At 31.6% G+C, this 72089-nt stretch overlaps 4 protein-coding genes across 5 annotated transcripts; 1 reads left to right on the forward strand and 3 right to left on the reverse strand.

Annotated features, from left to right (window-relative positions):
* Positions 1-1404: 1404 nt before the first annotated feature.
* Positions 1405-21546, reverse strand: LOC134687162 (glutathione S-transferase alpha-4-like). 2 transcript variants are annotated; one of them, XM_063547209.1, is made up of 6 exons: positions 21459-21546; positions 5529-5580; positions 4692-4824; positions 4143-4275; positions 2799-2933; positions 1405-1591 (listed from the first exon to the last, which is right to left on the reverse strand). In XM_063547209.1, the coding sequence occupies exons 1-6, from the start codon at positions 21537-21539 to the stop codon at positions 1475-1477; spliced, it is 651 nt and encodes a 216-aa protein (XP_063403279.1). In that variant the 5' UTR covers positions 21540-21546; the 3' UTR covers positions 1405-1474. The 2 variants fall into 2 exon arrangements, with proteins under 2 accessions (XP_063403279.1, XP_063403278.1); XM_063547208.1 differs by lacking the exon at positions 21459-21546 and adding an exon at positions 16981-17136.
* Positions 21547-52269: 30723 nt separating this feature from the next.
* LOC134687164 (uncharacterized) lies at positions 52270-54624 on the reverse strand. Its single transcript, XM_063547211.1, has 2 exons — positions 54063-54624; positions 52270-53571 (listed from the first exon to the last, which is right to left on the reverse strand). Exons 1-2 carry the CDS (start codon positions 54352-54354, stop codon positions 53432-53434), a joined length of 432 nt encoding a protein of 143 aa, XP_063403281.1. The 5' UTR covers positions 54355-54624; the 3' UTR covers positions 52270-53431.
* A 3157-nt stretch (positions 54625-57781) lies between these two features.
* LOC134687166 (uncharacterized) lies at positions 57782-59526 on the reverse strand. Its single transcript, XM_063547213.1, has 2 exons — positions 59274-59526; positions 57782-58627 (listed from the first exon to the last, which is right to left on the reverse strand). Exons 1-2 carry the CDS (start codon positions 59476-59478, stop codon positions 57783-57785), a joined length of 1050 nt encoding a protein of 349 aa, XP_063403283.1. The 5' UTR covers positions 59479-59526; the 3' UTR covers position 57782.
* A 327-nt stretch (positions 59527-59853) lies between these two features.
* LOC134687165 (uncharacterized) lies at positions 59854-64471 on the forward strand. Its single transcript, XM_063547212.1, has 3 exons — positions 59854-59993; positions 60983-61210; positions 61722-64471. Exons 1-3 carry the CDS (start codon positions 59940-59942, stop codon positions 64305-64307), a joined length of 2868 nt encoding a protein of 955 aa, XP_063403282.1. The 5' UTR covers positions 59854-59939; the 3' UTR covers positions 64308-64471.
* The last annotated feature ends 7618 nt before the right edge of the window (positions 64472-72089 follow it).

The following is a 72089-nucleotide window of genomic DNA, read 5'->3' on the forward strand; positions in this document are numbered from 1 at the left end:
ACCGGGAGTGAAATCAGGTGCTCCAGAAGGGTAAGCATTTCCTGCACCGTATACGGCACCTGTCGTGTTATTTCTTTGTAAACTGTAATAAGTACATGGCATGATTGTACAGTGGACATGTCTGTCTGGCAGGTATCATTTGACCTTGACCTAATATTTATGATGCATTGGTCAACGTTAAGTTTTTGTGTCGATTACTTATAGCAAAAGGTCAGCTATATTTGTGTGTATGTAATAATTAAAAGATACACATGTCTGTCTGACAGGTATCACCTGACCTTTAACATTGATCTGTGTTACGTTTTTGTGTTTTGGTCTGCTTTTTTCTCAAAATATACACAACAGGTCATATATATTTCGGGTTTATATAACAAGTGTAAGGTGTAAATGTATGTTCGACAAGTCTGATTAAAATCAAACCTCTCAGCGCTCCGTTTCTGATATGGGAGCCAGGCGACATATCAGAAACGGGAGCGCTGAGAGGTTTGTTTGTAATCAGACTGCCGTGTGACACGATTTATCTGACCTAGACCTTACTGTCATTGATCTTTAAAATGTTAAGTTTCAGTAAATAGTTATCAAAGGTACCAGGATTATAATTTAGTACGCCAGACGCGCGTTTCGTCTACATAAGACTCATCAGTGACGCTCATATCGAAATAGTTATAAACCAAACAAATACAAAATTGAAGAGCATTGAGGATCATAAATTCCAAAAAGTTGTGCCAAATACGGCTAAGGTAATCTATGCCTGGGATAAGAAAATCCTTAGTTTTTCGAAAAGTTCAAAGTTTTGTAAACAGGAAATTTTCAAAAATGACCACATAATTGATATTCAAATCAACACCGAAGTGCTGACTACTGGGCTGGTGATACCCTCGGGGACTAAACGTCCACCAGCAGAGGCATGCTTTTAATAAATCTTTTATCTTTAAATCTTTCAACATAAAATTAATGGTCAGTAAAGCAGGTGAGACATTTCAGCGTGTGCTACTCATTTTATTTGGTATGTTTGTCAGATACTGTAAGCAATATGCTGATTATATTTGATGCATGGTAGGAAATTCATTCATAATAAGTGAAGCAGCCATGACATTTTAGAGATTGCACTCTTTTTATTTATTCAAATTGTAAAGCGAAGGGTTTCAGGAGAATGTTTTGACTTTAAAAGAAAGCCATAAAGGCAGAGGTGAATTAGAATATTTTTTTGGTTTGAGAAATACAAATTGTGCAAATCACTCTGACGGCTACAAATGTGTTGAAATGTCATTTCAATTTACATGCCATAGCTAATTATTTTTTTAAAAACATAATGGTCGGGAATATTCTACTAGCAGGCGTGGATCCTGTCACTTTGGAAAGGTGCTTCCATCACTTGTTCATGCTTAGGCTATGGCCAATAAGTCGTGATAATGAATTTATTCAAGAGCAAACATGAACATTACACGCAATAACTTGGTATGGATTTAAATCTTCAGAATAAGACTTTTCTGACTTCGGCCACATATTCTTCAGTATTCCTCTTCTTCCTGTGTGGTCCTTTCAAAAATGTGGATATTCTGTCTAAAGCTTTCAGTTTTAGATAGTATTCCTAGAAAGAAAATATTATATGCCTTAAAATGTAATTTGTAAAGAGTGTCTTTATCTAATTGGCTTCATGAAAAAGACAAACTTTCAATGACTCCTATGTATCATTATGATAATTATTTTTTGCAAGTCTATTTTGTATATTTTTATAACAGAACACCATATTTATGAGAATATTGATATTATTAAGACATGTACTGTGATACATGATGCTTCAACATCAATAGCAACTTCAGTCATTCTAAGTCAGAACTTTTGTTAGAAGATTGCTCTATTTTCAAAATAGCATGATGGTCTAGCTATCATTTTAAGTATAAAGACACTTCAATATTGTTAACATATATATAATATACATGTATATCTAATTATACAAAACCAACCACTAGCTCTAATTAAAAATTATGCCATTAATTTCAATTTGATTTTCTTAACTTATTAAAGTTCAATAATTCACATTTAGCATGTTAAAAATCTAAATGTTTAGATGCCCATATAGAGATTCAAATTCATCACTAGAACAATTTATGACAGGAAAAGAAATTATGTGACTGAATTTGATTGTGAAATAAGAAGATGGTAAGACCATTTGATTTTCAAGAGGTGGAAGAACATAATGAAACAGTATCAATTTAATTTTAATTATTTGTAATAAAGATAGATCATTACAAAATAACTTTGTGTTTTATAGCCCTGCAAGATCATGAAATATCTAATGAACTAATCGGCTACACTGTTAAAGTCGTGCTTAAAAATTAAACACTTGTATTGCATGCTTAGGATTGCGTTTAATTTCTAAACACATTTCGTAGAAAGCACATAAAATGTAAACATGTCTTGAATTTTTGAACACTTTTAAATGTGTTTTAGAATGAAATTGTTTCGGAATAAAACACTTATTTCAAAACTAAAAACGATTCTAAACACAATCATAAACACATTGTACTGAGATACGTTTAAACCAAGACATGTATTACATTTTAATGTTGTGTCGTTGTTCACCTCTTATATTTAATGCGTTTCCTTCAGTTTTAGTTTTTACCCCTAATGTTTTTTTGTCCATGGATTTATGAGTTTTGAACAGCGGTATACTAGTGTTGCCTTTATGTAAAAAAGGTACACAAAAGATGTTCTTAGAATTGTGTTAAGGATCTAAACACTATTTTTAAAGTGTATTTGAAAGATATACACTCATGCTTTATCGATATAAATACCTTCAGTTTAGGGTATGCATCTATTAATTCCATTCCAAGGAATTCTTCTACAGCCAACATGCACTCAAGCAGCCCTAAATCCGCAATACTTATACAATCTCCAACGAGGTATTTTGTAGTGCAACTTTTCAAAATCTAAAATCATACAGTAATGTTCAAAAATATGTATTGTTCTCAATAAAACTAAAAATCGCTAGATTGTCGAATTCAGTTATGGACTCTACTACATAGCCACCATCTAATGACCCATGGCTTATTTTGGGACTTTTTTTTGATAAAAACAATGAAGCAAATAGTAAAATAACAAAATTATCGAATACAAAGGAAAATCTAAAACGGAAATTCCTATATCAGATTGCAAAATCAAAAGTTCAAACACATCTAATGAATGGAAAACAACTATGATATTCCTGACTTGGTACATACATTTATAGCTTTATAGCTTGTTGTTCGGTGTGAGCCAAGGCTCTGTGTTGAAGACCAAACTTTGATTTTAATGGTTTACTTTTATAAATTGTGACTTGGATGGAAATTTGTTTCATTGTCACTCATACCACATCTTTTTATATCTATTTACTTTTGTAGAAAAATGATGGATTAAACCTGCCAAAACTCAACCTTACCCGGTACTTAAATTTATCACTCGTTTAAAAAAATGAATCCACAAATATATAACATGTATAATGAAAGCATCTAGTAGTTGACTTTGCTGTACTTTTTTTTTTAGGTATCTGCAAACAGTGCATCACCTATTTTTTTTTTTTATTCATTTAATTAAACTAAAAGGTCGACTCAGTTTTTTAATCAAAATATTCTCAAATAATTTGTTTTACTAAATAGAATCCATAGCCCGATTGTTATAAACCTTGGATCAAAGCTGATTTATACAGAAATAGCATCTCAAGAAATGAGTATTTAGTTGTAATTCCGTTCTTAACTGATATCTTGATTCAACAGTTTTACGGTTAACATTGAACTTATAGCATTTGCCTGTACCAAGTCAGGAATATGACAGTTGTTATCCATTCGTTTGATGTGTTTGGACTTTTGATTTTGCCTTTTGATTTTTGATTTTCCTTTTTGAATTTTCCTCGGAGTTCAGTATTTTTGTGTTTTTACTTTTGATTAGGGACTTCCTTTTGAAATTTCCGAGGAATTCAATATTTTTGGGATTTTACTTTTATTTATATGTATGCTGACTGCAGCAATGGAGACATAGGGTTAAGTTGAACCCAGCACAAGTTTGGCTGTCGTATATTTACTGTTTTTATTTTATTTTCGGAATGGATAAAGTATTGTGTAATGTAGAGAATATACTGCACATGTACTTTGAAACGATTATACCTTTTCATATACAGGAAAATATTTTGGTACCATAACCTCTTTAGCCTTTTTCAAACATTCGTTTTCATCTGTGAAGACCATAGCTACGAAAACTGCATAAAAGTCCCTAGATCCTTCATAGTACATGTCTACTCTATAATAATGGGAAACATACTGAACATAGTGAAGTACAATATGCAATATTTATGATAAAGGTACGTTTTATAAAATTCTGAGAAATAAATTTCAGTCTGAACATTTAAGACCGAGACAATGTAACCACATTTTGTTGGGTTAATTTTTATTTAACTAAATAGTTCTTCTTCAACCAATGCATATGCACCCATGTTTCACTGGGATCCCAAAATAACTTCTCGATAGTTTCCGTTTCTATGCAAGTTGAATTGTCGTTTGATTTTGTTGCACTTCAGTGTTTCTGTTGTTTTGTTGTTTTCCTCTAAAACTTTATGTGTTCCCCTCGGTTGAAGTGTTACCCGAATTTGTTTTCGCTAAATCGATTTATGACTTTTGAATAGCGTTATATACTACAGTTGCTTTTATTTAACTTACTTGACAGCCTCTTGATCGTTTGAACCATACATGTTGTATTTCCTGGCTAGGTATCTAGCAATAGCTCCAGTCTGTACCAACTCTAAACCATCTATCTCCAGTAAGGGTACTTGATTGTATAGCAATTTACCACCTGTAATATGTATATTCGTCAATTATATCATTGCTTACAGAATGTTTGTCGTTTTAGACATAATAACATTTATAAAACGGGAGCATTGTTTACTACACGTTTTGTTCATGAAAAAATAGTTTGAAACATATTTACAATGAAGGAGTTGTTGACCATTTGAAATGAAGTGAATGTAGTCTATTCCATAGATATAATAGCCTTTATACCAATGTCTATATTTATCGCACCGCGGGTAAATTATCACGTCGAGATTGGTTTTACGCCCTATGAGACCATAGGGGGCTAGTAAATTTCATAGGGGGTTCATGACGCGTTAATGGTGACTTCATATATTAATGTTGTTGTGTTTCATTGTTTATTGTATAACTTGTATAAAATAAATTAGATAACATCACATACTCATTAAGATGTGAACATATACTGTTAGCAATAAATAGAATAAACCTATATAAAGCTCCAAAAAAAGTTACGAGTAATGTTCTCGAGACTACAAAAACTCTACCATAATCAAAGTACAAAACAAAACACACAAAGATATAGCTACGGTGCAAACACCACTAGAGAGGTTCCTACAAAATTAATTTGTGAAGTGAGCATCAACAAAACAAATATTAATGATATACGTTGTTCTTTCACAATGCAGCTGACAATTAAAGAATCACTGAACTGTAATAACTGTATGGATAATTAAAAGTAAAACTTACTCTTTTTCAACTCCTCCCATTGTTCTTTGCTGGTAAGATATTCCTCGGCGTACTGAAAATATAAATACATGTAGTAAGACGAATTTCTATGAAGAGTTCCATGTAATAGAAAGGCATAAGTAAACATGTATACCAAATGATTAAGAGAGAATCACATGCCATAACCTAATGATCTTGATAAGTTTGCAGAACATCTTCAACATCTTGTTGTAAGGAGTCTTGAAAACATTTATGCATGGCAAACCACAGTAGGAAATATGACCCTTAACATTGAATCTTTAAGAGTTCACTAGCATTTTGTCCTGAAAAAATAAGGCAACAGAACATTCCTTTTTCACTGGTATGTGAGATATATAATATCAATTGTAGCATATCCCATCATCGAAAACACAGTTTCTCTTACTAGGTACCACATTGCTTGTTAAAAATTAAAATAGCCGTTACTGTTTTTCATCTTATCAAAACTCATTTATCTCGAAGATGAAAATGAAAATCTTCCTGAGCATTCCAATCTGCCTTTATCTCTAACAGGTTGACATGCTGAGGGATAAACTTCTTTGTCGACTGACTTTGGGTACAAACAAAAAATTGAAAACAAGAATGTGTCCCCAGTACACGAATGCCCCACTCGCAATATTATTTTCTATGTTCAGTTGACCGTGACATTAGGGTAAAAACTCTAATTTGGCATTACAATTAGAAAGATCATATCATCGGGAACATGTGTACTAAGTTTGAACTCGGTTGGACTTCAACTTCATTAAAAACTACCTTGACCAAAAACTTTAACCTGAGGCGGGACAGACGGACGAACGGACGGTACAACGGACGGACGAACGGACGCACAGACTAGAAAACATAATGCCCCTACACTATCGTAGGTGGGGCATAAAAATATTTCCATATCCCCATTGAGACACATTTAAAAAACAAGAACCAGAGAATAAGAACAAAATTGAAGGGGAACGTAATGAAATAAATTGAGTCTCTTTTACAACCAATCATTAGTGAAACAGAAGAGATTGAATTACTGGGATTCAAAATATTTCGGTCATCCCGGTTTTTGCGCAAAAATTACAGGAAGTACAACTGAGTTGGGCCCATAAGTAAATGAGGAAGGGTCCATGTTTATACAAATGCCATACAGCCAAGCATTCGGTGGAACACAAAAGGCTTATTCATATATTTATCCACAACCTCTCTTATAGCCTGCTGAATCGCCACAAAAATTAATATATATTCCGAGGGAAAACTAAACATTCTTGTAAGTTGAATACTGCTCCTACATACACATCATATTGGGTGTGACTGAACTCTCAATTGTCTATAGATTGACCACTAGACCCACATCTACATGGAGATTGACTGTTTGAAACAACTGACGTTGCAACAAAACATGTGGCATTTTTTTCTCTCAAGGCCACTCGACCGAACACATGCATATCACAAACGGCTCATTTCAAAAATATCTAACGGCAGCCATTACTAATAAAAGACTTGGGACACCCCAATCCTTATGTCATAGTCTGAAAATCTGTAGTGAAAATATTTTGTTAATGAATCCAAGGATATTAGAGCTTATTTTCACAAAACTTGTGTGTACATTGCTTCCATTTTTGGTATCAGTCTGGTTGAACTATACAATTAGTAGATATTTTCATTAAAAGTTGGAACTTGCAGAGCTCCGGTTAATATTGGCTTCGCTAGGTTTAAATTTGTAACTAGCCTCGGATTTTTTTCTCTCTCAAAATCCATTGACAACTTTTGAACAGCAGTATACTATTCTTGCCTTTAATTACCAGAAGACGCAACTCTAAGTATGTCGGTTGAGGTCAGAAGAGCTGAAAAAATAAGGCAACAGAACATTCCTTTTTCACTGGTATGTGAGATATATAATATCAATTGTAGCATATCCCATCATCGAAAACACAGTTTCTCTTACTAGGTACCACATTGCTTGTTAAAAATTAAAATAGCCGTTACTGTTTTTCATCTTATCAAAACTCATTTATCTCGAAGATGAAAATGAAAATCTTCCTGAGCATTCCAATCTGCCTTTATCTCTAACAGGTTGACATGCTGAGGGATAAACTTCTTTGTCGACTGACTTTGGGTACAAACAAAAAATTGAAAACAAGAATGTGTCCCCAGTACACGAATGCCCCACTCGCAATATTATTTTCTATGTTCAGTTGACCGTGACATTAGGGTAAAAACTCTAATTTGGCATTACAATTAGAAAGATCATATCATCGGGAACATGTGTACTAAGTTTGAACTCGGTTGGACTTCAACTTCATTAAAAACTACCTTGACCAAAAACGTTAACCTGAGGCGGGACAGACGGACGAACGGACGGTACAACGGACGGACGAACGGACGCACAGACTAGAAAACATAATGCCCCTACACTATCGTAGGTGGGGCATAAAAATATTTCCATATCCCCATTGAGACACATTTAAAAAACAAGAACCCGAGAATAAGAACAAAATTGAAGGGGAACGTAATGAAATAAATTGAGTCTCTTTTACAACCAACCATTAGTGAAACAGAAGAGATTGAATTACTGGGATTCAAAATATTTCGGTCATCCCGGTTTTTGCGCAAAAATTACAGGAAGTACAACTGAGTTGGGCCCATAAGTAAATGAGGAAGGGTCCATGTTTATACAAATGCCATACAGCCAAGCATTCGGTGGAACACAAAAGGCTTATTCATATATTTATCCACAACCTCTCTTATAGCCTGCTGAATCGCCACAAAAATTAATATATATTCCGAGGGAAAACTAAACATTCTTGTAAGTTGAATACTGCTCCTACATACACATCATATTGGGTGTGACTGAACTCTGAATTGTCTATAGATTGACCACTAGACCCACATCTACATGGAGATTGACTGTTTGAAACAACTGACGTTGCAACAAAACATGTGGCATTTTTTCTCTCTCAAGGCCACTCGACCGAACACATGCATATCACAAACGGCTCATTTCAAAAATATCTAACGGCAGCCATTACTAATAAAAGACTTGGGACACCCCAATCCTTATGTCATAGTCTGAAAATCTGTAGTGAAAATATTTTGTAAATGAATCCAAGGATATTAGAGCTTATTTTCACAAAACTTGTGTGTACATTGCTTCCATTTTTGGTATCAGTCTGGTTGAACTATACAATTAGTAGATATTTTCATTAAAAGTTGGAACTTGCAGAGCTCCGGTTAATATTGGCTTCGCTAGGTTTAAATTTGTAACTAGCCTCGGATTTTTTTCTCTCTCAAAATCCATTGACAACTTTTGAACAGCAGTATACTACTCTTGCCTTTAATTACCAGAAGACGCAACTCTAAGCATGTCGGTTGAGGTCAGAAGAGCTAACATTTGGGACCGCTCCTGATAAAGGTCAGAGGATTTTTAAAGGATTTTTATTTACATCTCTATTATTGTTTACACTCTCTTGAAATATATTTGGTTCTGACATTGGAAGGGTTATTACTTTATTTTAGTCCTTTTCATTTTAAAAGCAACATCTTGGAGATGTAAATTCCTCCTAGCATTATTAGAATTCACAGGTAGTCAGTCGAGGGCTGTATAGCCAGCCAAGATTGTTAAAAAATTCCATCATCATTGGGCTAAATATTCTATTTCATGTGTTACTAGGTCGGCTTCTTTATATCGCTCGTAATTAAGTTCTATTTTGTATTCCTAATTACTTCTGTATTTTGTAGGGCAGATTTTTTTCATCCCGTCTTACAGTTCTTAACAGGTCACTATATTCATTCCTAGATTGCTGCAATCTTTTCCTCTCCATAATATCAAATAGACGTATATACAGAGATTCCCTAATTGATTGATTAGTGCTTGTTAACTCATTATTTGAACAAAATGTGCTAGTACAAATTACAATTTGTACTAACTTTGACTAAATTCACTTTTAACTTGTATAATAATTTATGGTATGGATTTTGTAATAAAAAAAAGCATTGATATTATGCGTACAAACTATAGAAATTTTATTTTATGACCACATAACAAACCTTATTAACAAAATACAAAAATACCAAGATGGAGACAAGAAATGTAATGATACATACATACATGCATGCCAATTAAATCTGATAGTACAATAGAAATTGGCCCCAGTAACCATTCTGACAGTAGAATGGAAATTTGCTCCAGTCACAATTCTTTTAGTATAATAGAAATTGGACAGATTGACAATCAGGATGAACAATTTTTCAGTATGATCGTGCCCAAACTGATCCTAGTAATACCATAGGTGTAATAATTGAACCTCGATAATTTGGGTACTGCATTTGAACAACTGAATGAATTTCAACAAGATATTTGTTAAGAAATCAAATTGAAGCTTTTAAAGACATATCTTTGTAAGAGCCAACGGTTCACGAGCTTCATCTTTCGCTACACTGTAAATCTTAGTGTTAATTAATAGAACACTTCTTGGACGCTTTTTTGTAACACATTTTGAACGTGTAATGGTGTTCCAAATGTTTACACTAGTGTTCATCAATTGAATGGGTGGTGTTCAGTTTTTTATGCCTTTGTGTTTCATTTTTGAACACTTGATGTTAAAGACCTTAACATTAGTGTTCAACGATTAAACGTGTCCGGATGTTCAATAAATAAAGACAACAATAGTATACCGCTGTTCAAAACTCATAAATCCATGGACAAAAAACAAAATCGGGGTATCAAACTAAAACCGAGGGAAACGCATTAAATATAAGAGGAGAACAACGACATAACACCGAAACGTAACACACACAGAAACGGACCAAGCATCAGACAAAACACCACGAGAATAACAAATATAACATGAAAACCAAATATTCAAAATCTTAATACGTCGACGCGTTCAACAGCCATGAAACACTTTTTGAACACACATAACATGTTTTAAAGCCAAAATGTTAAGATTCAGAACACCAGACGTTAACATTCAGAACAGTTGACATAGGTGTTCAAATTGATGGTGTTCAAATGTGGAACACGTTCTATTGTTAAGCGTACATAATTTTCCATAAGTACTAAACTTAATTAAACTGTTATAAAAACTATATTGAATCAGGCAAAATACAACAATAAAACATATTTTAACAAGTAATTCTTTATATAATCAAATGAGCATATATGTAAGAAAAGTGCACAAGAATACTTTATGATATCACAAGTAACAGTCAGTGAAATCACATACATAATGTTTTTAAACCGACTTAAATATATCACAAATGATTATTTTCTTCTACATGACAAGATATAGTTGCCACATCATGTGTTTCCTAACCAAAAAAAACCATGACAATGTGATAAGTAGATAGTTTATGATATAGATATTTGTCACAATGAAAGTTTAAAAGTTTGCAAATTCCAACAGTTCTTGTACGATCACACACAATGTACGCTCAACTTTTCAGGGCATCTTTACTTAAAACTATCAACTGGGTAGCATTTTATGTGTTATCGTCAACTTCCAATGTCAAAATCCTCCACAACAAGTAATGTCTATGAGCCTATATATCCTGCAAAATAAAATTTAGAATTAATAGAAGAGAGTTTTTTTTATAAAGCATCAAATTATGCAATAGTTTTTATGCTTTAATTTCGATATATACTAGAGTACAAATTGATATGCTATGGCGGTGAAATGCAAGTTTTGACATTATAAATTACATAAGTCGATTTCTTGACCTAAGGTATACAGATATAGAAATGATACACCTACATAAGCTATTAATATACATATATTGTCATACCTTTTTTACATCTTTCTTTTTTCCAACACTTTATAGCATGCAGAAATGACATTCTAGGGCTTATTGGTTTCTAATTCAAACATTCCAATCAAACGATTGCTGCAAATAACAAAATGCATTTTCTAAGTCAAAAATGGTGTTCCATATGTTTACACTAGTGTCCATCAATTGAATAGTGTTCATCAATTGAATGTTTGGTTTTCAGTTTTTAATGCCTTTGTGTTTCATTTTTCAACACTTGATGTTAGAGTTATTTAACACTTAGCGTTCATCAATTGAATATGTGGTGTTCAGTTTTTAATGCCTTTGTGTTTCATTTTTGAACACTTGATGTTAGAGTTATTTAACACTTACGGTTAATCAATTGAATGTGTGGTGTTCAGTTTTTAATGCCTTTGTGTTTCACTTTTGAACACTTGATGTTACAGTTATTTAACACTGAGCGTTAATCAATTGAATGTGTGGTGTCCACTTTTTAATGCCTTTGTGTTTCACTTTTGAACACTTGATGTTACAGTTATTTAACACTGAGCGTTAATCAATTGAATGTGTGGTGTTCAGTTTTTAATGCCTTTGTGTTCATTTGTGAACACTTGATGTTACAGTTATTTAACACTGAGCGTTCATCAATTGAATGTGTGGTGTCCACTTTTTAATGCCTTTGTGTTTCATTTTTGAACACTTGATGTTAGAGTTATTTAACACTTAGCGTTAATCAATTGAATATGTGGTGTTCAGTTTTTAATGCCTTTGTGTTTCACTTTTGAACACTTGATGTTAGAGTTATTTAACACTTAGCGTTAATCAATTGAATATGTGGTGTTCACTTTTTAATGCCTTTGTGTTTCATTTTTGAACACTTGATGTTAGAGTTTTTAACGCTTAGTGTTCAGCTAATATACGTGGATGTAAAAAATCATTATTTATTCTGTATAACAGACAGACGATCACAGACTGGTTATTCAGCAGTTTAGAAAATCATCAGAACAAAGCTGACAGTTATTTACGTTAAATACTGTTCTTTAATTCGTCTTTTATGTTGAATATTGAAAATTTGAATATAACAGTTATAAATATTTGACAAATATATATCTGACATGAGAAAATAACAAGGAAGCCATCGAACTACCTATGGAGATTATCCTAACGTGTTACTCACTTCTTTCGTGTTCATGTGAGAAAGAAGTCCCTTCTCCAGTTCTCCTCCTTATGTGTATTCTTTCTTCGTTTAACCGCCTAAATCACCAGCCGATATCTGTTTTCGGTATTTGGTACTCTGGTATATATTTTTTTAACGCGAGGTGTTCAAAATTTCGAACGATTTGAACACTGATTGAACATGTCATGTTAATAAACTGAACGGATCATGAAATACAATAAACATCGACATATTTTTATTACGATATTATCATAATAGGCCTCATTGATATGCATAATTATGTCACTTAGAAGTAAAACTAGTAATGATAATAAAATAAGATCATAAACTATACATTTATGCCAATTTGGAAGTTTAATATTTCACAATTACTAAATTATTTGTCAAAAAATCACACGTGTACATTCAAATTTTAAAATGAAATTCTTTGTAAATTTGCCAATTGGAAGGATAGAAAATCGGACAAACAACTATCTTCTTTTTAGATCAGAATTTGAACACCGGTGTACACTGTGTCTGAACACACATGTTAATATTTTTAACACAAACGTTAAAACTTTGAACATGCTCTAAGCATGAACATATGACGTTGAAATATAATGAAACATCGCACGATACTGGTGTCACCTAACGTTACACACTCAAAGACGTAAGACAAAATAAAAACGTTGGAATGCATGTTGTTCAGATGGCTTTTTACAATAAATTTTATAAAGGATTGATTTTTCCCCTAATAAAGGATTATTTTATTTCTTAGATAAAAGATGTTAAGCTGTAGTTTTATTAACAAATTAAAAATAAAAAAGTAACTTGAATTGAAACCATTTAATTATATACATTTTAATTATAAAGGCAATCGATTTCTTTTTTTTTGATGGATAAACTATGCACTGCAAATGCATTCATTTTTGCGAAAAGACTACGACATATCTAGCATGGCAGTTCTGCACAAATATATGCAAGGGAATCAGCGGGAACAATTATTAAAGCTGTTTTTTTTCTATCAATTTGTATAATAGCGGATTCGACTATTATAGTCCGGAAAACATTTCAGTTCTGCGAGGAAATCTCTCTCCCCACCCCCTTCTTTATGAATCGGTAGAGCTTCAACATAAAACATTAATTTTAAAGTTTTCTTATTAAGCAACACAATAAAATAGCCGTATTCCAAATCGTCTGTGAAACCCGCAATAATGACAATTAGACGGAACGTTAGAAGCATATTTTATTTTTAAAATAACGTCAAAATCGTACGGGGGGACATTGTATCGGACATTTTAGTTTTATCTGATATCTCGTATATTAGATTTAATTTATGGGAATTTAATATAAAAATAAAGATATTTTTTGTACTTTTATCTATTATAATGTTTTTTTATGTAACGAATGACACTGTATTAAATAAACATCATGAAAAAACAGAAAACGTAACCCTACGTTTAATTTGGTTTGAAGGGGACAAAATGTCGGACATTGGTAATCAACTCGAATAAAAAGAATTTGTTTTTGAAAATTCCTGATAATTGCGTGAGGCGAAAGTGTGATCTTTGTACATAATGCTAGTATAAGAATTATTTACTTTCGACATGGGGATTGCTCTGGAATTCCCTTTTTGGAACAATTAAAAGTAAATTACGGCAACCTTTCTTTCATGGGACACATAATTTGTATCATCTTGATCCCTTTTTTTTTCTATATTTCCGTCTTTTCGGGAGAGAAAAATCGACATCACGTCATCGCCCACTTATACATTGCTTGTTCTAGACAAACTTTTATATCGTTTGGTAAAAAAACCATATGTTTTTTACGGTATTCAGAATTTCACAGAACTAAAAGTGTAACGCGGGACAAGAAAATCATATTGCAAAATAAAGGTTTTATTGAGTTTTAATTAATGTAAATGGTCTGTTACATATACAAAATTGCAATAATCCGAAAGAAGAGTTTTAAAGCTTTAAAATGATATACAACACTTTATAAGATAATTTTTTATGTTTAAAAATTAACAAGATGAATGTGTCTTGTCCGTGATTTAACCAAAGTAACACCAGTAGCGTGCGACGTTTCTGAACATTCGGTGTACACATTTTGAACGCGTCCGGACGCGTCAGGCGTCAGGTAGATTTACAGTGTATGTGAAGCACGTAAAAGGCGTTAACAAATTTGTGGTCAGAAGTTTCTTTCGTATAATGTACAGGAGTTGCCGCACTTCTAAATGTTTATGTTAAAAGCAAACGATGTTGTGAAATTCCCTATGCCAAAAATCAGTCATTTGCTCAAACAAATGATGCAGAATTACTTTTGTATTTTGTAAATAAATTTATTGTGTGGTCATTGATTAAAAACTTGATAGTATGTATAAAAAAAAGTAAATTAACAAAAATACAAAACTGCAACGGACATTAAAAAAACGGAAAGACCTTTATAAAATGCAAAATCAAAAGCTCAAACATGTCTGAATGGAAAACCATTGTTTGTAGATAGTAGATGTGTTTGTGTTCTGTTAAATTGTTCCTTTTAAAATTGTTATACGATGATGACTGATGTACCCATATTTCAAGTTGACCATTTTATTTATTGTGTCTGTTTAGTTAACGCATCAATGTAAATATAATGGCATTTGATAAGACTGTCATCAAAGTGAGAGGGTTAGCGCTATAAAACCAGGTTTAATCCACCATTTTCTACATTTGAAAATGCATGTACCAAGTCAGGAATGTCAACAGTTCTTGTCCATTCGTTTTTGATGCGTTTTGTTATTTGATTTTGTCATGTGATTATGGACTTTCCGAAATGATTTTCCTCTGAGTTCAGTATTTTTGTGATTTTACTTTTTGTCATATACCGGACTTGGTACAGGCATTACCTTATGTAGAAATAGTTGATTAAAAATGGTCTCAAGATCTTTCAACGATTTTTTTTAAATATCAAATTCCATTGCTATAATTTATGTTAAGTTATGTGTGAATTTTAGTCAAATCTTGTACAGGCACATTTTGTACACAACATATATAACAGTGAATTATTGCATCTAATAATACAAATCTTAAAGAAACAACTTCACAAACATGAATATTTTAGAACTACCTGGGAGATTTATAACTGAGAATATTTTATAAGGCAACTTATTTCATATAGCAATCCTATGAAACTATGTTATGTTAAGGTTCATTGTAACAAACGGACAAATCATATGGCTTTTGATGGGCATTTTTTTCTTCTTCATGGGTGTAAAAATTAACTAAGTTGTGGTACAACTGTGAGATGCTCCCTCAGGTAAAAACCGGTTTGTTTTATTTTGATTGTCCTAATTGACATAGACAAGAGGTATTTTAACTAACTCACAATTATAGGTGAGTTAAAGAAGTGAGTGAACAGTATCAAAGTGATTCAGGTGTTTGTTTGTTTTTACACATTCTGCAAAGGAAAAAAATGCCTATCTAAAACCAAGCAAGATTTCATCTTTCTGAAGCTAAAAATGCATTCAACTTAACTTTTACATATCAATAGTGGTCACTGGATGCTAGGCCTTAAAACTTTCCAAACAGCACAAGTAAGTCTGTACACAGAGCAGTTTATGAGGTGAAAATACGGCCATACTGGTCCATTTGTTATGATGAACCTATCTTAAGGTTCATGTGGATCATATGGCTAAAATGGCCGTATTTTCACCTCAAAATTTACTCTGAGTACAGACAAACCTGCGCATCTGTAAAAAAATTGAGGCATAGCATGCCCCAGATAAATGAATTTTAAGTATTTTTTAAGTTTTAGAAAAATAAAAAATTACCAGGATTTTGCCGTGCACTTTTTTTCATTCCTCCAGAAGGTGCTAAAATAAACTAAGTTGGGAAACAGGTTTGAGAAATTCCCCACAGGTAAAAATTAAAGTGAGCATTTTTAATTGACAATAGATACCTGACAATAATTGGTTAATTAAACTGTGTACCTGAGTGGACCGTATCAAGGTAAACTCAACTGTTTGTTAATTTTATCATCTTCTGCAGAGACGAACAAAAGTGTACAGCAAAATCCAGTTAAGTTATGAATTTTCTAAATCATACAATGCATTTGAATTCTATTTATCTAGGGCATGCTATGCCTTAAAACTTTCCCAGATGCACAGGTTTGCCTGTACTCAGAGAAAATTTTGAGGTGAAAAAACGGCCATTTTAGCCATAGGGTCCACATGAACCTTAAACACGGTAGTGATAACATTGTCCTAAATATTAACTTATATATAACCTCCATTTATAAAATGTGAAAAATTGCATGACAATCAATCTCGGAAATTATATGTCTCGATCTGTGCGAAGGCCTAGACAGATTTAAGTTTTAATTATAACACAGAAACACGAAATTTTGCGCTGAAGACACTTTTTCGTCAGACAATTTATTTTCTTTACAAAACTATATACCTGTAATATAAACGTGCTACACAAAACACATCGTACTAACGTGTATTTAAATTTACTTTACAAATGTTGATAATTTTGATAGTCTTTAACATACCTCTAACCCTGCTTCTGCCAAAATGATCCTGATTATTTCCGCTTTACCCCTGCCATTAGCATATGTTAGTTTTGTAGACATGATACCGATTGAAACAGTTACTATATGTTACATTTATATATGTAAATCCCTTTTTCTATTTTTAGCTATTATATTTTTCACCTGAGTTCGTCCTTAAATTTTTCTTCGGATCATTTTTTTTACGATATTCAAACCTCATCTGCATTGACAGTATTTCTTTAGATTGAGAGAAAATTCATGTTTTTACAGTTATTGATATTCTAAACTGTCTTTAGTACAATCATATATACCTATTTTAGGACTTTATATATGGGAGAATTACACAAACAAATAAAGTTAACTTCCGTTTGTTTGTTATTTCAAACTTAAGAAATAAATGATATATATACAGGCTATACTTTATTGTAGTTATAACATGTGTAGGCATTATATTCGTGATTATTTTTGCCCGAGCGACAGTGAGGGCTAAAACCAGTGGCGGAACCAGAACTTTCCCTAAGGGACTCTGACTGACCTAAATGAGGGGGGAGGGCGCTCCATTCATGCTTCAGTGATTCCCTATATAATCAACCAAATTTTTCCCACAAAAGGGGGGGGGCGGCCCGCCAGCCCCCTGGATCCGCCTATGAAAACACACGAATATAATGCCTACCCATGTTACACAGGCACTTGTCTCAAAAATATTTTTCCTATATACCTTAATATAACACTAATTAAGGTATATAGGGGGGAAAAACTGAGACAAGTGCCTGTGCCATGTTAAAACTAAATAAAGATAATAAAGTAAAGCTTGCAAAAATTATTTCAATTCTGATAAGGACAATTAATTTCTATGTCTGATGTGTGTAAATGTAGAGCGTTTGTGTAGGCTCTTCCGTGAACCTGTATTTTTTGTTGGTTTAAAACAAGCAAACTACTGGCAACATGATTATTTTAGTTTGAACAGCCAACAAGAACGGATGTCGTATCTTGATAAATATACTGAGCAAAAACAGTTTAGCAACACTTTTTTTCAATTAATTTTTTTATTGTTTCTGCAAAATATTTTTGTAAACATCGTTTTACCTATAATGGTTTACTTTTTAAATTGTTATTTGGATGGAGAGTTGTCTCATTGGCACTCACACCACATCTTCCTATATCTAATCATTGATATAATACTGGGGTCTACCTGTTATTATAAACATGCAGTCGTATTTTTTACCGTGTGATTGATTTCGCGCCATTCTAGTCTCGATTATCCAGACGCTCCATATGCACAGCTATTGTTGGCTGTAAGAACGATAACTCTGGTGCATCGAGACTAGCGCCATTCAAGCTTTGCACGTGTAATTGATATTTTACCTTCTGTACCTGTACTTTTAAAACAAAATGTGAAATTTGTATTTCACTAACGTTCAGACTTCAGAGACATACCATTGGTAGGAATAACACATGAACATTAGAAAAAAGAAAATGGGGGCGTCCACCAGGCCTCCCCGAAAATGGCCATCAGTAAGCTGTGGGAATTGCTGATGCCGGATTGAGTGATGCCGACGTCGCGGCTCGATTTAATGTGCACAAGTCAACAGTTTAGAGACAAACAAACAGATATCGACAAATTGCAACTACACAGGATAGACCAATAACTGGTAGACCCAAAAAATATAACATCGAGGGAGGAGCACTACCTTCGCTTAACTCGAACACGTGACAGTTTATTCCGGCCACAAGAGGAGTGCATATGCTTAGGGCAGCTAATGGGTTGCTTGCCACTCCTTAATTTATGCACGTGGAGCATGGATGAGAAATTGATTTTGAATAGCACTATATTCATTTCTGCATTTTGACCCTACTGCGCTCAATACAAAGAAATATCTAGTGAATGTGAGTAATAAACATGCATGTTGCTTCTGACATGTAATAATTCAATTTTGTAATTATTAAAATTATATGTTGTTAACATTTTAAAATATATTTGTTGCAAAACCTTTTTGGCTCAGTATTTGTCAATTTCGAATTACAACATATTACAGTCATGAAACAACATGTTCATCATTATTAAGAAAATATCATACACATAATATTTATTCTAAATATTAAGCAATTGAAATATAGTGTGAATATTACACACTTTCATTCACGATCAAAAACACTAACTAATATAATGGTAACCTCCTTAATACTAATTAAACAAAATTTCATGACAATCTATCCATGAAATGTTGTAACGGTATTCAGGCCTAGAGTAAGACAAAATATAATTTTGAGTATCCTCCCTTTAAGGTTCCACTAAAGTCAAAATATAGGACACTTCATAAACATCTAAACTTTGCCGGTATTTTTCAACCTATAATGAATAAAGTCATAAACTATGAAAACATATGTTCATTTAAACATACTTTACATGTACACACAGTGTAAATTGTAAATAAACTTTAAATTGTTATGTTGTGGCCAAACCGGTTCTTGGGGTGAACACTAAATTTTCAAGAAAATCTGCAGGCCTGCAAGACGACTTAATTTGCTTAAAATTGGTATGGATGAATACTGTAACATGTAATGCAGGGCAAGCTAATGCTGATTTGTCACATACATATGTTTTAATGGCATATTTGTCCAATTTCTGTATTGTACCTTCCATATTCGTTCACTTAGATACATATAATTAACTAAAACTCGAAAATCAATACATTTTATAAAAAATCCACTATGGCTTGCCCTGCATTACATGTAATAGTATTCGTCCATACCAATTTTAAGCAAATTAAGTCGTCTTGCAGGCCTGCAGATTTTTTTGAAAATTTAGTGTTCACCCCAAGAACCGGTTTGGCCACAACATAACAATTTCAAGTTGTTACATGTCACGTGTTCGAGTTAAGCGAACACGTGACAGTTTATTCCGGCCACAAGAGGAGTGCATATGCTTAGGGCAGCTAATGGGTTGCTTGCCACTCCTTAATTTATGCACGTGGAGCATGGATGAGAAATTGATTTTGAATAGCACTATATTCATTTCTGCATTTTGACCCTACTGCGCTCAATACAAAGAAATATCTAGTGAATGTGAGTAATAAACATGCATGTTGCTTCTGACATGTAATAATTCAATTTTGTAATTATTAAAATTATATGTTGTTAACATTTTAAAATATATTTGTTGCAAAACCTTTTTGGCTCAGTATTTGTCAATTTCGAATTACAACATATTACAGTCATGAAACAACATGTTCATCATTATTAAGAAAATATCATACACATAATATTTATTCTAAATATTAAGCAATTGAAATATAGTGTGAATATTACACACTTTCATTCACGATCAAAAACACTAACTAATATAATGGTAACCTCCTTAATACTAATTAAACAAAATTTCATGACAATCTATCCATGAAATGTTGTAACGGTATTCAGGCCTAGAGTAAGACAAAATATAATTTTGAGTATCCTCCCTTTAAGGTTCCACTAAAGTCAAAATATAGGACACTTCATAAACATCTAAACTTTGCCGGTATTTTTCAACCTATAATGAATAAAGTCATAAACTATGAAAACATATGTTCATTTAAACATACTTTACATGTACACACAGTGTAAATTGTAAATAAACTTTAAATTGTTATGTTGTGGCAAAACCGGTTCTTGGGGTGAACACTAAATTTTCAAGAAAATCTGCAGGCCTGCAAGACGACTTAATTTGCTTAAAATTGGTATGGATGAATACTGTAACATGTAATGCAGGGCAAGCTAATGCTGATTTGTCACATACATATGTTTTAATGGCATATTTGTCCAATTTCTGTATTGTACCTTCCATATTCGTTCACTTAGATACATATAATTAACTAAAACTCGAAAATCAATACATTTTATAAAAAATCAACTATGGCTTGCCCTGCATTACATGTAATAGTATTCGTCCATACCAATTTTAAGCAAATTAAGTCGTCTTGCAGGCCTGCAGATTTTTTTGAAAATTTAGTGTTCACCCCAAGAACCGGTTTGGCCACAACATAACAATTTCAAGTTTATTTACAATTTACACAGTGTGCATATGTAAAGTATGTTTTAATGAACATATGTTTTCATAGTTTATGACTTTATTCATTATAGGTTGAAAAATACAGGCAAAGTTTAGATGTTTATGAAGTGTCCTATATTTTGACTTTAGTGGAACCTTAACGATACATTACCAAATATATTGTCAATATATAGACAATATTTCACATAGAAAAAATAAATTGTTCTAGCCTATACTGGAATTAAATCATAAACATGCATCAGCAAAATATAATACTAGTAATACTTTACTGAAAGTTTGCCCTTATTTGGGACACTATTTCATGGGACAATAGTTTTGCTTTACAAAATTACACCTGCAGTGTTCATATAAACGTGTTATTCACAAAGCACCTTAATAAAGTGTGTTTACTTTACAAATGTCGATAATTTTAAGATTGTCGGTAACATATCTCTAACCCAACTCCGGCCAATGCGATCCTTATTATGTCCGCTTTACCCCTGCCATCAAAATAGGTCAGTTTTGCTGTCATTACAATAATGTTCTGGTATTTACGGATTCTAACGAGTATGAAGTAACAGGTAGTTTCTTTGGTTAGATTCTGTGTTAGCTCAACCATGAAATCATTATTATTTATATTACGTAAGGTACAACAATCCTTTCGGTTGAGGCAATAGTTAAGCAGAGAACCAATCAGAACTAGTGACAGAATATAAACATTGAAAAACTAGTTTGACATGTCAGTTTAAGAATAAGTTTTCAAATATAAATTTATATAATTAGTGATGATTATAAGTTAATGCACACGCATGTTGTAGGTGTGTTTGATTTGTCAATTTTATTTCAATCACTGTTCATTTATAAATCCAGTAATGTGTATGTACTTCACATAACTTCTTTATATATATGTAAAACAAACAAAAGCTATTAAATTTTGGTCATGGCAAATACATAGACAAAATAGAAATAATGTAAACTCGACAATATTATAGACATAAAATACATATCATGATGTTAATATCAGATTATTACATGGTATTTTTCATATTGCATGTATTATCAGCCCTTGGTTCAATATCAGCCCAAGAGCCGCATGGCTCGAGGACTGATATTGACCGAGGGCTGATAATACATGCGATATGAAAAATGACATGTTATGATCTTTTTATCATATGCTTCAACAGCATGAATGATGAAAAATGATATGAAAAATAACATATTCATATTTTGATCCTTTTACGTGGTTCAAAAATAGAAGTTCAAAGAGTGAAAAGTTCACAGACGTCGGACCTTAAATTAAGTACATTCAATATGAAATCTTTCTATATGACTCAACAGAGAAGAACAATATTTAAATATGGACGAATCGACAAAAAAATACATAATAAACACTGTTTGGAAATTAACATTTTTGAAGTAACTCTCTAAATATTGTTTGAAACTTTGAAAATGCATTTTTTTTAATAATTTGTGTGTTTGTTTTGTTTTGTTTTGTATGCTTTGTTTTGTTTGTTTGTTTGTTTGTTTGTTTTTTGTTTTGGTTTTTTTTTTACACAATATACTTTCCAGTATCCAAATAATTGTTTTGTACACTACTAATTGTAATTTTTTTCCTTGGAAACGTAGCATTGTGGTGTATTTTCCGGAATTTGCCGAGTATCACCGGAATGGCATGCGATAACGTTACGGAAAGGCATGTGATAACAATCGAAGCATGTGATAAACTTTTCATATCAGCCCGCTAAGCATCAATTCGAAAAATATGGAATTTACGTTCATTTAATGCTATTAACATACAGTAAAATTCATAAGTTATTTAGTCTAAGTATATGATAAAGTAATTTTACACATATACATGTACCGCTATCAAGGAAACTTGTTTGAATTTTGTTTTCTTGAGAGGATGTCTGTCCATTTCTTGTATTGTTTCCAAACGTAAGGAAAGATTCATCTTCGTTAGCCAATGGTTATGAGAGGAGGGAGTTGCATCGTCACCCTTGGCTAGCGAAAACGGAAAGATGTGTTATGATTGAATAAAGCAATGTACACTCATGTAGAGACTAAAGGTGTAATTACTTGTATTTTCTGAAGTCATTTATTCTAAAAAAGCTCCCATTTTTGTCATATACCTCCTGCATGATTACACTTTTTGTTTCTCAGAATGAAAAAGAATAAACAATGATAATAAGTATTCAATTATTTTCTAATGCGCCTAGATAATCAAACACGCAGTAAATTATATTATATATATAAAATTGAAAATGGAAATGGGGAATGTGTCAGAGAGACAACAACCCGACCATAGAAAAAACAACAGCAGAAGGTCACCAACAGGTCTTCAATGTAGCGAGAAATTCCTGCACCCGGAGGCGTCCTTCAGCTGGCCCCTAAACAAATATATACTAGTTCAGTGATAATGGACGCCATACTAATTTCCAAATTGTACATGTACATATATATAATCCTTCAAAATTATAGCAAAAGAAAAAAAATGACAAGAAAAGGAATAACTTTTAAAAATGTGTTTGGCCAGTCGTGATCGGTTTTTCTCAAAATCGGTAATACCGAACTTTATTTGTGTAAAATATTACTATGTCTTTTTCGATTCGAATTTTATTTCTAGAAAATAAATAGCAACTCTATTGATTCCACAGTGAACAATAACAAATATAAAAAAAACCTTTGATTGCCAATGAGACCACTCTCAACAAGAGAACAAAATGACACAGAAATCAAAACCGATAGGTCACTGCATTGCCTTCAACAATGAACAATGACCATACCGCATAGTCAGCTGTAAAAGAGTCCGGAATAACAAATGTAAATCAATTCAAACAAGGAAACTAACGGTATAAATTACGACCAAAACAAAAATGAACGAAAAACAAATATGTAACACCAGATCAAACGACAAGCACTGCAATACAGGCTCCTGACTTAAGACAGACACATGCATACAGAGTGTGACGGGGTTAAACATGGTAGAGGGATGCCCTTCCACCTTACCCTGGGACAGTGGTATAATAGTACAACATAAGAACGAACTATAAAAATCAGTATATTTATGTGTTTTTATTGATATTTTTGGATAAATTATAAGAACGAACAATAAAAATCAGAATATTTATGTGTTTTTATTGATATTGTTGGATTAATTATTAAGGGAGTAGCATGAAGAGCATGATAAGCATTATTATAATATTATAATACTATGATTTTTTTCCTAGCTAAAGGCCTAGGTGGTATATGGAGCGCTAAAACTGTCTCCTCTCTCCTTTTTATTATAATGAAATGTTTATTGAATAAATGCACATTTATACCCCAATGGGGTTGAAGGCATATATAAATGAACACAATACATCATACAAAAATAACAACAAAAGAACAAACATTGTATACATATAAGTATCTATCATGCAGTTGTTGAGTCCACTCTCCTCAGTGACCATGACTTTTTAACAAATGAAGCCGTATACTGCATAATTGACGGACAAGAAAGACATAAAACCAATTTATCCACATTATCCATATTATCTATATCAGAATAGGTATTTCTAACTTTCTGCAAAAATTCAAGTCTCAAATCTTTATTTTTAATACATGTAAATAAAAAATGTTCTTCATCATCTATTTTATTTAGACAACAATGTTGACATAAACGTTCTTCCCTTTTTATATTTTTGTATCTACCCCTTTCAATTTCCAAAATATGGTCACTTACCCTTAATTTAGTAAATTTTTTCCTTATTTCAAAGTTATTCTCTTTAAGTAAATAAGGCTCTGCATTTATTATTGTATAATGTGATTGTGTCGTACATAAATTTATGATAAAGTGTGCATATGGTCTTTTGTGGATAGTTGTCTCATTGGCAATCATACCACATCTTCTTTTTAATATATGTGATATGCACTATCCTAGTACCAGCCAGAAATTTTTCACTTATGTCTTCTAACAAAATAGTCACTTATAGCTCAACATAACTACTAGAACATTGTTTAAAAAGAAAGAAAAAACATGTTAAATCTTACAATTTTGCTTTCAAGTTTGCAAAAATGAGGGAGGCGTTTTTTTCCATATATTATTGAATTAGTTACTTTACATTACATGTCATGTGTGGTACAAGTTACATAGAGGAACCACAACGCGACATTTCTTTACAGATTCCACCCCCTTCCAATCTGCTCTGGCAATCGGGGTTTATTACATTGAAATTTAAAAAGAGAAAAAAAATTGAACATTTTCGAACCAATTATTCTTTAAATTAAAACACAAGTTTAGACGTGTATGATATAAAAAAAAACACAAGTTTAGACGTGTATGATATAAAAAAAAAACACCATCCGATTCGATTCTGTTACATATTTGAAATCTACGACCATCTTTTGAATTTTGAATATACGCAATATTGAATTTAAAGAAACAAAAAGACAATTGAGTGCAATGATACTTTATTTTAGAAATCCTTGGCCAGAGAAAATGGATTTTGAAAAGAATGATACAATCATTAGCGCCTTATTAGTTGGCTTGAATTTGCTTCTGTTCATAATAATTCCTTGTCACAAAGAGTTAACAATGATTAATTAACGACAAAATGGAATATTGACACAGTGACTTTTCCCCTGTTTTAAGAAAAAGATGACACATACCCATTATTTCTTTTTTAATGATGTTATACTGCTAAAACTGATCCATCAAAGAAACCTCGAAGGTTGCCTACTTAATCAACAGTTCAACAGTATAGATAATGATATTATTTGTTCTTTAATTCTCAGTAAAATATTACTCCAAATGTTGATAAATCATTGTAATTTGATAAAAAAAAAACCTTGCGCTTTGAACATCAATCATGTTATGTTACGACAAATCCGCAGCAAAACACATTGACCTTCTTTTGTAGCAAATGTGTAAGACTTCGAAAAAATGATGACATAGTTTGTTATTAAATTATCAATATTTGTATACTACTGGAGTCATATTAATATGGATCATAAATTTGTAACCAAACAAGCGATGCTCTTTGAAGTTTGATTATCTTTATCTTATAAGAAACGTGTTTCTGGTATTAATATAATGTTAAGGAAAATGTTATTGAACCAATATGAACGCATACTTATATACTAAACTAAGTCTTCTGTGCACGTTACTCTTTGACATTTAATACGAATCCATAACTTAAATAATCGATAAAAAGTATATGATTTGGTTGCATGCAGTTGATCCAAACTTCGGCTATTAGTTTAGGTTTCGTTGCCGAAGTCTACCAATCGTAACCTTGATAAATGATGGAAGTTATTATTAGCACGTGTTTATTAGCACGTGTTTATTAACCATGTTTATTTGATGTTTTCCTAATTTACTTCAGTTTCAATTTGTTAATTTCACTTTGCCAAAGCAGTTGTTTAAGGATTTCGTGTGTATAATGTTTTCTTTAAGAATCTGTTAATACTAGTACTAACTAGAACTTCCATACTTTCTTGTCAGTGATGTTCCGACAGGGCGGAGTATTTTGACTGCCATTTGAAAATAAGGGTATATATAAAGGATATAATCAGATATTTCTCCTTGCAACAGGCTACCTACGGACCTCTGATAAAGATGGTGAAAGAGTTCTCAACATACGAAGAACGTGACACTATCTATGCACGAAGCATTGCATTCAAAACCACCATTTTGACTTCTGGTTTAGATTTAAAACATCCCACAAAGCCAAACGAACCTATCACTTTAGCAAGGATTTATTATAAAACACCTAGTCAAAGACATTAAGGCAACACCATGACAAAATAAAAATGACGAACACACAAATAGAAATCCACAAAAAACTCAACAAAAGAATAAAGATTGATCAAAATAATATCTACTTAAACCACCAGTGAACCCCGGTGCTCTAGAAACAAACCCAACAAAATATCATGGTAAACTCTGATGCTCTGGAAGGTCAACAGTGCTTGCTCCCCTAGTGATATCTGTTTTGTTACCCAAGTTGAAATCTATTGATAAAATACCCGCTAATAAGGCATCACACCGTATCTGATTGGCACATGTCTTTAGATTAACCCGGCTAATACGTCACGAATGCTATAAACGATCGGTATGATAATTATCTAACACATAAACTTGACCTAATGTGAAAGTTCCAAATGTATATACGGTTTTCGGAAAAAGAAGAAAGAATAGATAGACAAGACAGACTGTAAACAGTGAAAACAACCCAAATATTGAAACAAAAATACAACACTTTTAAGAAAGAAAAAAGTCACATGTAACCCTTATTATAAACCTGGGGATAACTCACTTAAACCTTCGGTTATTAAAGAAGTTCCTTGTGAGAAGCAATCTCCTATGTGACAACAAGGATATGATACGCAAGCTCTAAGATATCGTTTCAACTGTACGTTATGCTATAGATGTACGGGCTGCTGTAAGTTTGTAGAAAAGGTAGGATTTCCTGCTCTATTACTGAAACCCTTCGTACTATTGTGTTAATGATGGCAAGTTAGATTCTTGGATATCAAATAGGGACTGGAAGAAGAACGGGATTCTAGCTACGAGAAATGGAACGTACCAGTGATCATTTGCAAAAAAGATATTGGACAATGGACAACCAAATGAAATAGTGAACGTTACACTGAACATTTGCGAAAAAGATATTGGACAATGGAAAACCAAATGAAATAGTGAACTTACCACTGATCATTTGCAAAAAAGAAATTGGACAATGGACAACCAAATGAAATAGTGAACTTACCAGGGATCATTTGCAAAAAAGGAAATTGGACAATGGACAACCAAATGAAATAGGGAACTTACCAGTGATCATTTGCAAAAACGATATTGGGCAATGAACAACCAAATGAAAAAGTGAACGTACCACTGATCATTTGCAAAAAAGATATTGGACAATGGAAAACCAAATGAAATAGTGAACTTACCACTGATCATTTGCAAAAAAGATATTGGACAATGGACAACGAAATGAAATAGTGAACGTACCACTGATCATTTGCGATAAAGATGTTGGACAATGGACAACGAAATGAAATAGTGAACGTGCCAGTGATCATTTGCAAAAAAGAAATTGGACAATGGACAACGAAATGAAATAGTGAACGTATCAGTGATTATTTGCCAAAAAAAAGATATTGGACAACGGAAAACCAAATGAAATAGTGAACGTACCAGTGATCATTTGCGATAAAGATATTGGACAATGGAAAACCGAAGGAAATAGTGAATGTACCAGTGATCATTTGCAAAAAAGATATTTGACAATGGAAAACCAAATGAAATAGTGAACGTACCACTGATCATTTGCGAAAAAGATATTGACAATGGAAAAACAAATGAAATAGTGAACGTACCACTGATCATTTGCGATAAAGATATTGGACAATGGAAAACCAAATGAAATAGTGAACGTACCACTATTCATTTGCGAAATTGGACAATGGACAACCAAATGAGGAAGTGAACGTACCACTGATCATTTGTGAAAAAGATATTGGACAATGACAACCAAATGAAATAATGAACGTACCACTGATCATTTGCGAAATTTGACAATGGAAAAACAAATGAAATAGTGAACGTACCACTGATCATTTGAGAAAAAGATATTGGACAATGGACAACCAAATGAAATAGTGAACGTACCACTGATCATTTGCGAAAAAAGATATTGGACAATGGACAACCAAATGAAATAGTTAATGTACCAGTGATCATTTGCAAAAAAGATATTGGACAATGGAAAACCAAATGAAATAGTGAACGTACCACTGATCATTTGCGAAAAAGATATTGGACAATGGAAAAACAAATGAAATAGTGAACATACCACTGATCAGTTGCGAAATTGGACAATGGACAACCAAATGAAATAGTGAACGTACCACTGATCATTTGCGATAAAGATATTGGACAATGGAAAACCAAATGAAATAGTGAACGTACCACTGATCATTTGCGAAAAAGATATTGGATAATGGAAAACCAAATGAAATAGTGAACGTACCACTGATCATTTGCGATAAAGATATTGGACAATGGAAAACCAAATGAAATAGTGAACGTACCACTGATCACTTGCGAAAAAGATATTGGACAATGGACAACCAAATGAAATAGTGAACGTACCACTCAGTCGGATTATTTGCGAAAAAAGATATTGGGTAATGGAAAACCAAATCATGACGGCGTCCATTAAACATTCGGAAGAATGGCTTTACTGTTCGGATCTCTTGTTTCATTACTTTCTTTGCAGAAACACCTTATGATAGGAACATAAGCCTTGTGAATGTATCAGCTGGGAGATATTTGCTCTATATTGAAGATGCTTCTATAAGGTTGCAACACAGAAATAAAAAAAGTTTATGAAAGTCTAATCATCTGTTTTTTCAAGTTTATTGTATCTGGACATACAATCATGTAAATGAGATTATAATCATTTATAATCATTTTGCTTAAAATGTGTTTTTTCCTGATTATATAATATTGCAGGTGGACGTTACAAATAAAGTAATACGAATGAATGAATACGTCGGCTAACAAATATCTACAACTGGTTAGACCCTCTGGTCATCTCGAGGTATTTTTTTTCAATTTTTAAAAGTTTATTGAAAAATCTTCACTGCTAAGATTACTGAATATTAAAGATTATAAAATCTCTAAAAAAAATGGGAAACAGTTTTAGCTAAACTTAAAAGTGCGATTTTTTATTGCAATAATTTAAATATTGCTTATTCAAAATTTTGCGAACAAAGACGTAAATTAAACATGTCACATTGTCAGTTTGAATTTGAAAAGATAAATCTATTTAATGTTATTTATTCATTGATATTTTAAATTTTTATTTGATGTTTGGACAACATGTTTATTCTAATTTAATAAATTACTGATGATATGTTTTGCCAGACATACATAATCAAATATGAGTGCTTTTGTCTTTTTTTTTTTTTTTTTTAATCCTAAATGAGCTTACTGCATTTTGAAATTGTATAAATACATAAAAAGTGATTTAGCTAAACGTAGTTTAGACAGTAACAAAGCAAAAATGATAATTAAATATCAGATGACAACAAGAGGTCAACTAATATTCTGCTTTACAAATAGACAGGTGTTTTAAGATGTCAACTTTTTTAAATGTCCAAGGAATTTAGAATTGTAGTTAATAAATTAAACAGAGACTATCAAAACATATTGACGTAAAAGAAAGCAAAAATGACTACACGAAAACTTGACGCATCTCAGTAAAATGTGAAGATCATATCATGTTGCTACGGTCAGGTATCAATCATTACTATGCAGGCGGTTGAAATGTGTTCTTGAAATGGGGAATACAACAGTACAAAGACATACAATCTTAGACAACACGCAAACTACAGTTGCCCTATTGGAATTTAACATGCATGTAGTGGGGTATTATTATTATTGAGACTCGATCAATAATGTAATGATAAATGCTTATTCGGTTCAATCCTCTTGAGAGGTCCACATTTGAAGTGTGTTTCATATATATTAAGGTTGTACCTAACACTACAGGGAGATAACTCTGTAAAGTCAGCTAGACGTTTTAATTACGTTGTGTTGTAAAAGGAATATTAAGCTTCTCAATGATCAAACTTGGTGTTTGTCAAATTGCTATATAACCAGTGTAATTTTTCTGACAAAACGGTAAGTTCAATTTTTTTTTAATTTCTATATTTGATAAAGTATTTACTTTGACAAAATTATATGAAAACGAGCCAAATTAATTTTAGTGAAAGTGTTGGGTACCACCTTAAGGGTATATATATTTGACTAGAAGACCAGACACAAGTTGGTTCCTTTTTCCTTTTTCCTTTTTCGATATTCAAATTTTGAAAAATATTACAAGTCCAAACTAATTTTTTTTTCCTTCAAATTTTTTTTTCCTCAAATTTTTTTTCCTCAAATTTTTTTTTTCCTCAAATTTTTTTTTTCCTCAAATTTTTTTTCCTCAAAAATTTTTTTTCCTCAAAATTTTTTTTTCTAAAAATTTTTTTTCCTCAAAATTTTTTTTCCTCAAACTTTTTTTTTCCTCAAAAAGTTTTTCAATTTTTTTTTCGTTTCCTTATTCGGTTTCTTTTTCCTTATTCGATTTTAATTTCCTTATACAGTTTCTATTTCCTTATTCGATTTCCATTTCCTTATTCGATTTTCATTTCCTTATTCGGTTTCTTTTTCCTTTTTCAATGTTCATTTCCTTTTTCAGTTTCTATTTCCTTATTCGGTTTCTATTTCCTTATTGGATTTTCATTTCCTTATTCGATTTCCATTTCCTTATTCGATTTCCATTTCCTTATAGGGTTTCTTTTTCCTTATTCGGTTTCTATTTCCTTATTCAGTTTCCATTTCCTTATTGGATTTTCATTTCCTTATTGGATTTTCATTTCCTTATTCGGTTTCCATTTCCTTTTTCGATATTCAAATTTTGAAAAATATTACAAGTCCAAACTGAATTTTTTTTTTCCTTCAAAATTTTTTTCCTCAAATTTTTTTTTTCGTTTACTTATTTGATTTTCATTTCCTTATACAGTTTCTATTTCCTTATTCGATTTCCATTTCCTTATTCAATTTTCATTTCCTTATTCGGTTTCTTTTTCCTTTTTCAATGTTCATTTCCTTTTTTCGGTTTCTATTTCCTTCTTCGGTTTCTATTTCCGTATTGGATTTTCATTTCCTTATTCGATTTCCATTTCCTTATTCGATTTCCATTTCCTTATAGGGTTTCTTTTTCCTTATTCGGTTTCTATTTCCTTATTCGGTTTCTATTTCCTTATTCAGTTTCCATTTCCTTATTGGATTTTCATTTCCTTATTGGATTTTCATTTCCTTATTCGGTTTCCATTTCCTTTTTCGATATTCAAATTTTGAAAAATATTACAAGTCCAAACTGAATTTTTTTTTTCCTTCAAAATTTTTTTCCTCAAATTTTTTTTTCCTCAAATTTTTTTTTTCCTCAAATTTTTTTTTTCGTTTACTTATTTGATTTTCATTTCCTTATACAGTTTCTATTTCCTTATTCGATTTCCATTTCCTTATTCAATTTTCATTTCCTTATTCGGTTTCTTTTTCCTTTTTCAATGTTCATTTCCTTTTTTCGGTTTCTATTTCCTTCTTCGGTTTCTATTTCCGTATTGGATTTTCATTTCCTTATTGGATTTTCATTTCCTTATTCGATTTCCATTTCCTTATTCGATTTCCATTTCCTTATAGGGTTTCTTTTTCCTTATTCGGTTTCTATTTCCTTATTCAGTTTCCATTTCCTTATTGGATTTTCATTTCCTTATTGGATTTTCATTTCCTTATTCGGTTTCCATTTCCTTTTTTGATATTCAAATTTTGAAAAATATTACAAGTCCAAACTGAATTTTTTTTTTCCTTCAAAATTTTTTTCCTCAAATTTTTTTTTCCTCAAATTTTTTTTTTCCTCAAATTTTTTTTTTCGTTTACTTATTTGATTTTCATTTCCTTATACAGTTTCTATTTCCTTATTCGATTTCCATTTCCTTATTCAATTTTCATTTCCTTATTCGGTTTCTTTTTCCTTTTTCAATGTTCATTTCCTTTTTTCGGTTTCTATTTCCTTCTTCGGTTTCTATTTCCGTATTGGATTTTCATTTCCTTATTCGATTTCCATTTCCTTATTCGATTTCCATTTCCTTATACGGTTTCTTTTTCCTTATTCGGTTTCTATTTCCTTATTCGGTTTCTATTTCCTTATTCAGTTTCCATTTCCTTATTGGATTTTCATTTCCTAATTGGATTTTCATTTCCTTATTCGGTTTCCATTTCCTTTTTCGATATTCAAATTTTGAAAAATATTACAAGTCCAAACTGAATTTTTTTTTTCCTTCCAAATTTTTTTCCTCAAATTTTTTTTTCCTCAATTTTTTTTCTTCCTCAAAATTTTTTTTTCTCAAAATTTTTTTTTTCCTCAATTTTTTTTCCTCAAAAAGTTTTTCAATTTTTTTTTCGTTTCCTTATTCGGTTTCTTTTTCCTTATTCGATTTTAATTTCCTTCTACAGTTTCTATTTCCTTATTCGATTTCCATTTCCTTATTCGATTTTCATTTCCTTATTCGGTTTCTTTTTCCTTTTTCAATGTTCATTTCCTTTTTCAGTTTCTATTTCCTTATTCGGTTTCTATTTCCTTATTGGATTTTCATTTCCTTATTCGATTTCCATTTCCTTATTCGATTTCCATTTCCTTATAGGGTTTCTTTTTCCTTATTCGGTTTCTATTTCCTTATTCAGTTTCCATTTCCTTATTGGATTTTCATTTCCTTATTGGATTTTCATTTCCTTATTCGGTTTCCATTTCCTTTTTCGATATTCAAATTTTGAAAAATATTACAAGTCCAAACTGAATTTTTTTTTTCCTTCAAAATTTTTTTCCTCAAATTTTTTTTTCCTCAAATTTTTTTTTTCCTCAAATTTTTTTTTTCGTTTACTTATTTGATTTTCATTTCCTTATACAGTTTCTATTTCCTTATTCGATTTCCATTTCCTTATTCAATTTTCATTTCCTTATTCGGTTTCTTTTTCCTTTTTCAATGTTCATTTCCTTTTTTCGGTTTCTATTTCCTTCTTCGGTTTCTATTTCCGTATTGGATTTTCATTTCCTTATTCGATTTCCATTTCCTTATTCGATTTCCATTTCCTTATACGGTTTCTATTTCCTTATTCAGTTTCCATTTCCTTATTGGATTTTCATTTCCTTATTGGATTTTCATTTCCTTATTGGATTTTCATTTCCTTATTGGATTTTCATTTCCTTATTCGGTTTCCATTTCCTTTTTCGATATTCAAATTTTGAAAAATATTACAAGTCCAAACTGAATTTTTTTTTTCCTTCCAAATTTTTTTCCTCAAATTTTTTTTTCCTCAATTTTTTTTCTTCCTCAAAATTTTTTTTTCTCAAAATTTTTTTTTTCCTCAATTTTTTTTCCTCAAAAAGTTTTTCAATTTTTTTTTCGTTTCCTTATTCGGTTTCTTTTTCCTTATTCGATTTTAATTTCCTTATACAGTTTCCATTTCCTTATTCGATTTTCATTTCCTTATTCGGTTTCTTTTTCCTTTTTCAATGTTCATTTCCTTTTTCAGTTTCTATTTCCTTATTCGGTTTCTATTTCCTTATTGGATTTTCATTTCCTTATTCGATTTCCATTTCCTTATTCGATTTCCATTTCCTTATAGGGTTTCTTTTTCCTTATTCGGTTTCTATTTCCTTATTCAGTTTCCATTTCCTTATTGGATTTTCATTTCCTTATTGGATTTTCATTTCCTTATTCGGTTTCCATTTCCTTTTTCGATATTCAAATTTTGAAAAATATTACAACTCTAAACTGAATTTTTTTTTTCCTTCAAAATTTTTTTCCTCAAATTTGTTTTATCTCAAATTTTTTTCTTCCTCAAAGTTTTTTTTCCTCAAAATTTTTTTTTTCCTCAATTTTTTTTTTCCTCAAAAAGTTTTTCAAATTTTTTTTCGTTTCCTTATTCGGTTTCTTTTTCCTTATTCGATTTTCATTTCCTTATACAGTTTCTATTTCCTTATTCGATTTCCATTTCCTTATACAGTTTCTATTTCCTTATTCGATTTCCATTTCCTTATTCGATTTCGATTTCCTTATTAGGTTTCTTTTTCCTTTTTTAATAATCATTTCCTTTTTCGGTTTCTATTTCCTTACTCGGTTTCTATATCTTTATTGGGTTTCTATTTCCTTACTCGGTTTCTATATCTTTATTGGGTTTCTATTTCCTTATTGGATATTCGTTTCCTTATTCGATTTCCATTTCCTTATTCACTTGCACGTGATTTTATAGGATTAAAATTTATTTTGTGCACAAGAGAATGAATCAAACAGTCCTTACTGGAACTGAGTTGCCTCGACCTTTATATTCTAAATATAGATTTGCGTTTCTGTATGGCTATATTTCTGTTTTTTGTATATTAAGAAAAGGATTAGAATAAAGAATGTTTTCTAGTACTTAAATATAAATTGGAATAATCAAAAATTACTTATAAATAATATTTTACTTGTACCTTACTGGTGTCGTTAATGACTACATAGACGGATCCAGGGGAAAGGGGGGGGGGGGCTTGGGGACTGCCCCCTTTTTCGTGGCAAAAATTTGGTTGATTATATAGAGAATCACTGAAGCATGGATGGAGCGCGCCCCCTTTTTATGAAAAGTTCTGGATGCGTCACTGAACTAGTACACGTGTTAATGGCAAAAATGAGTTCAAAATTGTGTTGATTTCTCATTAAAATATTTTTTTATTAATTAAGCTATCTTTTCGATCATTTGAGCAACATTTTTCATAAAACGCAACACACATTGTAAAACTACCACTGTCTTTTTCCTTATATTTTGTCAATTAACTTTTTATAAAATTGTTGATTATATTAATTACTGAAAGAATGAATATAAATTTTATGACACTAACGAAAATAATTTTTTGAGTAGAAATATTTGTCATCACGATGTTACTTCATCGTGTTAGCTTATTATTATTAGGTCACTAGATATCGTTATTACATTAATATTTGTAAATATAGTCGCGAGTAAAATCGCACATGCCTGCGAGTAGTATAATATAATCTACGAGGGGTAATATTAAACCAATATCCATCCATTAATCCTTTTGTCGTACAGTATTGCCAGAAAAACTTCATACAACACAGCGTATTTTGTTCACTGATAACAGCAATAATTTGACGCTATATTTACACTTAGTCTAATGCAATATGAATATGTCTTTCTAACTCTTCGTAATGTTCTACGGTTCTGTCTGAGTTTTCTCTCTCGGCTTACTGCGAAAAAGATATTAAAAAAGGGCATGTTTCGAAAATGTATAGAGCATATTGATTTTATAAGGGTTTTTTTTATAAAGAAAAAACTTTAAGCCCCACGGTAAAGATAATTGTCCAAAAAGGAAGGATGCCAAGTAAATACGATATCAGCCATATCTCTATGCATAATTGTTCAAATTGAAGATGTAAACGACCTTGTATTTTTTATAACTTCATTCCGGATGTCTGATTTTTTTTTATTATCTTTATTCAATTCTTCAACATATTTATATACAACAGATTACATATTACACAAAATTATCACAAGGCAATGCTATTAAGTGTAATGACATTACATAATCAGTACAGTAATAAAAAATCACGCGTTTTGACACCTTCGGTTTCTTGTAACAGAGTGTTAATTTTTAAAAAGTATGTCTGATGATGTCTCCCTGGACTTTTTTATCTTGATTCTATATCGCTTGACGTGTGTTGAGACTGATATAATTAGAATTATTGTTAAATTTATAAGCGACATGTACATATCTAGAAATGCTCTATTAAGCACTAAATAACTTTGTGGTACCACCTCCGCATATAATGTTTATAAATTTGGTATGATATATATATGTTTGTATGTTTGTGTATAACAGATTTGTATTGTCTTGGTATCAATCCTGTAATGTTGGATATTAAAGCGATAAAAATTACTTTCTTACTTACTTACTTACTTGACAAGCACGCACTGTCTGAACAAGTATTTGGTTTTATATTAATATTGTCATTTTTCTTTTGTTATTAAAAGGTAAATTTATTTTTTTCAAATACATTTTATTTGATCATGTTTTCTAAAAACTTACCAAAATAAATACAAAACTTTAACATTTTATAATGATACATAAAGTTATTACAAACAAAATTTATAAAGTTTTAAATTTGTTTTGTAATTTAGCTTCTTTGTATCTATGTTGTTTCATGGGGAAATAACTCTTAACTATAAACCTTTCGTACCGACGGTTACTTGCAACGGTTGCTTGAAAGCATAATCGAGTGCACACACTTTTGTTTTCTACGAATACAAGAAGAAACCACATGAAATTAGTCCCAAATTACAGCTAAAAATTCTCTAAACAGTTCTGCATATGATTCCTAAAACATTTGTTGATATAAAGTGTATACATCAATAATTTTCAAAAGTTAAATGACGGCTCCCACTTCGTACTACAGTTCGAACGGTAGCAAATCTGGAAACCTCTAGTAGAGATTTTCAATAAAATGACATACGTACCTAACTCGACGTACGCACGTAACGGGACCGGTTATTGCTAACCAATTAATTTGGTTAAATGCGTTACTCAAGTTTTCACTAAGTATTCCTAAACTATGAAACACATTCATAATAAATTTTATCAATATCAAATATTTTTAAGATGCTGAAAAACGAAAGAAATCATGATTTCTATATATCACGTGATTATTGATATTCCCGCCTAAACTTCACTGTCATAAGACCACGTATATATACGTATCTTTACCTATCATACGATTCATTGGAGTTGTCTTTCATAGTTTTGACAATGACTTTGATTTTCAGATAAAATTGCAAAATTTAATGAACCTATTATTTGATATTTTAATTGTATTGATTTTGTTTGTCGTTATCAGATAGATTCTTCTTTTTGATTTTTTATGTTTTATAATATTTAAATTCCGTGGGTATTAATTTATATAGATTATGTCGTAATTTCAGAAAAAAATTATCTCAAAATGTTAATCAGAACGTGTCTCAGTTAAAGTTGAAAACTGGGATTGCATCATACTCATTTCAAACGTTCTCTCCCTCTGCACTTAATCTCCTCAATTTATAATCTTCTAAAAACAAATTCAACAGGGAAAACGTACGTAAACGGGAAGAAAAGTGAATATTTAAAAAAAAAAAACAATTCCAGGTCATGTACTTCTTTAAATTTTAGTAGTTGACATATTATTTTCTTTCAAATGAAAGTCAACGAACATTATAAAGGAAAAATGTAGTTGATAATAATGTGTGTAAATAAATGTGTACACCAATTCGTTAGATTGTAATTTAGAAGGTGTACTTGATTATCAATTGATGACTAATAACCTGCATTGACCACTGTGGATAGTATTTATAGTAATTTGCTAAAAATATCCTGTCCCCAGTATTTCTTATTAAAAGTAGATGAGAATGTCAATTTACATAGCTGTTACATTTTTGAGACAACTACTAAGTATATATAATGTCACTTCAGTCTTTACGGGAATATTCTTTTACTCGTATTTATTCAATTAGAAGTAGATTCTAAAGCTATCGCATATATTGATTGAGTTAGGGAAAATTTTGAGTTTCAACTTTTGTCTCGCTTTGGAGGTATATATATAAAAAAGTGACAACTATGCGACAGATCCAATGACAGGATCACCAGTGAAGGTGTTACACGATTGAAAAAAAACCATTTCATATTCATAATTATATACTTGTATATGGGATTGACTGGTAGCAAGCTAGTGTAACCGGGAGACTGGCTACTGATTTGAAGTTGATAACGAGCTGCAACCCACGACCGGTTGCAGATGCTGGCGATGCCAACATTGACGATGATGACTAGGATCTAGTCACTTGACTGAGAATACTCGCTTTAACTCCACTTGACGAATTAGACACAAGTCCTATGCAGTAGTTAACAATTTAATGATTCAGGATGGAATACATGTAGTTTTACAAAATGATGTTTTTTAACACATTAAACAGATAGATACAAATTGACAAATCGAGCGGATGTTGCCAGTACGAATGCCCGACTCTCACTGAAGTTTAGAACTTCAGAAAACATATTTAAATCAAGAATTTACATGGTGACAATTAAATAATAGAAACGAGATTACAAAATGACAATGAAATAATACGATAAGAATTAACAAAAGATTATAACAAAAATCTGTCGATTGAGCTTTTAGGCTAAATAGCGGCGTAATTGAAATGACTAGAGGATTAATTATTCTTTACGTAAGAAAACTTAAGAACTCTGTAAAGCTGTGACTTTATCTATTATTTACAAAAAGAATTATCTTGAAACAAATTTCTGACTTTGTGAAAATATACTTGACACTTAATTATTACTTATAATACAAAAAGCTTTACAAAGAAAAATCGTTACATCATAATGAAATTACTTTGACGGACAAATATTGCAAATATAATGATTTCGATAAAACAATGAATAGTTTAACAATGAAATGACATTTTATGACCGTACAGTTTGTCAACGAAAGTTCAAAAGTATCATATTTCTGAAGAATACCCTTTTCACACAGTTCCAAATGAAGATGCATAATTTACACAAATTATCCCTATCACACTAGCCCCGAATACAAATTCAATTATTCTGTTGGACCCCCTGGTCGAATACTTTAAGACTGCATTTTTCGGCTTCTCCACCAAGCATGATGCATTCACGAGCAAGAGCAGGTATTGGTTTACTCGTAGAAAGACAAGTGTTTCTTTAAAGTGGTTACGCTCATTTGTTAGCTAGCATATGAAAATGCTACTCTTAATTGTCGGGGATGTTTAAAAAGGTATATGTATTTATCATTATAATTAATTTTCATCATCCTCAATATATATGTAATATTTGTCGCTGGATATAAGACATACATAAGTATCATCATCATCATAAGTGCTATAGCTTGAGGCATAATCTTCGTTGTAAGTACATGTATTATATATAGCTTGAGGCTTCTTCGTCGTAAGTATACCGTGAGGTTTAATTCTTGTTTTATGTTTCAGCCGGTTTATGTTGAGAACTAATTTTACGCATGCATATCTATGATACATAGTTTTTATAAATATCCAAGTAATAGACAATCATAGAAGTATGTTTATCAAATGATCATGATCACAATTAAAACAGATAGATAGGGATTGACTCGTGAGACTTAAACGAAGCATAAAAACAGCTAGCCATTTCTAGTATTTCCAAATACAGTAAGCTCTATGTACCTAAATGATAGTATCCACAGCTGCTGAACACTATCTTTAAAACAACTACAACTAATAAATAAAGAATAATTATCTCGTATATAATATTGATTTCGTACTGTTACACCATTGTCCTAGTGCGGATGTGACTGTTCCAAGTCAGAAAATTTTAATTCAGTGCTTATCGTTTGTTGTTGAGTTTTCGTTGATTTTTTTAAAAATTAATTTGCCTGTTAGTTTTTGTTGTTTTACATTTGTCATTTTGGAGCCTCTTATAGCTGACTATGCTGTATGGGCTTTGCTCATTGTTGAAACCCCTTCGTTGGACTATTGTAGTTAAAATTTCTGTGTCATTTGTTCTCTTGTGAAGAGTTGTCTCATTGAATATCATACTACACCTTGATTTTTGTATATATCCCAAATTAAGAATAAAAAAATCATAGACACTCTAGAAAAGCGAGATCTTTTGTCATGTCAAAATTACAGAGTATCTGTAGGACCATTAGTGGTCATAATTGTATAGCAGATTTTAAGTAGTAGTGCCTATGTGTCCATTATATTACACGTCAGTATCACATTTCTGTATTCAGTGAGCGGTATGAGCTTTGTTCATTGTTGAAGGCCGTACGGTGACCTGTAGTTGTTTATGTTTGTGTCATTTTGGTCTTTTGTGTGTAGTTGTCTTATTGGCAGTCATACCACATCTTCTTTTTTATATAAACTAAATCACGGGAAAAAAGACTAATTCAGTTCGTAGTTTTAAACTTTTAAATCACATACCAGATGCCTAATGGTTAGACATTGTTGTTTTTAGCTCACCTGGCCTGAAGGGCCAAGTGAGCTTTTCTCATCACTTGGCGTCCGTCGTCCGTCGTCGTCGTCGTTAACATTTTACATTTTGAACTTCTTCTAGAGAACCACTGAATGGAATGAAACCAAACATGTCATGAATGTTCCTTATGAGGTGCTGACTAAGTGTTGTTACTTTGTAGCCGATCCATCATCCAAGATGGCCGCCAGCGGGGGACTTAGTTTAACATAGGACCCTATTGGAAATGCATACAAATGACTTCTTTTAGAAAACCACTGAATGGAATGAAACCAAACATGGCATGAATGTTCCTCATGAGATGCTGATCAAGTGTTGTTACTTTTTAGCCGATCCATCATCCAAGATGGCCGCCAGCGGTGGACTTAGTTTAACATAGGACCCTATGGGAAATGCATACAAATGACTTCTTTTAGAGAACCACTGAATGGAATGAAACCAAACATGGCATGAATGTTCCTAATGAGGTGCTGACCAAGTGTTGTTACTTTGTAGCCGATCCATTATCCAAGATGGCCGCCAGCGGGGGACTTAGTTTAACATAGGACCCTATGGGAAATACATACAAATTTCTTCTTTTAGAGAACCACTGAATTGAATGAAACCAAACATAGCATGAATGTTTCTTATCTGGTGCTGACCAAGTGTTGTTACTTTGTAGCCAAATTTTATCTTTTTTTATATGAATTCAAAAATCCAAATAGAGTCAGGTGAGCGATACAGGCTCTTGAGAGCCTCTAGTTTAAAGTATTTATCAAAGTCAAACGAAAATCATTTACCTTTTTGTTTTCGTGCAATAAAGTTCGTGATTATGAGCGGATCCAAGATATTTGAAAGAGGGTGACTGACGAGCGAAGCGATGCAAAAAACAATTTGGACAATTATACGCTAAAATGATATTGTGGAAAACATGAGATTTTAAAACTTATTTATCGATCGAAAAGGGGGAGTACACCCACTACCCCTGTATCCTCGGATGCAAGTTTAGGTATACTTAAACAAAAGCCACGCCCCATTATTTGGTATAGGTAAAGACGAGAAAGTACTTTTGAAAAATATATATAATTTCTGCCCACATCAAATTATCTTCAATTACATTATAGAAAAATATTATTTTGTTTTAAAAGTCGAGTACACCTTTTACATTCGGGTGTGTTGGAATTTACTTTAAACGTTAAATCTTTTTAAAACAATAAAGAGGCAACCTTCTCGCTTCGGAATTCGTTATTTTAATATTAGTATGCTTTAGTCGTCTTGGTAGTTTTTAAAATTCATAATGTGAGAAGAACTAAAATATGGGTCAAGTAAAATGACAAGAAATGATGGGTGTGTTTGATTACAAGTTGTTTACTTGTTCCATTATAGTACTTATGTCAATAAAATCAATCAAAGTTTAATGACAAAATATTTAAAGAGTAAAAAAAAATAGTTGGGGTTGAATTTTACTGAAGGCATATTCCAGCAACAATGCTTGTTCAAAGAGAAAAACATGCATGCAGTGTATGCTCCCCTCAGTCATGCTTCAATGCAGTAGGACGACATACGTTGAGTTAGGTTGGTTATGTCGAGTAAAGTCATTTTATTGGAAATCTCTAGTAAGCGATGTACGCAATGAAACTTTAACAATATAAAATGATGATCATTTGACGAATAAATGAGGAATGAGTTCCAGAACAACATGTAAGACTAACATTAAAGTATATCCGACTAAAACTGACGTTCGGTCTTTACTACATCTTCATCCCAAAAAAGCTCGCTATATTTTTCCTTTTTTGTCTTTTATTCGAGCCTGTATATAAGGAAATAGAAACCGAAAAAGGAAATGAACATTGAAAAAGGAAAAAGAAACCAAATAAGGAAATGAAAATCGAATAAGGAAATGGAAATCGAATAAGGAAATAGAAACTGTATAAGGAAATGAAAATCGAATAAGGAAATGGAAATCGAATAAGGAAACGAATATCCAATAAGGAAATAGAAACCCAATAAGGAAATAGAAACCGAATAAGGAAATAGAAACCGAATAAGGAAATAGAAACCGAAAAAGGAAATGGAAATCGAATAAGGAAATGGAAATCGAATAAGGAAACGAATATCCAATAAGGAAATAGAAACCCAATAAGGAAATAGAAACCCAATAAGGAAATAGAAACCCAATAAGGAAATAGAAACCGAATAAGGAAATAGAAACCGAAAAAGGAAATGAATATTAAAAAAGGAAAAAGAAACCGAATAAGGAAATGGAAATCGAATAAGGAAATGGAAAACGAATAAGGAAATAGAAACTGTATAAGGAAATGGAAATCGAATAAGGAAATAGAAACTGTATAAGGAAATGAAAATCGAATAAGGAAAAAGAAACCGAATAAGGAAATAGAAACCGAAAAAGGAAATGAATATTGAAAAAGGAAAAAGAAACCGAATTAGGAAATGGAAATCGAATAAGGAAATGGAAATTGAATAAGGAAACGAAAATCCAATAAGGAAATAGAAACCCAATAAGGAAATAGAAACCGAAAAAGTTAATGAACATTGAAAAAGGAAAAAGAAACCGAATAAGGAAATGAAAATCGAATAAGGAAATGGAAATCGAATAAGGAAATAGAAACTGTATAAGGAAATGAAAATCGAATAAGGAAACGAAAAAAAAAATTGAAAAACTTTTTGAGGAAAAAAAAAATTTGAGGAGAAAAAATTTTGAGGAAAAAAAATTTTGAGGAAAAAAAATTTTTAAGAAAAAAAAATTTTGAGGAAAAAAAATTTTTGAGGAAAAAAAAATTTGAGGAAAAAAAAAATTTGAGGAAAAAAAAAATTTGAGGAAAAAAAATTTTGAGGAAAAAAAATTTTGAAGGAAAAAAAAGTTTAGTTTGGACCTGTAATATTTTTCAAAATTTGAATATCGAAAAAGGAAATGGAAACCGAATAAGGAAATGAAAATCCAATAAGGAAATGAAAATCCAATAAGGAAATGGAAACTGAATAAGGAAATAGAAACCGAATAAGGAAAAAGAAACCGTATAAGGAAATGGAAATCGAATAAGGAAATGGAAATCGAATAAGGAAATGAAAATCCAATAAGGAAATAGAAACCGAATAAGGAAATAGAAACTGAAAAAGGAAATGAACATTGAAAAAGGAAAAAGAAACCGAATAAGGAAATGAAAATCGAATAAGGAAATGGAAATCGAATAAGGAAATAGAAACTGTATAAGGAAATGAAAATCGAATAAGGAAAAAGAAACCGAATAAGGAAACGAAAAAAAATTTGAAAAACTTTTTGAGGAAAAAAAAAATTGAGGAAAAAAAAAATTTTGAGAAAAAAAATTTTTGAGGAAGAATAAAATTTGAGGAAAAAAAAAATTGAGGAAAAAAATTTTGAAGGAAAAAAAAAATTCAGTTTGGACTTGTAATATTTTTCAAAATTTGAATATCGAAAAAGGAAATGGAAACTGAATAAGGAAATGAAAATCCAATAAGGAAATGAAAATCCAATAAGGAAATGGAAACTGAATAAGGAAATAGAAACCGAATAAGGAAAAAGAAACCGTATAAGGAAATGGAAATCGAATAAGGAAATGGAAATCGAATAAGGAAATGAAAATCCAAAAAGGAAATAGAAACCGAATAAGGAAATAGAAACCGAAAAAGGAAATGAACATTGAAAAAGGAAAAAGAAACCGAATAAGGAAATGAAAATCGAATAAGGAAATGGAAATCGAATAAGGAAATAGAAACTGTATAAGGAAATGAAAAACTTTTTGAGGAAAAAAAAAATTTGAGGAAAAAAAATTTTGAGAAAAAAAATTTTGAGGAAAAAAATTTTTTGAGGAAAAAAAAATTTGAGGAAAAAAAAAAATTTGAGGAAAAAAAATTTTGAGGAAAAAAAATTTTGAAGGGAAAAAAAATTTAGTTTGGACTTGTAATATTTTTCAAAATTTGAATATCGAAAAAGGAAAAAGGAAAAAGGAACCAACTTGTGTCTGGTGACTAGAAGAGAGAGACAGTTGTTGAGACCTTTATAGTTGATTTGTTTAATTTTTTTTAGACTGATTTTATTTTCGACTTTGAGAACTTTTTTTCTTTAATGTTTCCTTTAATGTTTTATAAAAAACTTTATTGGAGGAGTTGATGATGGAGGGTTGTTTTTGTAATGTTAAGGTTCATCATAACAAACGGACAAATATGGCTGTATTTACATGCCAAAAATTACTCTGAGTACAGATTTACCTGTAAAGTTGGAATAGTTTTAATGCCTAGCATCCACTAGATATAAAAAAGTTAAATCCATTTTGTGTTTCAGAAAGATAAAATCTCTTTTGGATTTTGATGGGCATTTTTTTTCCTTCATGCAAAAAGTGTGAAAATTGACTAAGTTGTGGAACAACTATGAGATGCTCCCTCAGGTAATAAACCGGTTTGTATTGTTTTCATTGTCCTTAATTGACATGGACACCAGGTATCTTCACAACTATAGGTGAGTTAAAGAGTTTATCTGGGTCAGTGAGTGGACAGTATCAAAGTAATGCAGGTGTTTGTTTATTTTTGCACCTTCTGAAGAAAGAAAAAAAAAATGCCCAGCAAAAACCAAGACAGATTTTATCTTTCTTAAACACAAAATGCAATTAACTTTTATATATCTAGTGGATGCTAGGCATTAAAACTTTTCAAACAGCACAGGTAAGTCTGTACACAGAGTAGTTTTTGAGGTAAAAATACGGCCATAGTTGTCCATTTGTTATGATGAACCTTAAGTATACACGCATACTTATGAAGCTATTGCTGATTAGTGATTAGAACAAAGAAATCCTAAATCAAACATGTCAATCTAAACCAACAAGTTTCTCTTGATAAATTGCTATTGGATGTTAATTATTTATCAGTTGTTTAAAATTTAGTTGATGTTTAGTTTAATTTGACAAATTACTGATGATTTGTTTTGGTAGACATACAAATTTTAAAAATCGTATACAAGTAATCAAATGGGAGAGCTTATTTCATAATTTGTTTATCCTAACAATGACGTGAATGATTGTTGAGATGTATGAAAAAAGATGGAATTTATACGTTATTAAGACAGCATCAAAACTATAAAAAAGAAATGAAACCAAATGACAGAGATTAATTATCCGTCTTCAAAAAAGGCAAGTGTATATTCTAGGTGTCAACTCTTAAACAACCAAATTAGTCAAGAAAAAGTAGAAAATTTTATCATGAAATTACAAAACAGTGAGAGATCAAATTCACCAGGCACACTCCGACAGAACTAACAAGATCAGTTATCGATGGGCGATTCGATGTTTGGACGTCGGTGGACTGTATTGTTGCTTATGTATATTGTTTCCGGAAATGCTGAAATACAACAGGTCAGTATACAAGCTAAACTGTGTGACAGAATGCACCCAGTTACACAGAACAAAAAATAATATATTGAGATATCATAGTTCAAACTCGGCGTTCGGAGTTTAGTATGAAGTTCATTATCACTGAACTAGTAACAGATTTGTTAAGGGGCCATCTGAAGGACTCCTCCGGGTGCTGGAATTTCTCGCTGCATAGAAGACCCATTGGTGACCTTCGGCTGTTATCTGGTCTATTTTGTTGTCTCTTTGACACTTTCCCCATTTCCATTCTCAGTTTTATTGTAGATTTTGGTGTAAAATGGAGGTTTATCATACTTGTCTTCGTTCATACTTTAAATGTGAAATTATTTGAACTGAGGACAAGTCCAACATTTTGATGTGTACCTCAAGACATTCAAACTAATGCTTGATCTGATTTTAATATTCACAAACTTATTTACTGTAAAATCAAAGACACTTAGTTCATGGCAAAATGAAACGACATTACCAAAAATATAATTAAGACTTATTCATTTGTGAAGTCTGAAATGCATATATCTGAATCGGTATGACACAATACAACTATCATATGTATGAACGTCGCGTCCGAATAATGAAACTTATCGGTCATCCCTCTGTCTATATCACTCTGTTCAGCTCTTAAGAGCTGATCTCAGAGAAAACCATGCAAAATTTGAAAATTTTTTTTCCAGAAGCAACTATTGAGATTTGTTTTTTTGTGTTGTTGGTTGGAATGTCAAATGACTCAGCATCACTTTGAAAGTGTTTCAAATTATACCTGTTTGTGCTATTTTTAGTAACACGTGTTTCTATTTTTAGCAAATGGGAAATCCGAAAATCTTTGAAATTTCATCGAAATCGCACAATTTTTGAACCAAGAAAAAATATTATTTTGACATTATATAATGATAGATTCTATGATAGAATCACAAAATGTATGTTACAGATTAATAAAAACTCATTGTTTTGCCTGTTGTGTGAAAATTGGAACTTTGCCAATATTTGGAAGTTGTGTCAGTTTAGAGAAGTGCATACGAGAGGTGTTTTCTGAGACTCGTTTCTGTCAAAGTAACGCTTTAAATATTAATATTTTTGGCTAGAAGGGGTCATTATGTGATAAATTATTGATGTTTAATAGCTTTTGCTGGTGATTTGATTATAGGCTGTATTTTGTACAGGTTAAGTTTCAAGGGAATTGGTGCGAAATACATGAAATTTAAAGGATGTTTTTAACACAATCTATGATATTAGCTGATTTTTTTTTAGCCATACGTTTCAAAATGTTTCAAAAAATAATCCCATAAACATTTCACTAGGTTTTTTTTTATTTAAAGCAGAAAAACAAAATTTTAAGAAAAAAATTGCCATTAAAATTTTATGGTTTGTGGTAAAAAACACATTTTTCATCCAATTTATAAAATCTTTTCATTAGAAATGTTAATTAATGACAAAGGATTGTTTAAAGGGTTTATTCTTTGTTTAAATACTTTCCTCACGATTGAACCTTAAAGATATCCCAACTACATGGGGATCTTTTAAAGAAAGTTATCTTAGAGTTATCTCCCCTAATATAACTTCTTCAAAAAAGAAGTAACGTAAAGCAGATTAGTTGAGAAAGCCAAAGTTATCACAGATGATGAAAGTATTTACAATTATACATATAGAGAGACTATCTACACAGTAAAACATAGATAATGGTATTATGCTAATATGTCACAACAATGTTCCTTCAAAAATAATTCTCCCTGTGGTAGCTCCCAATATTATGCTTCATCTGAGGAGGTCATACACATTTTGAAATGTGAGAAGCCAGTATCACAGCATCTTCGTGGGTTATCCTGTGACACAGATTTACAGATACCAGAGGGCCTTCTTATTTTGTATAGATATGGGCATTTTTCACTGGATTCCTCTACTCTAGAGAAGTATATTTGTCCCAAGCATAGGGACAATCTGGGGATTTATTGGAGAAGACAACAAAGAAGATGCCAGTCAACATTCCACCCAACAAATAGCCATGCTAAAGTTGAAAGAGGTATCCAGGTACAAGTTGCAAAAGAAATATGGATGGAAAGTGGAGTCTATATTCCTATTGGTGCAGGTAAGGATAAATATTTTCATGTGAATTATATGAACATCACTCAGTGATCAGGTGATGACCTCAGTGTACATATTAGTCCAAATAATTATGACGTCTGGCAAGGCTTTTTTAATTTTTTTCTGGGAAGCCTTTGTCGTAGGAAGGCGTCCTAGAAAACAAAAAAATAGCCTTGCCAGATGTCATAATTATTTGGACTATGTACATGTACATATATGATACATGTACATGTATGTCTCCATTATATATAAATTATTAAATAGCATGCAAAAGTTGTATACATAGACTAAACACAAAAAGTATAGAATGTCAGGTGTAAAGACTTCCTCCCAGAATGATTGTCTTTCTTCTTATGCTGTTTTATTATGCATGTTATATGAGGAGTGTACAATTTTGTTACAAGTGAATTGACAGCTCTGCACTCTTGTCCTGAAGGCTAAAAATGCTAAATTGCTACATGTAAATACAAATGTTTATAATCAAAGGTGCAATCAGAATAAAAGAATAACCATGATAACTAGGCCTTTGAGGCATATAACATGTATAACATAATAGATTTGAAATGTAAAAGTTTTTTTTTTATTTAACCTTTAATGTCATGAATGTGATTAGGGAACAGTATACTGTCAACCTTGCAAATTTTATACATGTAGGCTAGCTCTGTACATGTATCTATCATAATTATTATTTAGAAGTAGGATTTACCCATACATTTTGTAGTTGTGACTTATCATGCTTATATACATTGTACAATGTAGTTGTGTTTTTTTTAAACTGGACAAAACACAACAAACAATAATATTATTATTTCACAAATGACACAGCCCTGGTAAAGCCAAGGGATTAATAAAAATCAGTTACAGACTGACAGCTAATAATTACAACAATAAACATGTTCAATGTACATGTATATTTAGTATACATGTATTATCATTGGTCAGAATCAGAGCCTGGTGCACAACCATATAAATAATGGATTCCCCAAATAATAAAATTACATTACAGATGTTTATACATGTATATGCATCTATTATTACAGCTAGTTTCCTAATGCATGTAAAGCAAAACTTTGGTTGGCTTGCTTGCTATGTTTGTAAAATTCTTTGAACAAGATTTGTAAATAAGATTGACCATGTTGACATCTTTAAACAATACATGTACAATGATATAGGCATAGTTTAACCTGTGTACATACTATATTTGAATTTAATTGGGTGTTATCCTAATGATTGTACATTATAAAACAAAGCAAGCAAGCTATCTAAAGTCCTGCTCTATATACATGTATGCTGTAGGAAATTAGCTGTAAATTATTTACTTTTATTTACTTGTAATTGTGATATAAAACAGTAAAAAAACTGTTATTTTGATATTTGAAGAAGAATACATACTTTGATCTATGTTTATCAGAGGCTCCTGACTTTGGACAGGCACTTAAATGGGGCGTGGTTAAACATGTTTATGAGATCTCGGTCAACACTCCCCTATACATGTACCTCTGGCCAATGTAAACGCATAACAATACACACATTATAATTCATTTCAAGAGAAGTCTGAGTCAGATGTCAGAATTATTAATGGAAGTCATACTTAGAACTCCAAATTGTTCACAAGAAACTAAAATTAAAAAATAATACTTGTATAATCCATTTTTTTATTTTCAATATACATGTAAAGGTTACTATGTATGATAACAATAAGGAATAGACCACTGACTTAAAAGTATCTTGTTCCTCCTCCGTAGATTAGGGTTTGGGATGGATTGGCATTGAGTGAAGGGGTATATATTGAAAATCAATATTCCTTTTCAACAATGTTTAACGTGTTTGAATAGTCCAGCTTATATACATGTATTTCAAGTGGCAATGGCAACAACAAATTATTTCCATTCTTGTTACACACTTGCTTCCCTAATTTTTTTTTACATAATCCCCTCAACCCCTTCCCCTTTCCTTGTTATTTTTACACAAATGTATTATTAGAAAATTTATGAAATGGTGGTGTTTAGATTAATTTTAATTAATGTAGAAATCGACAAATTACAATAACCTGTTTAAACAAATATTGTTCTTTTTTATATTTATCATATTCATACATTGTCATATAAAACAACAAAAATGTTTTGAAATTTATTTCAGGAATTTGTAATGCATGCAGGCGGAAGCATTTGCCAAGATCTGAAGAAGGCAAAAAAATCATACAGAGAGATATAGGTAATATATTTTATTGATTTTTTTAACAAAATGTTAAATTTATATTCCAACCTATATTGAAGGTCGGAATATGTCTACAGCTAATGTTATATTTAAACATGGGATGATGTGGAATGATTGCCAATCAGACCACTCCCCCCAAATACCAAATGATGTTATGGTTACAATTAACATGATTAACAATTTTAGGTCAATGTATGGCCTTCAACAATGGAAAAACCTTTACCACATAGTATCTATTTTAAAGAAGTAAAAGGTCCAGGAAAGAACAAATGTAATGTAATTCAACAGAGATTTAAGTCATGTAGATAAAATAAAACCATAAAAACTGCATGTCTTCTGTTTGTTTCATAAGGCATGTAAGGTTGCTGTCTTATTGTAATTATAATACTTATATCCCTTTTGGTGGTTTGTGAATAAAAAGGCAACATTTTGTAAAGTTCCTAGTTTCATTGATAAACAAAATAATAAAATAAATGTAATTGATAATAGTGAGAAATAATTTAAATGTACATGTATCTTGAAGAATGAATCACCATCTATATCATCTTTTAAATTATTTTTTGTTCAGTATCAATAATCATTAAATTATTTCTTCTAAATATATAAAGTGGCAGAAACAAGAGTTTTTCCCAAATATCTTGGAAGATAAGTTTGCTAATTTTTCTTTCATGATTTGAAAAAAAAATCTTTTACACACTGATCCTTCAACTCTTTTTAAATGTTTAGAAAATTCTCATTTTTAAACTTTCTAATCAGGCTAATCCAGTCATCACTTTGTCCTATACAAATTTTGTTTCCTTACCAACCTTTTTATTATGTCTCAAAATGCCTATCCTGATTTTATTAAACAGACAGATTTGATAGTAAATTTATGACAAAACTCTCAAAATTGCACTTTCTGAATGAAATCAAGATTAAAAAGAACCTTAATACAGAACAGTTTGAAATATAATATATGTATAACGTTCACCAATTATATTATAATTGTTAAAAAGCTTCTGAGATATACATGATATAGACCTAACTGAATAAATACAGTGAATGAAAATCCTTAATATTTTGTTCTTTATCTTTTTTAGATCAGTTCATGAGATTTTCAGCATGCAGCAAGACATATTCATTGCCGGAAGATTCATTTTCGCAGACTTCAAATGGTAATTAACATATAACAATAAATAACACTTAGGACAGTTTATTCATTCAAATTCAAACCAGATGCTCTGCAGGGTGCAGCTTTATACGACTGCAGAGGTCAAACCCTGCAAAGTTTGGCAAGTAAGGACACAACATTCAAGCTTGATACAGCAATACATGTATATGTATTGTGATTAAATAGTTGACAAAGAATATGTTTCTGAACTTTAATGAATGTGGTCTAAGAACCTAAAAAAAATAATTGGATTTTTCCATTATATGGTCCAATACCAAAAATCTAAATTATACGATAACCATGATAAATGGTATATTTCTTTAAAAATGAGTGATTGTCAGTAACCCAAGTCAAAGTGAAAGGCAGTTTCTTGGCAGTTCATTAGCCTTCACAGTTCACAAATTAAGCAGTTTTTAATGCTTGGCAGTTCTTAACCTTCCAAAATTAACCAGTTACTTCATATACAAAAATTAGCAGTTTTCCTTAACCTTCACAGTTCCTTAGCTGCTTTAGGCAGTTCCTTAGCTGCTTTAGGCAGTTCCTTGGCAGTTTTTTTCACGAAATATTTAAATTTAGTACTAAAAACTGCTTTCATTTCATGAATATTCATAATTAACTGCTACCAGATAATTAATATGCATGGAAAACTGGGATGCAACTGCTAAGGAGAATACTTATATGGTCATGAATTATGCATATTCATAAAGGTACTGCTTATACTGCTACATGTAAATGACCAAAGTGACGAGCACTTAGTAACTATTAAAGCAATAAAATATAATAAACATCAGAACAAATTTATTTTTATTAATTAACAATCCTGAAGTACATGTAACTTAAATAATATGTTTAGCTTTTCAATATGATAACAAATATTGATGTCAGAATAAAATGCATGCAATATATATGTAATTTCAAGAAATGGAAATCAATTTTCTAGCTATATATGTATGTAGCTCATAGCTTAACATTGAATATCATGATACGTACTGGTAATCAAATTATTAGAAATGTAATTTAAGCATAATTTTCATGATATATGAACTGATCAGCTAATAATTCAAAATATCAAAACACATCATATAAAGAACATACAGTACATTTACATGAAATTAAGTGATCATTAAAATCATTTAAAAAAATATTATTTACACCAGTAAATTAGCATGAATTAAGGGGCACTGAGGATTTATAAGTACCAAATGTTTTGTTTTAATGAAAAAGATTTAGCTCATTGAATTAATAGTTACATTGAACATGTTAAATATATATGTATAGCAGTTTGACAAAGTACACAAATGTATATACCATTATATATGTAATTAAAAATGGTCTTTCAATATAAAAAAAGTATTTTCATCAGATCTTTATTCTAAGGGGGGATGTGTCCAGTCACCATGCATGTTTAACAACCTACATTTTTATATACATGTATTCAAAATAGGGTTTTATAGTCAGATAGCTAGCTGGCAGGAAACTTGATAAAGTAATATTCATGGCAATACAGCAACTTACCTCAATAAGAATTAAACTTATACTTCTCAATAAACACATTTTCCATATAAACTATATCCCATATATACAAATATACATTGTATTTACTTTCAATATATATTGTGTGCCACTAATGCACATTCATGTACATGTATGCAAATATCTAAATGTTATTGTGTTCTTTGCTAAATAGTACAAGGACCCATCTTTCACTTTTATACACACACTTAATAGAATCCTGCCACTTTTTTAAAAGAGAATGGATAGCTTAGCTAGAATTCATAATTCTATCACACTATTATTAAGACAACACTAAAAAATTTCCATCTTATAAATACATGTGTATATAAAAGCCATGTTCACTCAACACATGTATAAATTTATGTAAAGAAAAATTATGACGCAAATAATCCAGTTGATTGTTGTGTATGTCCATATCCAAATGTACATTAATTGTAATTCAACAAGATTTTTTCTTGAGCACTGGATGAGTTAACAGTTTCCTTCTGCAGTTTGTAACTTTGTTGGTTATTGTTGTATTAAATTCAACTTTAGAAGGCAGCTGCCATCCCTCACGCGTACAATGGTACATGATATACTCTGCAAATAAAAAGTATTTTTTACTTAAGCATTTGGTTTCGCAATGATCATGATCATCATTTTAACATGTACATGCATGCATTAATAAGAAAACATCATTTTATATATACCCAGAACAAAAACATGATGACTTAGGGAAATAAATCATTTTATTAAAGTGTGACTATATGATTTGATGTAAGCTTTCATCATCATATTCCCCGACCCCCATTCCATTCATTATTCTAATTATGTTTTTATTTATATATATAAATTGTTGTTTTGATTTAGACTTGTATATATATCATGTACGTGTATATCAGTTGTATACTGTATGTTTAATACTGAAAATAATGGTTTTTTGTATAATCTAGCTTATAAAACAACATGTATGCATTATTTTCAATTTTATTTATACATATATACATGTAAAAAACATTGCAAAATTACAGTACATTGTACATGATATTACATGTATGTATAAAAGAACAGAATGCTTATATTTAAATTACCTCGTATTGCTTCAATTTTTGTACCATCCAACGGGCAACTAGCTACTTCTCCTTTCATCTTTCTGATGCCTAGTCCAGAAGAAACAGCTAATTCTGCTTTGGTGAAAACACATGTCAATATAGCATTCAATAAGGCTATGGCTGGTCTCTTTGAAGATTTGGCCTGCAAACGTGCATGTCTTTCCTCAGTTTTTACTACTAGAACATCCTTGAACTTGTTAGGGTCCAAGGAGTCTTTTATAAGAACAGTCAGCTGCTGAAAGAATAAAACAAATTGTGAATTCATGTACATGAATGTGTACTATATTAATAATTTTTTAGATACTTTTTACAATTTTAAATACATTTTTTTGCAGCTATATCATGTATGCACAGAAAGACTGTCTATAATAATTATACAACAAAATGTACATATAAATTACATTTATAACAACATAGCTGAATGCATGCAGACAGCAGTGTGTATAATAACATTAGACCTAATGTACAATGGGTAGTTTGTATTACATTATTTATGCAGAAAAGGAACTTCTTAAGTAGGTCTGTTCCAGAAAACAATTTATTATAACTCACACACGTCATGTATAAATACTTTATTTGTTTAAATAAAAACGAGTCCTTAACCAATCCAAATATCTCAATACAACTCCTAAGACACAATTCTTCTTTTCTTGTAACAACATAAATCTGCAAAGATGTTGAAATAAGAACGAGTCCTTAAGCAATCAAAACATCTCAATATTATCGCTAGGACATACTCCTCTATTTTTGTAACAGTATATATCTTCAGAGAATCAGTGACCTATTGTATCATTAAATACATATGTCGGTTTTTTTCTATTTAAATATTTGAAATAGTCGGTAAATATTACTATTAATTATAATCCTGGTACTTTTGGTAACTATTCACTATTAGTTTCGTTTTGAACCAAACTATGTAGGCAAGTATCTATCTATTATTACTTCAATAGTAAAATCATACACGCATAAATACGCATAGATAAGAACTAATTGGTTTGATGATGTAAATTCACCTGGTGTTTCGGTTTAGGTTTTATATTACCTAGGCATTATCCTCATCAGGTACCCTAGCCTTACAGCAACATGATAAAAATAAACGAAAATTCTGGGGCACTCTGTTATAATAAAACACCCATGCAACCACGCATCCCATATTGCTGATAGGACCCGACACAAATATCAATTTCGTGTTTCGGTAGTTAAGCTTGGGATGGTCAATTTAAGATGCATTATTTGAATATAATCAAATATGAAAATTATTCATATTTATATTGATATATTTATATTTTTATTCTTCTTCTTTATATCTAGTTATTATGACAGATCTACCATCATCAGGGGTCCAACTGTCAAATTTAATGTTAAAGTCTTTAACTTTGATCTACTAAGCATATCTCCAATACTTTTATGTTTGCTATACGCAACTATTGGTGCTGCATTGAATATTTGTGCACAGTCTTCATCGAACTGTAATAACTGCCAGTGTTTCATTATACGTTTCTTTATTTTACGTATATATGGATTATATTTAGTTATTAAAACTAACGGAATACTTTGCTTCTCTTTAGATTTGTTTTGTTGTAATAAATCAGTACGGTCAATTGCTAAAGCATCAGTAATACTATCATCTATTTCCACGTTATCATAACCCCTATCTAATAATTTCACTTTGAAATTAGTTAGATTGTTTATTAATTTGTTATGGTCACTTGTATTTCTAATTTGCCGTATTGCTTCACCTTTAATAAATCCTCTGAATACATGCTGTGAGTGACAGCTATTTCTGTGCAGAAACAGATAAGAATTTGTTTCTTTAAAATGTATTTCGAGGTCAAGAATGCCATATGTTGTAAATCTTTGACCTTTAATTACATCAACATCCAAGAACGACATTTTATCGTTTTTGATTTCATAGGTGAACTTTAATAAGGGGTTATAATCATTTGCTAGACGAAAAAAATCTGTAATTTCATCTGATGTTCCATCATATATTATGAATCCATCGTCTCTATATCTGCCATGATAGAATATTTTGTCTTTATATTGAAATGCAGAAATAATTTCATTCATTATTTCAAACATAAGAATGTCACAGATTTCCGGTGACGGAACTGCACCAATTGCCGTACCTATTATTTGTTTGTAAATTTTCCCATCAAATTCAAATACATTGTTTTCTAAAATGATTCTCAACAAATGTATTAATACATTGACTGGCGGAGCATTGACCTTGAAGTTCGATTTGTCAAAACTGTCATATGCTCGTTCAACTGCACGCAATAATGCTTCTTGAGGTAGATTTGTAAACATCTGTGTTATATCATACGAAACTAACAGGCTGTTTGCCATAGGTTTTAATTTCTCAATGATATTAATGAACGATGTAGTATCTTTTATATATGTGGACTGATTTTGAACTATTGGTATAAGAAAATAGTCAACGTAATGACCTATAAGTTCAGTTACAGAACCACACTGTGATATAATTGGTCTGCCAGGTGGAATTATATTTAATTCATTTAATCCATCTTGTTGTATTTGTTTAAACGTCTCTATTTCAAGGCGGTGAATTTTTGGAAGAATATAAATTCTCCCTAATCGTGCATCTCTTAATTTTTGACCATTGGTGCAGTTCCGTCACCGGAAATCTGTGACATTCTTATGTTTGAAATAATGAATGAAATTATTTCTGCATTTCAATATAAAGACAAAATATTCTATCATGGCAGATATAGAGACGATGGATTCATAATATATGATGGAACATCAGATGAAATTACAGATTTTTTTCGTCTAGCAAATGATTATAATCCCTTATTAAAGTTCACCTATGAAATCAAAAACGATAAAATGTCGTTCTTGGATGTTGATGTAATTAAAGGTCAAAGATTTACAACATATGGCATTCTTGACCTCGAAATACATTTTAAAGAAACAAATTCTTATCTGTTTCTGCACAGAAATAGCTGTCACTCACAGCATGTATTCAGAGGATTTATTAAAGGTGAAGCAATACGGCAAATTAGAAACACAAGTGACCATAACAAATTAATAAACAATCTAACTAATTTCAAAGTGAAATTATTAGATAGGGGTTATGATAACTTGGAAATAGATGATAGTATTACTGATGCTTTAGCAATTGACCGTACTGATTTATTACAACAAAACAAATCTAAAGAGAAGCAAAGTATTCCGTTAGTTTTAATAACTAAATATAATCCATATATACGTAAAATAAAGAAACGTATAATGAAACACTGGCAGTTATTACAGTTCGATGAAGACTGTGCACAAATATGCAATGCAGCACCAATAGTTGCGTATAGCAAACATAAAAGTATTGGAGATATGCTTAGTAGATCAAAGTTAAAGACTTTAACATTAAATTGACAGTTGGACCCCTGATGATGGTAGATCTGTCATAATAACTAGATATAAAGAAGAAGAATAAAAATATAAATATATCAATATAAATATGAATAATTTTCATATTTGATTATATTCAAATAATGCATCTTAAATTGACCATCCCAAGCTTAACTACCGAAACACGAAATTGATATTTGTGTCGGGTCCTATCAGCAATATGGGATGCGTGGTTGCATGGGTGTTTTATTATAACAAAACTCACATTGTAAATGATTTTGTGTTAAAATCCTACAACAAATACTTTATCATTCACTTGGTGTTACAATTTTATAAAAACTTACGATTACATATAAGTTCCTTTTTAGTCTGCTCTTGACTACTGTCTGTTGGCATGTCATGATCATTGTTAAGTTTTTCAAACTCATCAGTTTCTTTCCCAAAGTTCGAATGCAATTCATGCACTTCTTTCTTGTCCATGTCATAGATGCTATTAACTGAGTCGACAAAAACACCATCCCATTTGTCAGTTGACTGGCCTATTGTTGATATGTTTTCTTTTGGTACATGTATTTGTACTGCATCATCCAATTTGTGGGTAAACAGAACTGAACTACAGTGTTTTCTTGGTGAGCGCCTTAAACTTGCAATTGATATGGGATCAATTGTAACTGTCTGTTTAACAGGTGATATATCTTCATACATAGAAGTGACTGTCTTTTTTGGGCTGCATATGTCCTGTCTTTTAGGTGTTGAAGTACAAGTAGTACTGCTCATAACTTTAACCAAATTTAGATCTTCTTTTCCTTGAGACTGTTCTATGTTCAACATTGCTGAAATTTCAGCCATCTTATCAGGATGAAGAGCACTCTTAACAGCTGTAGCCTTACATGTATCTGTTGATTTTTTGGCGGGTTTTGCTGAACCATTTGATGTTGCTACATGTACTTTCTTAGACTTAATAGTTGACTTGGTTGAGACTTTGTCCTTTTTCACTTTCTTCTTCTCAGATGGACATGGTTCTTCATCTTGTAGCTCCTTTATGGCCTCTGTTAATTTGGATGAGGCATTTCTTTTGGTGTTGGCTTGAAAATCTTTAAACAATGTCTGAACTGGTAGACCATCTGTTAATTTCTTTTGACATTGGTTTGCCAACTCTTCTGCTTTCTTTTTAACTGCAATTAATATCATGTAATATGTTATGATTTTATTTTCATAAATAAATCAAATGATATTTTCTTAAATTTAATTATATCAAGCAGGGTCGGATCGATCCAACCATTTTAAAAGGGGGTTCCAATCAAGGAGAAATATGTATATACAAATTTATATGTCCCCATTCAAATGCATTGATCATCCAAAAAAAGGGGGGTTCCAACCCTGAACTCCCCTATGGATCTGCCGCTGTCAAGAATAAATGTGCATGGTTCATGAATTAAGAGGATCAAGGGATTCTTATTATTAGACTATATAACATAAATTTTAAGATAATATTTTTCATTTATAAAATACATGTCATTTGCATCCACTAGCTGTCGATCTGCATGTATATATATATAATATACTATATGATGACACCAACTACATACACAAGTTGGTCTTTGGAAATAGTATGTGTATATATATCTTCTACACACTTTATATCACTCTGGTAATATTGTAATGTATTTTTTTGTACCTAACACCATCCCCCCTCCCCTTTTTCTCCAAATTAAGCCAAATGCAAGACTAACAAAATTATTCCATTTTTTTTTAATTTCTTATGTTCATGCCAATGTGTACTATCATTTTTTTTGGAAAATAACTCAACACTTTTCTTACCTTGTCCAGAACAGAGAATAATGCCATCATAAAGTTTTGTCTCCACAGTGTCTTTGCCATCCTCACTGATGCTTTCGGTCTCGAAAGGTACCTGGCATTTAGTTCCCTTCACCATTTCCGCCTCTGTTTTATCACATTCTACCTTTGACATATTGACTGCTTCAAATGCATTGTCAAAGGCAAAATAAATAACTAGAAACTCCATATTTATTGCGTTATTATTTGTGTTGATATTATTTTCTCTGATCTGATGATGGCGGTCAATTGCAATCTGGTACGTTATCGATATCAGGTTTGTGCTCAGCGTACACTTTGACTTAAAACAGGAAACCAGTCGGGTTCAAAATTTGAATTTTGCTATTACTCGGCCTTTTCCGGCGAAGAAGAACAAAGAGGATGTTGATTTCCGATGTTAGACGGAGGTAAACGAGTATGATCCGTGGATTATTTGTGAAGTAATTAAATGTTTTTTTTTGTTTTAACGGCTTTGAAAGAATTAAATGATAAAAAATTACTCAAATTGAAAGTTGATTGCAAAATTAAATCCATAATTATTCATCCTGATTAATTTACGAATTGGAAAATCTGACACCGGAAGTTGTGATTATTTTGAACTCACGTTTGTTCAGATAAAACTTACAAACAGTGATAAATATATATGTAAAAATGCCGAAGAATCAGAAAAAAAGAGGACCTTATAATAAAAGACGTAAAACTGAGGTAAGTACATGTTGCACTACAAATTCAGAAAGTAAAATAAGTAAGAATTCTCAAGACCAATATGACAATCGGCAATGAATGTCAATGAAGACTGAAGATTATTCTTCCGAGGTTCTCGACATCGATTTGATTTGTACAGATTTGCTTTACTTTGACATACACTATTGTATTCGTAAAGAAGACAATAATATTGTGTTGTGGGATGTGTGCATTCCGATAGAAATGGCGTTCATATGTGGTCAGTGGCAGCAGTGGCGGATCCAGAGAGGGGGGGGGGGGGGGTTCGCACCCCCCCTTTATTTTGGCCGATCAATGCATTTGTATCGGGACATATGTTTTACACCCCCCCCCTTTGCCCTGGGTTAGCTCTCCCCCTTTCGAAAATTCCTGCATCCGCCCCTAGGCAGATCAAAACTTACAAAGGCCGAAAGGGGGAGGGGTAGTGAGAAAGTACTGTCATAAGGGGCTGCCCCCTTTTTACATGGGCAAATTTGGATAATTAATACACTGAAGTGAAAGTGAAGCCAGACTGGAGCCCCTCCCCTTTTTGGTCAGTCAATACCCCCCTTTTCTATAAAAAGTTCTGGATCTGCCACTGATTTACAAACTTTTGCACTTACGCCATGACTGTATACATATTGAACATGCACATGTATTTAATTTATACCGTCTGGGTACCCAAATCACCCAGTTTGGAGGTGGTTTTTGACAATTGAAAAAAAACTCTATATATATGTTGCATTATTGTTGATTTTTATTTTTGAACAAGTATATAGACTTCTCAAGTATTTTTCACACATACATTTAATTAGCATGTAAACACTGATTGTCTGACATACAGTACTGGTTTTCAGTCACATTTCTGATCTGCATTCGCCATTGACAGACTATCAAAATAAAATGGGGTGGACGATCTGGGTACCTGACGTTATGCTTTTGTTCCTACATATTTACAAATATGTTTTTATGTATATTTTTGTACATTTTAGACTGGAATTGATGAACATTCAGACAATGATCAAGAAGAAACTGTCACAACATGTAGTAAATATGACAACCATGATATACACACAGCTTCTTATGAGGAAGATACCATAGCTGTAGTAATAGAATCAGATAATATAGGATCTGCTTGTTCCCCAAGTCCTACATGTATACCAGAAGATGAAGTTCCATCATCAACAAGTGCAAAAAACTATGTAGATGAGACATTTATGGTAAGTTATAAAAGAAACAATACCTCTTCTCATGTATGAATATTTTATTTTTCCATTTCTCTTAATTTTTTATACATATTGACTTTATTGTACATGTACTGTACGTACTATATGAATGAGAAATTGTGGTATGAGTGCTAATGAGACAACTCTCCATCCAAGTCACAATGTATTTAAAGCAACAATTATAGGTCAAAGTATGGTCTTCAAAACAGAGTGTTAGCTGGCACCAAACAGCAAGCTATAAACAATGATAAAGGGCTTTAATTATTTTTTTATAGTTTGTCTTTTCATGGTATACTGTTACACTACTGTCTTTGGTTAGGGTGAAGGTTAGTGCCTGTTAATAAAGCTGTTGGTCGATCAGCAGTGTTTTTTTTTTCATTATATATATTTATTAATTTTAAATCAAATTATTCAGTTTGGGATTATATATATATATGTTTACCTTAATCATGTTAATGTACATTATATAATAAAAATGTAAATTATTTTCATTTTTTTTTTCTAGTTGAGAAATTTAAAGACAAGTTCTACAATTGATCGTGTTGATATCAATACAGTTGTAGCTGATCAAGATTGCATTGATGCTGATATGGACAACAGTTCTGTCATAAGTGAAGATCATATAACAAACACTGTTAACATTAATCAGAGAACACAAAACTTTGAATACAATGAACTAGTAAATGAGGAGATAGATGAACTACCAATTGATGGTCAGTTGGCAGATACTGAATTTGCTGATGAGGAAAATGCTTCTGTTATCATTGATCCTATTGCAGAGACTATAATTGATGAAACACCCAATATACCAGAAAGACCAAATCCAACAGAAAATGAAGTTAGAGATACAAACATTCCTCTTTATGTAGGATGTTCTAAATCTGTAGGACTAATTTTGCTAATGATATGTAGTCTAAGCATTAGATTCAAATTGTCTGATGAAGCACTCAGTTACATTATTGCAGTAATGAATATGATAATGCCAGATGAAAATAACATGATTAAAAGTGTCTATACTGTTAAAGAGTATCTTAAGAAATTTGTAAATTTCCCTACAATTCACTATCTTTGTTCACATTGTGGAACACACACTCAAAAGGATGCTAAAACTTGTACAAACAAACACTGTGAAAAAGATTTAACTCAGTTTGGATCGGTTGGTTACTTCATTCAACATTCTGTCATAGCACAGTTGCAGCTTATGGCTAAAAGAAGTTCTTTCTTGCAGAAAATTCGGTCTTACAGATTTGATCATTATTCAAAAAATCCTGACAATAACTACCGTGATATATATGATGGATCAAATTACAAAAATGTTTTTCAAAAGGGCTTTCTTAAAAACCCCAATTCAATATCCTTTTCAATGAATACAGATGGAGTTCAAATATTTAAAAGTTCAAGTATGTCCATGTGGCCAGTTTTTATGATCATAAATGAACTACCACCTTCAGAAAGAAAACTTAAAGAAAACATTGTTTATTATGGTTTATGGATTGGAGCAAAGAAGCCACTTATGTGGAGTTATTTAAAACCATTGCATGAAGAACTCTGCAAGCTAGAAGATGGGGTAGAACTCGTAGACAATTGTGGGAGCAATTTTACTTTGATGGGTACATTACTGAACTGTGTATGTGATTTACCAGCAAGATGTCTAGTCAGCAATAGTATGCAGTTTAACGGAAAATATGGATGCTGGTTTTGTCTTCAACCAGGTGAAACTTATACCACTAACAAAGGAGGACACGTTCACATTTTCCCATATTGTGAAAATGAACCTAAGGGACCATTAAGAACAGTGGAGAATTTACAAGACGACGTTAATCAAGTTGTTGGGAAAATCCAAACAAATGAAAAGAACTTTATTGTTCGAGGGATCAAGGGACCTTTCTGGTTCATGTTTTTGAAACATTTCAATGTTATCCATGGATTTGTCATTGATTATATGCATGGGGTATGTGCTGGAGTTATGAAAATGCTTCTTACTTTGTGGTTTGACAAGCAACATAAAACAGAGAATTTTTCAATGTTTATACATAAAGGATCAGTAAACACAAGACTAAGTTCAATACATCCAAACTTACATATAACCAGACCACCAAGAAGTTTAGATGATTTAAGCCATTGGAAGTCTGCAGAGTATCGGAACTTTTTATTTCTTTGGAGTTTGCCTGTCCTTCATGATATCTTGCCAAATGAATATTATTTACATTTTTCTTTATTAGTTCGTGGAATTTACAACCTAGCAAGGGAAAATGTTTCCGACAAGGATCTAAAGAATGCCGAAAGATGTTTATTTCTTTTCATTGAGAATTTCCCAAATTTATATTCTTCTAGATATCTAACAATGAATTGTCATCAGCTTTTGCATATCACTGATTGTGTACGCGCTAATGGACCATTGTTTGTGAATAATTGTTTTGCTTTTGAAGATCTTAATGGCTATATTATTAAAAACATTCACGGAACTACTGGAATTGAAATGCAAGTTATTAATGCAATTACAAAAATGCAAGCACTACCAACATTACAGGAACTTCATATTGACAAAGGATCAACAGATGAAGCCTTATTTAATAGCATGACAAGACCAAATTTCATTCACAATGCAGATTGTATCGAAGAGGGAATATTTCACTTAGGGCAAACATTTAAAATGAGACTTGATGATTCAGAATACACTGCTGTATGTGATTTTCTAGGAACATGCTTGCCTCAACTTGATATAGTTGAATACAAAAAAATATTCATAACCAAAATATCAAGTGCAGTTTACGGTACTTCCTATGGGCGCTTACTTAAAAGAAATCAGAGTGTTGTGAAGTATGATGCACTAGATGTAGTACATTTTGGGAGTGTAAAAACATTTATTCAGATAGAAAATTTTGACGGTGGAATTTTGAATGTGGCTCTTATACATCCGTTTACAACATTGTTATCATATACAAATCAACAGTCTTGTCACCAAGTAACAACTCAATTTGAAAATATTGTTGCAGTTCCTTTACAAAATATTTTGAAAGTATGCACTTTTGTGAAATGTGGAAAAAATCTTTTTGTTGTCGAGTTTCCAAACAAATATGAGAAAGATTAAAGTAAGAAAATCCTTTATTATGAACATATGATATTAGCTCAGATTAATTTCAGGAAAATAATTAATAGATAATCTGTAAAAATGTACATGAGTATAAACGTATTTATGTCAACCATCAAGATATATCTGTTTATTATATGATCTAATAATATACCTGAAATGATTTATTTGTTATGATATTATTTCTTTATTAATAAGAGTATTAAGAAGTTTTTTTAAATATTAATATTAAGTACTTGTTAAGTACAATGATGAGTTTCAGGATCATGAGTATATATATGGCATGGGGTAAAATTATAAGCTAAAACAAATATTTTATACATGCACATATATTGTCAGTTGAAGATGATCAACATTTATCATGTTTATTCTGATTTCAATACAACTGCCAAGAAATGTTTTTAGAGTTAAAAGAAATTCTAATGAAACTGCTATATAAAATAACTGCCAAGCTTATAAAGCTGAAATCTAGTCTGTGAAATAAAAATTAAATAACTGCCAATAAATAACTGCCATTGAGAAAAACTGCTTTTGAAAACTGCCTAGAAATATTTGAACTGCTAAGCTTGGCAGTTATCATATACCAGTAGGCAGTTATTCTGAACTGCCTAAATCAAAACTGCTTTGTACTGCTAAAATACTGCCTAAAATTTAAGAAACTGCCAAGGAACTGCTAAGGAACTGCTTAAATAGGCAGTTCACTTTGACTTGGGTAAGGCTATGCCATAATTGTCTTTTGGCTTTTACAATAACATTGATATTTAATGCTCACAGATGTTAATTAATATCAATGAGAAATTATTATGAACAACAATTTATATAAAAATATATTTTCAAAAAGGTTTCTAAACAATTTGAAATATTTTTCTTTCTAATGGCAAAAATTGCCTGACAGTTGGGAAAATTTGTTGTCATTTGATCAAGTATTGTTGGTGATATGATATTCTTTTTTATTTCAGGCCAAGAAATAAATTCCCAAAACATATACAGTATGGATACAGAGGAAAGTCAAAGTGACAAGTTTTCTAGTATTGCAGGTACAGTACTCAACAATTACACATATATATAAGATTAAAATTGGTATATAAAATAAGAAGATGTGGTATGAAATAGCTAATTACACATCTATCCACCATTAATTAAATCAACTATTTCACTAAGCACACAACATCTAGAAGTAAAAGTGAAGACTGGTCGGCTTGGAGTTAGAATATTATGTGTAGGTAAAGTGACATGTCTTCTTGTGGACTGTTACCTTTTGCATTAGAACGTTAAAAATCATACTCAGATTGGTAGTCAGTCTAGTACATAACAGAGTAATATGCATATCAATCGCCACTAAACATTTGAGTTATGAGTTATGCAACTTTATAAACAAAACAATTGCTGAAATTTTAGTTTCCATTCCTTAACTTTAGTTTACATCGACCAAATGTTATGAAACTTATACACAATGCTTATTACATTGTATAACATGATACAGATCAAGTTTGAAATTGGTTGGCATCACTTTTACTGTTCTTGAGTTATACCCCTTTATAAACATAAAAATTGCTGAATCAATAAATCAATCATATTTCAATGTAAAAACAAGCCTGGTAGTGACTTTACAAATATGAATATCAGTGTAAAGTCACAGAAGTTGTGGCATAATTACCAATGAGACAACTCTCCACAAGAGACCAAAATGACACAGAAATTAAAAACTATCGGTCACTGTACGACCTTCAACAATGAGCAATGCCCATTTGGCATAGTCAGCTATAAAATGAATTTAATGACAATGTAAAAAAAAAATCATGCATATATATTTTAAAATTTTAATTACAGGTAATACTCAAAACAGTAGCCAGGATTGGTACGAGTTGCAGAAAACACCAAGAGAAAAGTTAAATGCAGCAATGAAAATACTTTCTGAATCGTTTGAGCCAATCACTAGCCAATTAACAAAAAAGTGGGAAGAAACAAGTAAGAGTGCAAGATCTTATTATACAAAAAAAGCCCGGGAATGTATCGAACTTGTTCTGAGTATCATGGCACCCTGCCAGGAAGACATTTTATTGGAGAACATACAAATAAATTCTACACAAGAAATCAAATTAGATAACATGACAGCTAGCGTGATGGAAGCATTTCAAAACACTTCTGATAGTAGAACCCAAACCCAAATTCTTTCCATAATTGTAAACAATCACACAAAGACAGAGCTGCAAACCTTGATTCCAGGACTTACCATCAACAAGATAGATAATGCTAGAAAACATGCACTTGTAAGTGGACCTGGAACTATTCTAAATCAACCTAAAATTTACCGGATGAAATTATCAAAGCCAAAAGTGAGTCACTTTGTTGAATTTATTCTCAATCCCATTTACTCTAACATTGTTGGATTTGGAGAAACAATACTAAAAATGTCATCTAAAGAAAAGATAAAGGTTCCTAAAGTCATAAGAAATGTTATAGATGCAAGACTCATTGATACTTACCTGAGTTATTGCAAAGACAGTGGATTTGATACTTTTAGCAGGGCTTCTTTGTATAGAATTTTAAATGTATGTCATGCTTCCAAACAGAAATCATTACAAGGCCTGGATAATATTACTGCCTTAGGAATGGGGGCAATTGATACCTTACTGAAACTGCTTACCAAATTAGAGACTTTTGGAGTCACATATCCTGAATCAAAGAAACTGACTAACATTTTACATATGGTAAACACATTTATGAAATTTGAATACAAAACTCACTTACACAAACTGGATGGCTGTGAAGATCATTGTACAGTGTTTGCTCTCAGTGACCCTGGTGATGCAAAATTTGCTACTGCTTGTGAACATTCACATGAAACTTCATGCCAGAAGTGCTCATTGGTTGAGAGCTGTGTGCCTCAGATAAGAATAAAACTTAATGATATAAGTACAAACATTTCAGACCAAATTGTCGAAGAATTGACATATGAATTAGACAATTCAGAGAAGAGCCTTGTTGATTGGAAAAAGCACATTCTTAGAACAATACATCAAGATCAAGCTAGAACAAGTGTCTTGAAAAATCTTCATGATGACCAAGGTCTTGTTATTTTAGACTGGGCTATGAAATTCCTGCCTTATCAATTCCGTGAAACACAATCTGATTTTTTTGGTAAGAAAGGTATCAGCTGGCATATATCTTGTCTAGTCACTAAGTCTGAAAATGAAGAATTTGATCTTCAGTGTTATGTTCATATCCTTGAGAATGGGTCACAGGGTTGGTTTTCTGTGGCAAATATCATACTGCACCTGTTAACAAACATAAAATCTACCAGACCAACACTAAAAGAGGTGTTCTTGAAAAGTGATAACGCAGCTTGTTACCATTGTACTAATCTTCTTGCCTTCATTCAACAGAACAATGGTCAGTTTCCCATCAAAGTGGCAGAATATAACTTCAGAGAGGCCCAATCAGGCAAGGATTTGTGTGACAGTAAAACTGGATCTTGTCGCATGCACATTTTTAAATATGCAAATGAAGGTCATGATGTTTTAAACCCAAGGAGTATGAATTTAGCACTTGACAGTTATGGTGGAGTAAAAGGGACACAATTGTGTATTGTTACAGTAAATGCAGATGATGAACCTAAAACAAAGATCAGAATGCCAGGGATAAGCACTTACAACAACTTTAATTTTGAAAATGATGGTATTATAGCAAGAAAAGCTTATAAAGTTGGTGAGGGACATGTTATAAAGACCAGTTCCCAGTGTAGTGAAACTATTTCAATAGAAAGAGTATATAAACTGGAGGTAAGAAACATGTAGGATTTAAACACACAAATTAAAATTATTAAAAAATTATATATAGGACTAAAAATGATTAGATGTGTGGTATACATTGTATATGCCAATGAGACAGTTATAGTAATTAAAAACAAGAGGCTCTAAAGAGCCTGTGTCGCTCACCTTGGTCTATGTGAATATTAAACAACGGACACAGGTGGATTCATGACAAAATTGTGTTTTGGTGATAGTGATGTGTATGTAGATCTTACTTTACTAAACATTCTTGCTGCTTACAATTATCTGTATCTATAATAAACTTGGTCAGGTTAGTTTCAGTGGAAAATGATGGTGAAAATTTGACTATAAAGGGCAATAACTCCTTAGGAGGTCAATTGACCATTTTGGTCATATTGACTTATTTGTAAATCTTACTCAGCTGAACAATTTTGCTGTTTAAAGTTTATCTCTATCTATAATAATATTCAAGATATTAACCAAAAACAGCAAAATTTCCTTAAAATTACCAATTCAAGGGCAGCAACCTAACAACGGGTTGTCTGATTCATCTGAAAAATTTAGAGCAAATAGATCTTAACCTGAATAACAATTTTACCTCTTGTCAGATTTGCTCTAAATGCTTTGGTTTTTGAGTAATAAGCCAAAAACTGCATTTTACACCTATGTTCTATTTTTAGCCATGGCGGCCATCTTGGATGGTTGGCCGGGTCGTCGGACACATTTTTTAAACCAGATACCCCAATGATGATTGTGGCCAAGTTTGGTTAAATTTGGCCCAGTAGTTTCAGAGAAGAAGATTTTTGTAAAAGTTAACGACGACGGAGGACGACAACGGACGCCAAGTGATGAGAAAAGCTCACTTGGCCCTTTGGGCCAGGTGAGCTAAAAATGAATATAAAACAGTTGATCTATCATCATTTTCTTTCAAGTGGCATTTTCAAACAGGACATGTTTTTATACCAAAACTTTAATTTGTCTACAAAGTTTTAATAGTGTTTTGAAAATCAGAGCTGATGAACTATTTTTGTTGAGCCTGCAACTTTTGTTGCAGAAAGCTTGACATAGGGATAGTGATCTGGCGGCGGCTGCGGCGGTGTTAGCTAACTTCTTAAAAGCTTTATATTTTAGAAGGTGGAAGACCTGGATGCTTCATACTTTGTATAAAGATGCCTCATGTTACAAATTTTCCTTCAGTGACATGTCCAATGTCCTTGTCCTCATTTTCATGGTTCAGTGACTACTCGAAAAAAAGTTAAGATTTTTTGTAATGTAAAATTCTGTCTTATTATAAGTAATAGGATTACTATATTTAATATGTGCGTATCTTGCAAGGTCCTCATGTCCGTCAGACAGTTTTCACTTGACCTCGACCTCATTTCATGGATCAGTGAACATGGTTAAGTTTTGGTGATCAAGTCCATATTTCAGATACTATAAGCAATAGGTCTAGTATATTTGGTGTATGAAAGGACTAAGTTGTACATGCATATATGTCCAACTGGCAGGTGTCATCTGACCTTGACCTCATTTTCATGGTCCAGTGGTTATAGTTAAGTTTTTGTGTTTTGGTCCGAGACCACCATTGTCGTCCCTTGATTTTCTAATTCACAAATATAGTCCCTAGTGTTGACAGTGGGTTACTTGCCATTAATTTTTATACCCCTTCCAAATTTATTTCTCCATGTTCACTGCCTCAAATTGCAAGAAGGGGGATGAAATTACACTGTAAAAAAATTTGGGTCCAGAATTTTAAAGGAAAGTAGTGATTTGGTCCAGCTGAAAAAGGTTGAAAATGAGCACTTCGGAAGCTGTCAAAAGATTTCAAGACGCCCTAAACATAAAATTGTCCATATTTTGAGTTAGAGACGATGAAGTTTTCTATAAATTTGATATAATTTGTCCCAAAAGTAGTACAACACACTGTAAAAGTTTCTTTGAGAAAGCGCAGGTGGGATTTTTTTTATTTTCATTTATGTTCTTAAAGAAATGCACTACGAATTAATTGTGTTCTCGGACCTAAGAGGTGAAATCTGTAAATATAGAATTTGTACTCTGGCAACTTCCCTAAATGATTTGATGGTGTCAACTTGTCAAATAGCATGAAACTAAAGGATTTAAACTTTTATTTTATAGAATTTCTGCAAAAATGACCAATTTTGGCATTTTATGGTCAAAATAGGCATTTTATAACTTTTTCAATATTGATGCATAAATGGCATCCTGACTTTCTATCTGACAGGTTTTTATGGGTCAATATTTGTGTTTCTATGCCTTTACCTGCTTCTTTTACTTATTTATGAACTCTGAATCTACAGAAAAGAAGTTTATCTCAGATAAAATGTGCAAAATGTGTTGTATAAATGACCCTTGTCTAACGCCTTGTTTGGATGAAGGCAATAGTGGGGAGCTTGGTATATAAAATTTGATGTCCATATTACAGACCTCACTAAATTTGTATCAAATGCACTTTACAATGTCTATTGTACCTGTTCCATTTCACATAATAAATTTCTTTTCTTCTGTAGGATAGCAAGTGGTTTAAATATAAGCCTGTTGAGAATAAATTGCATGCAAGTTTTTCCCTAAAAAGGCAAAAATCTTTGTTTCAGCCCATACTGCTTGTAAGAAAAGTTAATTGCAAGAGTCTTTTTGTGCTCAGATTTGTTGTATCATGTCACATGAGTATAGAAATGATAAAAAAGACACAAATTTTTATTTCTTATAGCCTCAATATGCATTTTTTAATGTAAATATGTAGCACGGCCTTAATTGACCCTAAATTTTTTCCAGTCTTACTTGGCCTAAGACCCTTTTAAACTAATATGATATGTTATTTGTAACTTTTCTTTCCATTTAAAGTACTTTAAATACATATGTAAGGATTATTTATAACTAAAAAGCTTCACAAATTCAAAATTGCTGGAAAATATTACATCTTCATGTAAGGCTCCCCTTCATTGAAAAACCTGAATTTTTAGGCACAGGCTCATATAAATTTGACTTTTGAATAATTATGCCAAGTCTGATAAATCAAATGAGTACTCTATTGCTTTAAGTACATGATAAGTTATATGTTAAGGCATTTAAAAAGTATTTTTTTGCAATATTTTAATTTTTAAAGCCCCAAATGTTGATAGTTGATTTTTTTCAATTTTAACGTCAAAATTTTACACGCAAAGATGAGTATAGAACTTAACTTAATGTCTATAATGAACATCCTATTGTCATGAAACTTTGTAAGCAGTGTTATAATACATTAAGCTTTGTTCATACCAAGTTTTTTTAAGATTTGTCAACTCTTTCTACCCTATTAGGTCCGAGACCACCATTGTCGTCCCTTGATTTTCGTTGTTCACAAATATAGTCCCTAGTGTTGACAGTGGGTTACTTGCCATTAATTTTTATACCCCTTCCAAATTTATTTCTCCATGTTCACTGCCTCAAATTGCAAGAAGGGGGATGAAATTACACTGTAAAAAAATTTGGGTCCAGAATTTTAAAGGAAAGTAGTGATTTGGTCCAGCTGAAAAAGGTTGAAAATGAGCACTTCGGAAGCTGTCAAAAGATTTCAAGACGCCCTAAACATAAAATTGTCCATATTTTGAGTTAGAGACGATGAAGTTTTCTATAAATTTGATATAATTTGTCCCAAAAGTAGTACAACACACTGTAAAAGTTTCTTTGAGAAAGCGCAGGTGGGATTTTTTTTATTTTCATTTATGTTCTAAAAGAAATGCACTACGAATTAATTGTGTTCTCGGACCTTTTGGTCTGTTTTACTCATACTTTACATGCTATATGCAATATGTCTACTATATTTGGTGTATGAAATGATTGTAAGGTGTACATGTCTAGCTGGAAGGTGTCATCTGACCTTGAACTCATTTTCATTGTTCAGTGGTCAAATGTAAGTTTTTGAGTTATGGTCTATTTTTCTAATACTATATGCAATAGGTCAACTATATTTGGTGTATGGAAATATTTTATGATCTTTATGTTAGTTGCC

Source organism: Mytilus trossulus, chromosome 10, assembly GCF_036588685.1.
Source record: "Mytilus trossulus isolate FHL-02 chromosome 10, PNRI_Mtr1.1.1.hap1, whole genome shotgun sequence".
Taxonomy (NCBI): Eukaryota; Metazoa; Mollusca; class Bivalvia; order Mytilida; family Mytilidae; genus Mytilus; species Mytilus trossulus.

Excerpts from the sequence above, each read along its gene's own strand:
- LOC134687162 (XM_063547209.1), bottom strand. The coding sequence starts at position 21,539 with ATGACAGCAAAACTGACCTATTTTGATGGCAGGGGTAAAGCGGACATA. Across the intron at positions 4,825-5,528 it reads ATGGGAGGAGTTGAAAAAGA|GTGGTAAATTGCTATACAAT; the intron begins GTAAGTTTTACT and ends TACATATTACAG. Across the intron at positions 2,934-4,142 it reads ATTTTCCTGTATATGAAAAG|ATTTTGAAAAGTTGCACTAC; the intron begins GTATAATCGTTT and ends GTATGATTTTAG.
- LOC134687164 (XM_063547211.1), bottom strand. The coding sequence starts at position 54,354 with ATGTACATGAATTCACAATTTGTTTTATTCTTTCAGCAGCTGACTGTT. Across the intron at positions 53,572-54,062 it reads AAAAATTGAAGCAATACGAG|AGTATATCATGTACCATTGT; the intron begins GTAATTTAAATA and ends TTTTATTTGCAG.
- LOC134687166 (XM_063547213.1), bottom strand. The coding sequence starts at position 59,478 with ATGGAGTTTCTAGTTATTTATTTTGCCTTTGACAATGCATTTGAAGCA. Across the intron at positions 58,628-59,273 it reads TATTCTCTGTTCTGGACAAG|TTAAAAAGAAAGCAGAAGAG; the intron begins GTAAGAAAAGTG and ends TATTAATTGCAG.
- LOC134687165 (XM_063547212.1), top strand. The coding sequence starts at position 59,940 with ATGCCGAAGAATCAGAAAAAAAGAGGACCTTATAATAAAAGACGTAAA. Across the intron at positions 59,994-60,982 it reads ATAAAAGACGTAAAACTGAG|ACTGGAATTGATGAACATTC; the intron begins GTAAGTACATGT and ends TGTACATTTTAG. Across the intron at positions 61,211-61,721 it reads ATGTAGATGAGACATTTATG|TTGAGAAATTTAAAGACAAG; the intron begins GTAAGTTATAAA and ends TTTTTTTTCTAG.